The following is a 72,089-nucleotide window of genomic DNA, read 5'->3' on the forward strand; positions in this document are numbered from 1 at the left end:
GAGATGAATAGTCAGAGCACAGAGGATTTCAGGGCAATGAAAATACTCTTTATGATATTATAATGATGGTTATATGACATTATACATCTGTCCAAACCCATAGAATGTACAACACCAAGCGTGAACCCTAAGGTAGACTATGGACTTTGGGAGATTATGATGTGTCAATGTAGGTTCATCCTTGGTTTTAAAAAAATATATATATATATAAATATATATATACCATTCTGGTGAGTGATGTTGATAATGAGAGAGGCTATGCATGTGTAGGGGCAGGGGATATCTTCTTCTCAATTTTGTTGTAAACCTAAAACTGCTCCAAAAATAGTCTTTACATAAAGCAAAAAAACCAAAACAAACAAACAAAAACCTCTAGAATTAAGATCATACTTAATTGTGAAAGACTGAATACTTTTTCCCCTAAGAGATATCTACTCTCTCCTCTCCTACTCAGTATTGAATTGGAAGTCCTAGACAGTACAATAAGGCAAAGAAAAAGAAATCAAAATAATACAGATTGGAAATTAAATAAATTTTCCCTATTCACAGATAACATGATTATCTCCATAGAAAATTTCACTGACTCTATAAAAAATCTTCAAAATGCTAATGATGGAGTTATGATGGTTAATTTTATGTGTCAGCTTGATTGAGCTAAGGGATGCCCAGATACCTGGTAAAACCTTATTTCTGGGTGTTCCTGTGAAGGTATTTCCAGAAGAGATTAGCATTTGAATCAGTAGATTAAGTAAAGAAGTTCACCCTTGTATTGGGAGTTTGGGATTAGCAGAGGCAAACTATTATATATGGAATGGATAAACAACAAGGTCCTCCTGTACAGCACAGGGAAATATTCAAAATCCTGTGATAAACCATAATGGAAAAGAATATGAAAAAGAATGTACCTATGTAATTGAATCACTTTGCTGTACAACAGAAATTAACACAACATTGTAAGTCAACTACACTTCAATAAAATAAAAAAGAAGTTCGCCTTCACCAAAATGGATGGGCGTCATCCAATCTCTTGAGGACCTGAGAAGGCAAAGGATGGGCATATTTGCTCTCTCTGCTTGAACTGAGACATCCATTTTTTCCTGCCTCTCAGACATCAGCCAGAATGAATTACATCTCCAACTTTCCGGATTCCCCAGTTTACAGATAGAAGATTGTGGAACTTCTTAGCCTTCATAAATGTAAGGCAACTTCTAGAACATATCTTAGATAGATAGATACAGATATATGGATATATATCCCGTTGGTTCTGTTTCTCTGGAGAACCTTGACTAATACAGGAATTTATCAAGGTTCTAGGATACAAGTCAATACACAAAAATCAATTATATTTATAAATACAGCTGTGAATAACTGGATATTTTAAAATATCATTTTAAATAGCTCCAAAAATCAGTTAATGCTCAGAAATAAATTGAATAAAACATGGGCAGGATCTACACACTGAAATATACAAAATGCTGATGAATAAAATCAAAGAAAATTTAAATGGAGAGGTATAATGTGTATCCATGGATTGATAGACTCAATATGATTAACATGCCAGTTGTCCATAAAATTGATCAATAGATTTAAAGCAATTCTGACAGAATTCAGTAGGATATTTTGTGTAGATATAGGCAAGCTAATTCTAAAAGTTTTATGGAATGCTAAATATATATATATATATATATATATATATACCTAAAATAATTTTGAAAAGAAAAACAAAGTTGGAAGACTCACACTATCAGATTTTAAACAATTATTATAAAGCTATAGTAATCAAAGATGTGGTATTGAGATAGACACAGAGATCAATGTAACATATTAGAGAGTTCAGAAAAAGATCCACACAAATATGGCTAACTGATTTTTTTTTTATAAAGATGGAGGGCTTCCTTGGTGGTGCAGTGGTTAAGAATCCACCTGCCAATGCAGGGGACACGGGTTGAAGCCCTGGTCCGGGAAGATTCCATATGCCATGGAGCAACTGAGCCCGTGCACCACAACTACTGAGCCTGCCTTCTAGAGCCCTCGAGCCAAAACTACTGAGCCCGTGTGCCACAACTACTGAAGCCTGCATGCCTGGAGCCCGTGCTCCACAACAAGAGAAGCCACCACAATGAGAAGCCTGAGCACTGCAATGAAGAGTAGCCCCTCCTCGCCGCAACTAGAGAAAGCCCACGCACAGCAACGAAAACCCAATGCAGGCAAAAATAAATTTAAAAAAAAAAGATGGAAATGCAATGCAATAAAAACAAAACCTTTTTATCAAATAGAACAACTGGACATCTATACGGAAACAGACATATACACAAACTCTCAACCTATAATTCATACCTTATATAAAAATTAATGTAATATAAATCATACATTTAATATTAAATGTAAAAATATAAAACTTTTAGAAGAAAACATGAGAGAATCTTCAGGTCCTGGTGTTAGGAATTCTTAGCTATGGCACCAAAAGGACTAGCCATAAAATTTTAAAATGGATAAATTGGAGTTCATCAAAATTAAACATTTTTCTCTGTGAAACACACTATTAAAAGAATATAGAGATAGATATAATTTTTAATAGTGCTTTTCCAGATTCATACTTTATGTACCAAATATTGATTTTGGCTCAATATTTCTTTCTTTTTTTCACTTTTTAAAATTCAATTTATTCAAACTAAAAAAAGCAAAAATCATATATATTAGCTCCAGCTTCTATAACAAAATACTATAAACCGGGTGGCTTAAACAACAGGAATTTAGTTCTTACAGTTCTGGAGGTTGGGAAATCCAAGGTCAAGGTGCCAGCTGATTTGGTTCCCAGGTGAGGGCTCTCTTCCTGTCTTGCAGATGGCCATCTTCTTGCCTTGTCTTCACATGGTGGAGAGAGAGAGGAAGCAAACTCTCTACATCTCTTTTTATAAGGGAACTAATCCCATCGTGGAGGCCCCACTCTCATGACCATATCTAACCTAATTACCTCCCAAAGGGCCCATCTTCAAATACCATCACACTGTGGGTTAAGGCTTCAACGTGTGAGTTTGGGAGGTGGGCACAAATATTCAGTCCATAATACTATATGACCAAGCAATTCCACTTCTAGATATTTATTCTAGAGAGATAAAAACTTATGGTCACACAAAAGCATGTCCATTAGTATTTATAGTAGCTCTATTCAAAATCGCCCAAATCTGAAATCAACCCAAAAGTCCTTCAATGGATGAATGGATAAACAAACTGATATCTACAGTAAAATACTACTCAGCAATAAAATGAAATGCACTATTGAGACATGCAACAACATAGATGAATCTCAAAGGTAGTATGTTTGATGAAAGTTATGTAAAAGGTTAAATACTTTATGATTCCATTTGTATTACATCGTGTAAAAGTCATTGATGGATTATAAATCAGTGGTTGCCATGGGTTAGGGAGTAGGAAAGTTGTGAGTACATCTTGAGGGAGTTTTGTGGAATGATAGAACTATCCTGTATCATGATTTTGGTGGTAGTTTTACAATCTGTACATGTTTTAAAACTCCTGGAGCTATCTGCTAAAACAGAACTAATTTTACCGTATATTAATTTCTTTTAAAAAGAGCAGAACTCCATGAAATAGAAAACAAAAGTAATAGAGCAAATGAACCCAAAATTTGTTACTTTGAAAGATTAATAAAATTGATAAACTTCAAGCAAAACTGAAAAAGAAACAAGAGTATCAATTTCAGGAATGAAAAAGGGGACATCACTACTGATCCTGTAGACAGGATATTAAGGAAATATTATGAACAACTTTATGCTAATACATCTGACAACTTACATGAATTAGATAAATTTCTTGAAATACACAAACTACTGCCCCTTACATCTCATTGACCAGAACAGAATCATTTGGCCATTCCTAGCCATTAGGAAGGCAAAGTGAATACATGGCAAAGAGAAACAGAGAAGTCATGGATGGCTTAGCTCAATCACAACTTATTATCTATGGGCTGGGCACAGTGTTGGGCCCCCAAAATCAAAAAAATGAGGGGTGTATTAGAAGTAAGGGGGAGTACTTTATGTAGGAAGCTAACAGTGCATGCCACAGTTACCTTTTTAGTCACTTGCAATGAAAAGATTCCTGGTGCAGTGCATTTATTAGCTAAAATGGAATATTTAACCAGTGTATTTTAAGTGCCCAGAGGGAGATACTTTTGAGCTGAGGAGAAGGTATGAGAGCTCCAAAATAATTGTTAGAGAAAATCCTAGAAAAGATAATTTTGGGATGAAATATGGTAACACCAAATCTGAAGGTCTGTGTTTTTGTTCAGCGTGAAAACTTTTCTTACTCCACTTCCTCCCTCTCGGGGTGCCTCCGTTCCCCTTCAGCATACTAATTCATTTAGGTGCCCCTGCTGATATTCTTTTCTTTTTTTTTTTTTCCTGCTGGTATTCTTAAGCGCTTTTACTGTAGCACTTCTACATTGTCTTGTAAATACTTGTTTTCTATGTCTATCTCCTTGTTTTCTATGTCTATCTCCTTGTTTTCTATGTCTATCTCCTGAACGAGACGGTAATGTTAAAAGAGGGAATCATGACTTCATTTTAATCATTTCTAGGTCTCTGGAACTCAGCCAGGTAGCATCTGTCTGCTTTTGTTTGTTTGTTTGCTTTTAATTTTTACCATTAATTAATGGATGAGATGCTTTCAAGGCAAGGTTAGAAGATTTGGCTGGTAAAGAAACAACAAGCCGTTTTTAGATTTAGACAGATTATTACTTACAGAGACAAAGCAAGAGTAGCCAAAGGTTTCAGCTCCCCATGAGCTTTTGTCTCACACACCAAAAGGATGACACCAAAACAACAGTTGGGTGACTGCAACCTGAGATGTGGGACCCCTTGTTGCTGAGGGGCTAATGCCACACTGCATATCTAAACCTGTGTATAATCTGCAGCTGTACTCTAGGCTGGTGAGGCGGAAAGCCTCATCACAACCTGGGAAGCCTGGAGAAACTTCCCTGACAGCCTCCTGAGAGGACAGGGAGCTGAGCGGCAAGTGGCCTATAGCAGCTCCTCATGAGCCTCTCATGTTCCAGGGGGATCACAAGGTGTTCTGCCAAGACTCAGGTCAGCTGCAGCACAAGCCTCGTCTCTGTGGCCTCTGTAGCTATGTGCAAGGTCGTCAGGCACTGGCACGGAGCTATTCCCTACACTCAGGTTGCCCAGAGGATCATGATGCTCTATCTTTTTTGTTTTAAATAAATTTATTTATTTTTGGCTGCATTGGGTCTTTGTTGCTGCGCATGGTCTTTTCTCTAGTTGTGGAGAGTGGTGGCTTCTCTTGTGGAGCACGGGCTCTAGGTGCGCGGGCTTCAGTAGTTGTGGCCCTAGGGCTCTAGAGCACAGGCTCAGTAGTCGTGGTGCACGGGTTCAGTTGCTCTGTGGCATGTGGGATCTTCCTAAACCAGGGCTTGAACCCGTGTCCCCTGCACTGGCAGACGGATTCTTAACAACTGCGCCATCAGGGAAGTCCTAGATCTTTAAGACTAGATCTTTAAGATAGCAACAGGGTCCACCATTCAGGAAAGAGCTCACATAGTGGGGCTCAGAAGGATGGTGTTTCAAAACCGGGGTTGGTAGTCCCTGCCCTCAAACGAGTAAATTAGAGATGAAAACTTCATCGTGGTTACCATTTATTCTCTCAGAATTAGGAATGATAGAACAAATCCCAGGCAAAAGGTTTTGTAAAATTTTGCAACATTTTTAATCTCCCCAAGTATTTCTGTTTGATGTGTATCCTTTTAGTTTTCCAACATTAATTAGATGTAAAAAAAAGAACTCTTAAAGCAAAACAAAAATGCCTTGAGCTAGCTTTTAGAGTCACAGAAGAGAGAAAGGTTGGGAAGAGCAGCCGGGTAGGTTGGTGGCAGTAGGCAAGCAGGAGAGAAAAAAGTCTGGATTTCGGAAACCTCCTAAATGAAGAGAGAAGAGGCATCAGAAGTCGCAGGGGTTCTGGGGAGGCAAAGCTCTAGTCAGAGAGTAGAGTAATGCTATACCATCAGCTTCTAACTCACTTGCTCTCTCATTCATGAATCCAGCAGAGACTTGAGGGCTCTTTGCAAAGGACACTTTCCTGAAGGAGGCAGAAAGCTGAAGCCTGAGGATCTTGGAATGCTTCTGGAAGGCTGGACCTGCACTTCTAACACAGAACTTAAACAACAGGGCTCTTTTGTGTGGTTTCTGAGGCCTGACATGTGATCTAGCAAAGGCAGCAATCTGAGCAGCCCATGCTTCATTCATTTATTCAATAAATATTTATTGGGTTCTCTATGTACCAGGCAGTCAGCATCCTGGGACTACTAGGTGGGGATACGGTGGTGAACAAGACAGGCAAGGTCCCTGCCCTTAGGGGACTTATGGAGAAAAACAAAAGAAAACAAAAAACAGAGAAATGAATAAGTGGGCTCACTTCTACCCAGTGCTTGAGAGTGGGAAGGCTTCTGGGAGGAAAGGTGGTCAGGGAGGCTGAGGATCCTGGGTCACAATGAGCCTAAGAGCTGGGGAGTGGGGTGGGGTGGAGATGGGATTGGGGGCAAGGAACAGATTACAGGAGGCCTTACAGACAAACGTCAGGAGTTTTTATGTCATAATTAAGGCAGTAGGGATCCACTGAAGGCCTTTAAATAGGGGATGAAATGATCTGATTTATGTTTTTAAACGATCACTTTGGCAGCTGTTTTGTAGTATAAAATGTCAAGCCTGAAGTCAGAAGGTGACCACGCATTCTGCAAATTCAATGTGCGATCATTGCCAAAGCTCTTGGTTAAGAGTCTCATTTTGTTTCCCTGACACATAAATTGGTCATACTAAAGCTCTATAGCACAGCAAGTGGGAGGCAAAGGTTAGAGTCATGCCTTGGTTTTAAATCTTGCTTCCCACTTACTAGTTATGAGCTCTGGGCAAGCTATTTACTTGTGCCGCGATTATCTCAGCTGTGAAATGGGGTAATAAAAGTTCTTACCATCTTAGGGTTGTGAAAATTAAATTACAATACATGTAAAGCATGGTGACTGTGCCTGGTACGATGTAGTTAGCATTCATAAATATTAGCTTTTGTTACTTCTGTCAGAGGATTACTGTGAGGATCACATGAGATAATGCATGCGAAAAGGCTGATGAAACCGTAAGACTATCTTAGTGGCTGAATTCTTTCTTTTCCTTGTCTTCTAAGCGGAACACAGAAGGCTGGGCTATCCGGAGGAAAGAGGCGCGAGGCCAAGCATAGCCTCAAAGCAGTCATTGTCGTTGGACAGCCCTTCCCCCCGCCCGGAGCGCATCTCCATGGTAACGCGGTGCTTCGCCTCCCCCCGCCTCCTGGGGCCCGCAGACCGGAAGCAGTCTGCGCCGGGGGCTGCTGGGAAACCGCTCGTGAGTGGCGTTTGTGCGTCCGCCGTGCACAGCGAAGCGGCTGCGGTCCCCGAGCCCGAGGTTTGCGCGAGAGTGGGGGGAAGTGCGTGAGGGAGACTCTGGGCTACGGGCTGCGGACCGCTTTAGCAAGAGTCAGCGAAGAAGCCTGGCGGAGACCTTTCTCGGCTTCCCGGGAGGCGCGGGGGGGCAGGCCGCGGTCTCCATGCCCGGCAGTTGGGGGACGGCGAAGGGAAGACGGAAAGCCAGATTCGGCTTTCAGCACCTTCGGAGACTCCTCCATCCCTTGTGTCCTCCGCGACCCTTGCCTTCCCCTCCCCCATCGGGCGGTTTTGTTCTATTTCGAGGCCCTGGCATCTCGCGGAGAGTTCTGGGATTCTTTTCGGGCGGAGGTGGGAGTGGGCGGACCTCGCGCGGGGCCTGCCGGGACTTGTAGTTCAGCCGGACGCGGGCGGAAGTACCGTGGCTTCGACGCTGTTGTGGCAGGGTGGCTTTTGGTCTAACGAAAGCCGCCGCCGCGAGTGCGGGGAAGAAGGCTGGAATCGCTGCGGTGGGGGCGGGGTTCGCAGCGGCAGTCTGCAGGAGTGAGTGGGGAACTGGGCTCCCCGCCCACGCGCCGTCGGGACAGCGAGGCTGCTCTCCCCGCACCTCCTCACGTCCCACGGGCAGGGTGCTGTATGAGAACGTAAAAGGAAGAGAAATTTATTTTCTGTAGACTGTTTGAGCCGTCGATAAGGTAGGGTCTTGGAATAGGAACAAACGAATCTGTAGGCCAAACCTACGTGTTTGTAGGGCCGCCACACTCCAGAGTATTTAATTACACCTGTATATATATTACCTGATAAGATATTTTCCGATTCCTAGTCTCATGGGGTTACGGGAAGTTGTTTGGAAATTTCTGGCTTTCACATTCCGGGTCCTGAATAGGTATATTGAGTAGCTGCATGGCTCATTCCTAATGGGTATTGTAAACAATGGCATGGGCATGACTGTGCAAATACTAAGGAAAGGATCAGAAATAGTACAAGGTTTCCCTGAAGGTAGAAGCCAGGGAGCCTGTGAGTCACCCAGTGTAAGGACAAGAGTCTGCACCACTGCACGAAGTTACGGTGTTATGAGAGTGCCTTTTCTTTGAAGAATTTTACTGTGATTAATGCCTGTCATTACAAATGTAAAGGTACTTACGGCTTGGTGGGTGACTGAATAATACTTAAGTTTTATGGCACATGGTGGTTAATTTTTGTCAACATTATGTATCTGTTACTGAGCAAGTGAATGTTGTTTTCACGTATATTTTAACTCCAGGGAGTTCTTAAACATTTTGAAAATATTTCTTAGCCCTTAAAAAACATTTGTCAAAAGAAATTTTTTAAGCGGATAATGAAAAAGCAGTCCCTGCTTTTGAGGTGACCTAAGTGTGTCAGGGAACACCAGTTATGAATTGCAAATAATGTATTCAAGGGTCAGATGCATTTAAATAACACTGAAGTGGTCTGGTGCTTACTTGGATTCTTTTGATTGTTGAAATAGGTTTTGTAGGTCACAGATAGGCAAACTTTTTCTCTAAAGGGCCAGAGTAAATACTAGGTTTTTCATGCCCTATAGTGTCTATTGCAACTACTCAATTCTGCTATTGTAGCGTGAACAAATAAAATTTATGGAGACAACTTAATTTCGTATCATTTTCACATGTCATGGAGTGTTCTTTTGATTTCTTTCAACCATGTCAAAATGTGAAAACTCTTCTTAGTACAAGCACTGTACAAAAATGGGCACCAGGCTAGATTTGGCCATGAGCTGTAGTTTGCCAACTTCTGGTTTTAGGTTATTGACTGGAATTTTTAACCTAGTAAAAGAATTCATTTTTATTTCCTTTAATCGGTATGTGTCCAAATTCTTAGAATATTTGGTCATTTATATATTTTTCATTTCTTGTGCCTCAGGAGTGCCTGTGAAGAAAACGGGGTATTTCCCTGAGGCCTGTATCCTACCTTGATTGTCTTTTCTTGAAGTATTATAAATCAGGATGTCTGCACAGTCAGTGGAAGAGGATTCAATACTTATCATCCCAACTCCAGATGAAGAGGAAAAAATTCTGAGAGTGAAATTGGAGGAGGATCCTGATGGCGAAGAGGGATCAAGTATCCCCTGGAACCATCTCCCTGACCCGGAGGTTTTCCGGCAGCGTTTCAGGCAGTTTGGATACCAGGATTCACCTGGGCCCCGTGAAGCTGTGAGCCAGCTTCGGGAACTTTGCCGTCTATGGCTCAGGCCAGAGACACACACAAAAGAACAAATCTTGGAGCTGGTAGTACTGGAGCAGTTTGTTGCCATCCTACCCAAGGAGCTACAGACTTGGGTTCGAGAGCATCATCCAGAGAATGGAGAGGAGGCAGTGACGGTGCTGGAGGATTTAGAGAGTGAACTGGACGACCCTGGACAGCCGGTAAGCCTGCTGCGTCACGTTCCTGGGTCAGGAGCATTGGCATGGCAGTAGGCGCAGCTGCTGAATTAATTCCACTCAACTAAGTTAAAATTATGTTTCTGTGTCGCTCCTCCCCGCATTATCTATGCTTGTTTGCCATCTAGGCCTCTGCAGCGTATGTTTTGTATGGTTTCTTTTGTGTGCGTTTAGGTTTGATTCTCATCACGTTCCTTCTCAACTGAACCAAACCCTTTCATTTCCAGGTTTCTCTTCGAAGACGAAAACGGGAAGTGTTAGTAGAGGAGATGGTATCTCAAGAAGAAGCTCAGGGATTACCAAGTTCTGAGCTCGATGCAGTGGAAAACCAGCTCAAGTGGGCATCCTGGGAGCTCCATTCCCTAAGGCACTGTGGTGAGGACCCCATGTGGGCCGGAGGATGAAAGAGGGTGTGGACCTTTTGTCCGGAACTCTTTGCTTATTTTTACTGTGAGGAAGGGGGGGGATAATCACCTTAACTTGATTGCTTAGACATAGACACACTGTAGGGTTTCGATTCTTTTCTAATAACAGTTGGTTTGCTAACCTCAGGTCTTTTTATTCCTCAACATTAACATCATCAGCCTTTTCTTCTATTTCTTTCTTTGAAGGCCTATCCATTTCAGGCTGGCATTTGCCTTACTCTGAGCCAGCGCCCACCTGTAGACCGGGTCGCTCTGTTTCACTTGCCGTATTGCTTATTTGCCATCTGTTTCACATCCTTTTAGTCTCTTGCCTAGTGTTCCTGGTACAATAAGCTTACCTGATACCTCTTCAAATCTAGTTTTTTTGTTTATAGTTTATTACTGAAGCCTTTTCTGAATTTTTAGCTTTTTGTATGTGTTTTTTCTTCAAACATCCTACCTAAAGTCATTTTTGTTTCCTAAGAAGCTTCTTTTGTAGAAATGATATTTAGAGAAAATTCTTCACCTTTTTTAAGTATTTATAGATACTGAGATAAGTATTTATGCAAAAATATGGCTCCTAGCTATAATAAATATAAGTATAGAAAAATTAAGTAGAAAGCTCATAATTCACTAAGGCTGTTCTTTCCCAGTATCTTGGCAGTTAATGCCACATACTTACTTATTTTGATACAACCCCGTATATTCCTAAAACCGCTACATTTCTTTTTCATATTTATATGAATTAAAATGAAATTTTGTTTGAGACTGCTTTGGGAATCATTCCTTGAAGTAGTTGGAGGAGGTAATGCTAGTGTAATGAGCTCTGAGCAGGCTTCCCCTCTGAATTATGGGGCATTCTTTTGTGCAATAAAGTTTGAGAACCACTGTCTTTGGTTGTTGGAGGTGGTATCTTCCTGGGAACTTCTCCCCTGCCTGAACTTTAGGAAAATTCTCGCCTCTTTTTAAGTAGCCTCATTTTAGCAGTCTGGTCTCTACCACACTTGGGAGCTCAATTCTTTGTGTGCCATTTGTCACCTTCACACTCACTTCTCTGTTCTTCAAGTCTCCAGACCTCACTGATCCCCTCTAACTCTTCAGCGTCTCTTTGTCAGCCTTTTTCCTGACTGTCCCTTTCTTAATCATTTGTTACAGATTTGCTCACTGTTTATAACTTTTTTGAGCAGTGCTGTTCACCCTTTAGTAACTGTGTTTATTCTTTAAGGCTTGAAGTTTCAGGAAGGTCTGAAATGAGACTCGCTCATAATCACTGCCTGCCTACAGGTGGGTCATGGTACCTCATGTTGGTAATTTGGGCCGTTCTTTCACTGAACACATCTAACTGAGGCCTGGAAGTAACAACTCGTCTAAAAACCATGACAAATACCAAATACATGAGGCTGCTTTTAAAGGAAAACTTTCAGTTATTAAAGGTGCATTGAATTTGTAAGTGTCATGTCCCAAGTTAACACAGGACACTCTCGGCTTACCTTCAGCTTTTTGTCAGGACTCCTATATTCTCCTTTTAGTCTGATCTTGGCTGTGACCTGCCTTGTCCTGCTCATTTTAGAAATAGTCACTTTCTGACAGATTGGTGGTTATTTACACATTGTATCGTGATATAATTTCTCCCTTTTTCAAAGCAAAAGAATATTAAAATGATTTATAACGGCCAATTTTATTTTATTTTTCTCCAGACCTAGCTGCATCACTTTGACTGTCTCTAACAAACTTAGACTCTCTAAAAAATCTGCCATTTTTCTGCCCTTTGGTTTTTGACTACTACTGTATAACCCACTCCCTTATGTTACCACTTTTATTAGGATACAACCTTTTAATTTCTCATGTTCCCATGCTCTCACTTCGTTAACCTCATAATCAGCCATTTCATTTTTTTTCTTTTTTGAGAGTAGGTAACCTTATCATCAGTTTTCATAGTGCTGTTTATAGACATATGCAAGCTATTTACTTTTAGTTAATTTTTAAAAAAAATTTTTCTTCAAGTTTCTTTCCTCTCAGGATAGGAAATGAGTGATATTTACATTTTCTGTTTATTTCAGATGATGATGCTAGGACTGAAAATGGAGCGCTAGCTCCAAAGCAGGAGATTCCTTCAGCAGTAGAATCTCATGAAGTTCCTGGCACTCTCAATATAGGTGTTCCTCAAATTTTTAAATACGGAGAAACCTGTTTTCCCAAGGGCAGGTTTGAAAGAAAGAGAAATCCCTCCCGAAAGAAACAACATATATGCGATGAATGTGGAAAACACTTCAGTCAGGGCTCAGCCCTTATTCTTCATCAAAGAATCCACAGTGGGGAGAAACCCTATGGATGTGTTGAGTGTGGGAAAGCATTCAGCAGGAGTTCTATCCTTGTGCAACACCAGAGAGTCCATACTGGAGAAAAACCTTACAAATGTCTCGAATGTGGAAAAGCCTTTAGCCAGAATTCTGGGCTTATTAATCATCAGAGAATCCATACTGGGGAGAAACCTTATGAATGCGTTCAGTGTGGGAAATCCTATAGTCAAAGCTCAAATCTATTTAGACATCAACGAAGACACAATGCAGAGAAACTTCTCAATGTTGTGAAAGTTTAAGAAATGAAAAAAAAAAATCAGCACTCAGGTCTTTTTCTTCTGAAATGAAGACAAAATTAAAAACATGAAATGATACATAATAGTTTTCCTATAGACTTAGAAAATCCACTGGGAAATGTAGAAAATTTTCACCCACTATTATTATCTTATCTTGAAAGAAATGGTGTCATACCTGCCTAGAAACTGAAATTTTAAACTTAATTCAGGTGTTAATGCCTAAATCTTCCATGTGATGTTTATATTCTTATTATTTTTCCAAATGATAAACTACCTGATTCTTTGTCCCTTTGTTAAACTTTCCTTCTTAGACAGATATGTTATTTGTGTTGATCATTGAAATGTTCTTTACAAGGACACATTCCTTTCTACATTGAAAAGCAATGTAGGAATTGTAAAATCTGAAAACTGAAACCAGTTTTTCCAAATTTACCAGTTTTCTTTTACCTAATTTGAATATGCATTTCAGAAAATAGAAGATAAAGGATGACCAAAAACCTCAAAGTGAAATGAGCCTTAAAACTCAGATAAGAAGTGATGGTGATGAAACATCAAAAAGTGAATGGGACACCTAGATTGGGGAAGATTGACAAATATTTTGATCCAAGAATTGAAGTATATCAAGAATTTATCTAGGTGTAGTTAGTTTCCTGCCTGCAGGAAAACTCAAAAATAGCTCATCTTACCTGTAATTGGGAAGCATCCCACTAATGAAAATAATGACCTCTCATGTATCATTAGAAAGTGGACAGTCTAAACAATAAACAGTTATAAAACTATGAAGATAGAAATTATAACACTAGGGAAAGATTTGTAGTGAATGGCAGTGTTGAAGGGCAAATGTAAACAAGAGTGATGGTCTGTCTTGGCTTTTAGAAAACAAAAGACTTGAAGATCTAAGTCATTATTATTTTTCCTTCATTTTTAAGGACAGAAAAATCCATGACAGGTGGGCAATGAGTATCAGGTTTGCGATTTTACTCCTTTGGTACAAAAGGATTGAACACCAGGCTAACAAAGCAGCCATGCATTTATTAAATTTTCTACCGACAAGGCACTGTGCTAGGTACTGTAACCCTGCCATAATTAGGTAGGTATTTCTTCCACTGTAAATCATTGGGGGTTGGTACAAAGCTGTTGCATGTGAGTTAGCCTCTTCCCCCACCTCTGAGATTCCTAGAGCCATAGTTGTCTTACCAGGGTGTTGTATTTGGGTAAAGGAAGACTCAGCTCAAAGAGCTAGCCAGCTCTTCAGCAATCTTCAGAGGTGAGTCCGAGATAACTATCACAGTTTGGAGGTTTGTGGGTCTTTTATAAAAAAAAAAAACAAACTAATCAATCTCTAGTAGCATTGAGGTTATACTTACATGTTAAGTTGAATGGGTTCTATTTAAAAAAAAAAACAACTAGGTTATAACAACCAGTTTAACTGTCAGAGTTGGTGGAACTTTTTTTTTTTCATTTTAAGTCTTAACACATTTTTTTAATGTATAAAAATAATACACATTGTAGTAGTAGGATCATATACTCCTTGTCTAAGAATCCCAAGTACTGTGGTTCTGTTTAGTGGAAAACTCTGAAAGTTAAAATATAGATATGAGAAAAGGCTTTTTTATAGTGGGCATAATTGTGTGGAAAATGACCCATGTGAATAAAAATATTTCATAGTTCCAGAGGTTTTGGTTACATCTGGTACTTGGATCAGATTAAAAAATGGAAGGTGAGATTTGCATGAGCCTGTTAAAAAGCATACTAATGCGAGGCCAGCTGGTGGAGAAGTGAGGCAGAATGGAGCTTGTCTATAGATTTTCTGATAACAATTATAAGAAATGTGCTTTATAGATTAAGATTTATTGAAGTATAAATATGTAGTAATGATATAATGTATTTTAAGTTATACAAGAATATGTAGGGACTTTTGTTTGGGTCTTCTCTTTGTGGCTGAGAGGAAACAAGTCAATGTCCAATAAAGCTATAAATTCCTCCACTCTAAGATAAAACGGTCTTGGGTTGATTGATTTATTTATTTATAACTGGCTTCTTTCCAAGTAGGTTTTGAGGTGGCATATTTGGAATACTGCTGGGATGACAGAATTCTTTTATCAGAGTAGGTAAGAAGGGAATAACCTCTTGGTGGCTAGAATTTCATGGGTTTTTTTAGATCTTATTTTTCCTATATACAAAGAAGCTTCCCTGTGGTACATTTTTCATAAATGCCAAAGATGTTTGGTATAATGTGAGAGCTTAGAGAAAGTATTTGAGTTGGCAAATATGAGGTTGTCTTGCCATCTCCGATACCTGTACGTTGTTTAGAAAGGATTCTGAAACTAAGGCAAGGCTCTGGGGAAAATGGGTTGGACCCAAAAAAACTGTGTGACAATACACATGAAAAGGAAGTGATGGTCTGTGTACTCGCCATCTCTGGTTAGTCTAAGTTCCCGCTAGACAATTTGATTTTAAATAACTATTTGGTGATTTTATGATTTCATCCAGACATTCATATACGTTAACACAGATAATCATATTGGCGATTCTGGGGGGGTGCCCAGCCTCTGATGAAGTGGTGATCTGGCAGTTGCCAAGCAGTGGCATCTGTTGGGTTATCAAATGAGCAGTCATTGTTAACAGCATGCAGACTGCTGATGCCTGCCCAGTAGCCACTGAGCATTTATTTGCTCATTACTGCTAAATTTTCTTTTGGTTTTCTTGGAGGTTGAACTCCCCACATTCACACCCAGTGATCATTTAGCAATATGTCTAATACATTTGTGTAAGTTCAAGGGAGAGTTCTATGTACTGAAGTAATCTGCATGCCAGACATTGGATTAGACACTTTACCTATCTCACTTAGATTTGTAGTCTAGGAAAGCAAGATTTAGAGATTGTGTGACTTGCATGTGGCCAATTAGAGCTAAAACTCAAAATCTAGTTCTGTGAATTCCAGGGATGTATATTTTTTCACAATGCAATGAATGATGGCTATTAAACCTTGATTGATAAATTTTATGCTTTTATCTTATGGTTAACAAATGTAAAAGTTATTAAAACATGCTCGTTTGAGTTTTCTACAGTACAGAAATGTAAAATGAAAAAGGACATTCCTTTTCATGGTCTGCACACAGAAGTAATAATTATTTGGTTTGCTGTTCTTCCAGACTTAGACATATACATAATTAAGCAAAAATGTGTTAATAGCTGACACTTGTCACTGTATACAAGCATTGTTGGAAGTGCTTTACCATGGATTAACTCTTAATCCTCACAGCGATCATATGAGTGTGGTAGGTACATACCCCTATTTTACGTGAACTGCACTGAGACTTGCCTCCTCCCTCCCACTTTGATGTAGACATTGTTTTTTTATAGCTACATACTAATCCATTGCATCAATACACTGTAACTTATTTAGCCAACCCTTATTGGTAGGTAATTGGTTATTTCTGATTCTTTATTATAGGTAAAGGTAGAGTTAACATCCGTATATATTTTGCTGCCTGTGTTGGTATTTCTGTGGGATAAATAGCTAGAAGTGGAATTATTGGGTCAGAAAACATGCACATTTAACATTTTGAGAAATACCATCAAAAAGATTGTGCCACTTTACAACTCCATCAGTAGTCAGAGTGCCTCTTTGCCTACACTCCCAACCAACACTGAATCCTTCAGTATTTTTGCCACTCTGATAGGCAAAAATTTATCTTTCTTTTCTTTGTTAATAAGAAGGAACATCTTTTCATATGTTTATTGGCCATTTTCATTTCCTATTGTGAATTGCATTTCCCCATTTTTTTTAAATTATGGAAGTATAAATGACTACCATCTCAGTGTACTTACCTCTTACACAAGACTGAAGAGAGACCCTTTTCTGCAGCGTTTCCTATCACATTCCACTGCCCACAGTTTAGTATACGTTCTTCTGATCTCCTTTCCATAATTTCCATGTGAATATACACATATAAATGCTGTTTTTACATAAATAGGATCATATATATGTATTCTGCAGCTTGCTTTTTTTTTTTTTGTCTCAGATCCTGAGGTCTTTAAATTTCTTTAATGGTTGAATAGTATTCAATACTATGAAAATACCATTATTTAACTATTCCCTTATTTTTTCTTTTGCTATTACATTGCCGAAGTAAAGATCTCTTTCATATCTCTTTGTGCACGTGTGTGAATATGTCTTTAGAATGGAGTATAAGGTAGATTGTTGGGACAAAGGGTGTGCTCTGGTAGACCCACCTTAGCCTTCCCAAAGGCCCTCATAACTTTCTATTTTCACCAACTGTATAGAAAGTGCTCATTTCCCCATATAGCCTTACCTACACTTGATAATTTTCATCTGATGGGCAAAAAAAAAAAAAAGAGGATCATTTTGCATTTCCCTGGTTAATGGTGAGGTTGATTACATATATTTATTGGCCATTTATAGTTTTATCATGGATTGTTTGTATCGTTTACCTGCTCTTCTGTTGGGTTATGTGTGGATATATGTTGTTTTTGTTCAGCATCTCTTTCCCCATCTTGTGATAACAGAATCCTTATTTATTGTGGGGAACCCATTCCCTGTGGCTTAGGTGAGTACATAACCAGGCCTGGCCCTCCTGAGTCCCACAGCTCCTTAGCCACAGTGATTAAAGAATGGGCATGTAACTCAAGCCAGGCTAAAGAAAGCCCTCAACAGAACTTCTGCTGGAACTCTTGGAAAGAACGCTCAACAGAGATCTCATGAACTAATGACTGTGTAAGCCTGAAAATTTGTACCATGTGGAGAGAGTCTGAGGGGAAACTCAGAGGCTAGCAGAAAGGAATGAGAACTAAGTTCTGATGTCAATTTTCTGGAGGCCCTAGATCCAGCTGTGCCTAAAGCCTGCCCTACCTCTGGACTTTAACGTTTTGTGAGCCAATAAAGTCCCTTTCTTGTTTAAGATAATTGAATTGGATTTCTGTCCTGATTAATATAGGTTATTTGTATTTTCATATCAATTTTTAGAAAACCTTTGTAATTTTAAATTCTAGACTTAATGCACTACATAGGTTAATAAAATTAGCATGGCGTTCCATGATTTGGCCTGTGTCAACCTCTGCCATTTGTTACTCTACACCACACACCACACACATGTACTTTAAATTCCGATAATAACTGAACATTGGTGTTGGCATTGTCTGTAGATGAAAAACTTCACACAATCGGGTCTTTGGCATTTCTCTTCTGTCCTTCCTACAGATTCATTAACTTGGGACTCAGACGGGATTACACTGCTGAGTCTATGCTGTACCCACTTCCAACCATTGCTCCTGGGGTGTTTCCCTGAAGCATCCCCTGTATGTGACCCTTGGACTTCCTCCCCATGGCCTCCACTCCCCTGCCTCCCCCCCGACAAGGTTCTCTGGAGTTCTCTTTTTTAAATTTTCAGGCCTGTGGATTTGAAGTTGCTCAGGTCCAAGAGTGTTCTGGGGTTTACATCTATTGATTTTGGAAACTATAGATGGCAGTGGAAAAAAAGGAAAGCATATTGTCCGACGTGATGAATGGTAAAGAGAAAATATATTGGGAAAGAAAGGATCACAAAACATCAAGGAGGAAGAGTATTGCAGTTTAGATAGGTTGTCCAGGGAAGATTTCACTGATAGTGAAATTTGAGAAAAGATACGAATGAGTATAAGGAAGTCCACGAGACTCTGGAGGAAAGATGTTCTAGGCATGGGAACAGCAAGTGCGAAGAACTTGATGTAGGAGCAATGCCTGATTTGTTCAAGAGACAGCAAGAAGGCCAGTGTGGCTGGAGCAGAATGAAAAGGGGGAAAGTAGTGGATGAAGCCAGAGAAATGAGTTAAGGGTGGAGGGCAGGGCCAGATCATGGAAGACCTGGTTAGCCATTGGTAAGGACTATGACTTTTACTTTGAATGAGATGGGAAACTATTAGAGGTTTTGGGCAAAGGAGTGTAATGAGTAGGTGCTGAGAATAGAACAAAGCAGTGTCTAGCTATCTCGTTTCTTTAAATTCTTAAAAAATATAATGCTATAATATAACTATTAATATATAAACTAATATATAATAGGAAAAGTTTATAAATAGAAATCACCCCAAAAGTCACCCATGAGTCCACATAGTAACAGCCCATTAACATTTTTATGTTCTCTCTACGCCTATATTATTCTCTATATACCTATCCCCATCTATACCTATTATACCATGTTTAAAACAGAAAGAAAAATCTAGAAAACAGTAAACAAAATGTCCGTATCTTGGTTTGCTAATCTTAGTGCCTCTTTCCTCTTAACTTTGGATCAACTGTGCTTCTGCCTGAGGCTAGCATCTTCATTGGATCTAAGCCACCCTCTCACACCTACTCAAAGGCATATCCCAATAATCCTCACCTCTTGCATTATCAAATTTTCCTCTCCTGAATTGTTTAATTAGCATGCAAACATACTTTTTAAAAGTCACTCACATAGCCTTCAGACCAAGATGACTAACCTGCCTGAACAAGTACAATACCAGACAAAATATATCAGAAGCAAAGGATGGGAGAGACGTGATCCCTGAAATGGGAAACATGAAGCAAACTTGGGTTCCCTCAGTTTACTGCCTGGAGAGAGTTTCTAGGCTACAGCACAGGGAGGGAGAACTCAAGCAGAGCTTGACCGTATCCCTAAGTTGAGATGATGGAGCAAGGCGCCCTGAGAGGCCAAGATTGGCAGGGCAGAGTACCAAAGAGGAGAGACCTAAACGCTGGAGGTCTGCAGAGGGTCCCTCACAAGTATTCAGTTGATTGCTGATGAACACCTGTGTAAAGAAACTACCTGAGGTGGGGGAAAGAATCATCCAGAAGAATTAGGGGGGAAAAAAATCACTGGAACTCACAAAGTGCCAGTAATAGTACCATCGGCGAGGGCAGAAAACCTCCTAAGTCACAGGACGTCAGAGCAATGGCTCTCAAACGATGGCGGTTTTATGCCCCGCCCCACCCCCGCCAAGAGACAATTGGTAGTATCTGGAGACATTTTTGGTTTTCATAACCAGAGAAGATGGGCTCTACTGGCATCTACTGGATAGAGGCCAGAGATGCTGCTAAACATCCTACAATGAATTATCCAGCCTTAAATATCAATAGTGCTGAGGTTGAGAAACTCTGGGTTCGAATAGTAGAGTCTTGCCTGCATAGGAGAAAAAAATGAACCCTAGACTAAACACTGCCTGAAAGATACTTAATAGCAAGACCTAAGAGGGTAAAACTGCCCAAGTAATTTAAACACATCCCAGAACAAAGCTCAAGAATATATATATTAAAAATATTCAGTACCCTACAACATACAATACAAAATGACTGGCATCCAATCAAAAATTGGATAACTCATAAGTCATGCAAAGAAACAGGAAAATACAACCCATAATAAGAAAAACCATTCAATCAAATTGACCCAGAAATGACAAAGAATTAGACAAGCTCATTAAGACAATTATTAAACTATTCCATGTGATCAAGAAGCTAGTGGAAGTATTGAACATGCTCAGTAGCAACATGAAAGCTATAAAAAAATCAACCGAATTAAGCTTTTAGAGATAAAAACTGCAATGTCTGAGATTTTAAAAAAATGCACAGATGGGATTAACTGTGGATTAAACATAATAGAAGAAAAGAATTAAAAAAATCATGGTAGATAAGACATAACAAAAGAAACCATCCAAAATGAAAAATGGGCAAATAAAACACTAAGAAAAATTGAACAGAGCTGTAGTACAACTTCAAGCAGCCTAATATGTGTAAGAGTAATTAGAGTTCCTGAAGGTGAGGGGAGGGAGGAGGAATAGCGAAATATTTGAAAAAAGTAATCTCTGGGACGCAGCTCTTATTGGTAAATTTTTAGTAATGAAATACTTATACTAGAAAAAAGAAGTCTCAATTTTTTGAGACTTCAGCTTCCACCTTAAGAAACCAGAAAAAGAATAAATTAAACCCAAAGTAAAGAGAAGAAAGATTAGATTGGAAATCAACAAAATAGAAAACAGAAAAACAGGAGAAAAATCAATTTCTGTACTCTGTTTAAACCAAAAGCTAACTTTTAAAAAAGATTAATAAAATTGATAAACTTCCAGCCAGACTGATCAGGAAAGAAAAAAAGTTGAAGATACAAATTATAACAGGAATGAGAGGTGTGACATTACTGTATATTACACAAATTCTTCTCCACATAAAGAGTGATAATCAATGGGAATTCCCTGGCGGTCCAGTGCTTAGGACTCAGCGCTTTCACTGCCGTGTCCCAGGTTCAGTCCCTGGTTAGGGAACTGAGATCCCGCATGCAAGCTGCATGGTGTGGCCAAACAAGACAAAACAAAAGAAGAGTGCTAATCAACTTTGCTAACCTCCATATTGCTGATTTCAATATTCATTTATCACTTATATTGCTTGAGCCATCAGCAGTATTTTGCATAATTGATGTATTTTCATTTGGCTTCAAGAAACAACATGCTTGGTTTTTCTCTACCTCATGGGACATTTCTTTTCAGTCTCGATGCTGGTATTTCCTCACCTCTCTGGACTTCAGTATGTTGGAGTGCCTGAGGGCTCAGTGTTCAAATCTCTTCTTTTTTCTACCTATGTTCACTTCCTAGGTAATCTCATCTGGTCTTAGATCTTTATTACCTAGGACTCCAAAATCTATATTTCAGCCTAGATCTCTTCTCTGAACTACAGGCTCATATATCGCTTTGCCTACCAGACATCTCCACTTTGATACCTGCTTTAATCTGGGTTCCTAAGAAAACAGCATAAAATTAAACCTTATTGTTAATACTTTATTGGGGTGATGCAATCCCAGAACAGGATGACTGAAGGTAAATGGGCGGTGAAGCAGGGAAAAGAGAGAACAAACACAGGTGGGTGTTACTGAGTGTCTACAGCTTAGGCACAGCTGTTTGCTTAGTCTCACTGACTATCTTCAGAGGGCAAATGGCATGAACTATGTCATCTCACCTCACCATGGGGTAGGAGGAGGGAGAAGAATTTTCTGCAGGCTCCCCTCGCTCGCCCTCTGGTCAGTTTCCACCACAGAACATCAATTCTACACTTCCATGTGCACCATTCAGCCTCTCCAGCAGTCAGGTTCCAAGACAATGCAATAGCACAGGAGGAGTGGCAGGCAAGAGATCCAGCGGGAGTGAGTTGCTCCCTCTGCCTGCAGCCTGGTGGGCCTGCAACCTCAAGGGTTGGTGCAGGCAGTCTTCTTAGAGGGTCATCAGTATCACAGAGCAGAATCTCTGGCCCTGCAAATAGGAAGAGGCTTATAAACTGGGCTTGGTACAGTGACTAATTAGGCATCTTAAACCCAACATGCCCCCATCAAATTTTTAATTGCTCCCCAAACATGTTCTTCTTGTAGTCTTCTTCATCTTAGAAAGTGGCAATTTTGTCCTCCCAGTTGGTCAGGCCATAGCCTCCCTGATTTCCTGCTTGCTCTGCTTCACTCAGCTCTCCCCACAGCATCCAGATCATGTTCAGACTGTGTCACTTCTCTGCTCAAAATCCTCTTCCTCCTCGCTCCGTTTGAATGTCAAAGGGGCATTGTGTCTGTAACTTACTCAAACAATTCAGGGAAAACTTAACATATCTAGATATAGATATATCTGGGCATATAGCATAAGTAGATAGAGAATTATAAAGCAAATGTGATAAAATAATACTTGGGGAATCTGGGTGAAGCAAATATAGGAATTCTTTGTTCTGTTCTTGCAATTTTTCTATAAGTTTGAAATTATCTCAAAATTCAAAGTTAAAGAAAACTTAATGACCCCGAAAGGGAGAGAGTGAATTACTAAAGGAAAATCAGGTAAGGTGCTGTTATCAAGAAAGCTTGGGGCAGGGAGAGGGAGAAGGGAATATTGAGAAAGCAGTTATAAATATCCCCTACAGCCATATTTAAAAAGAAGATGAAGAGCTATGTTTATGGATGTGTAAAATATTTATGATAGGGCTTCCCTGGTGGCACATGGTTAAGAATCTGCCTGCCAATGCAGGGGACACGGGTTCGAGCCCTGGCCCGGGAAGATCCCACATGCTGCAGAGCAACTAAGCCTGTGAGCCACAACTACTGAAGCCCACGCGCCTAGAGCCCATGCTGTGCAACAAGAGAAGCCACCGCAATGAGAAGCCCGCGCACCGCAACGAAGAGTAGCCCCCACTCGCCGCAACCAGAGAAACCCCGCACGCAGCAATAAAGACCCAACACGGCCAAAAATAAAACAAATAAATAAATTTATTTAAAAAATGTTTATGATACAACAATGGGAAAATTTTCATTTGCCATCATCAATATCATTTTTGGAAAAAAGTACACAAATATATATGTAGAATGGCACTCATCAAAATACTAAGTTTGCTAAGTAGACTTCTGGAGATAAATGACTTTTATCTTTATTCTTTTACATAGTATCTTTTTTTTTTTTAACAGCAAGCTAGCAGCACATTTATAATCAGCAAAAAGAAAAAAAATCAATAAAAGTTAAAAAAAATTTTCATTTAGATCATGGGTCAGCAAACATTTTCTGTAAAGGGCCAGATAGCAAATATTTTCAGCTTTGAGGGCCACACAGTTTCTGCTGCAACTCTGCCTTTATAGCAGAAAGCAGCCTTAGATAACTCACAAACAAATGGGTGAGGCTGTGTTCTATTAAAACAGTGGCTGGCTGGTCTTCCTGCAGTAGTTTGTAGACCCCTGATTTAGAAGAATACTTTTTCCCTAAAGCATGGCTTACAGGAAAGGAATATTCTCATTCTTCTGGAATTTTCTATAGGGCCCCCTTGACCAACTGACAGTCTGGGAATTCCACTGGCCCCATGTAATTAGCTATATTATTGAGTAAGCTGACTAAATAAAATTTAATGAAAGCATTTAAACAGAACCACATTTATAAACAAACAACAAACACCTTGTCTGGAGAAGTGTAGTGTAAGTGATAAATATGCATTGTATGATATTGTAGATAATTAGATTCAGTCTGCCTGCCACTGGATCCCAACTGTTGGAAAGAGATTCCTTTTAATGTGCCCTGGAGGCTCGGATGCAGCTGCCTGACAGCTGGAGTGATCAAAGGCCTGAAAGGCATCCTAGGGAGGTGCGGAGGAATGCGTTGTGCCAAAATCCTTGGGAAAGCCATGCGTCCTGGTCTAGTTCCAGGAAGGAAATCTTCTTCTGTAAGGAACATAATCCACAGCTTCCATAAAATTAGTTGGGTAGTGTATTGTCTTTTTCTTTTACCTTGAAGAGATTGTGTAAGATTGCTTTATTTCTTCCTTTAATGTCTGGAACTTTTCCCTGCTGAGATATATGGCTTGGACTATTCTTGATGGGAAAAATTTAAGTTACAGATGATTTCCTTTTTTTTTTTCTTTTTGGCCACCCCGGCAGTGAAGGTGCCACATGCTAACCACTGGACCACCAGGGAATTCCCAATAATTTCCTTAATAGACACAGAGCTATTTAGATTTTATATTTCTTTTCTTTTCTTTTCTTTTTTTAAAGCCATTGAGCTGGACATTTTATTTTAAATTAATTAATTAGTTTAGTTTTGGGCTGTGTTGGGTTTTTGTTGCTGCACACTGGCTTTCTCTAGTTGCGGTGAGCAGGGGCTGCTCTTTGTTGAGATGCGCAGGCCTCTCATTGCGGTGGCTTCTCTTGTTGTGGAGCACGGGCTGTGGGAGCGTGGGCTTCAGTAGTTGTGGCTCTCGTGCTCAGTAGTTGTGGCTCGCGGGCTCTAGAGTGCAGGCTCAGTAGTTGTGGTGCACGGGCTTAGTTGCTCTATGGCATGTGGGATCTTCCCCAACCAGGGATTGAACCCGTGTCCCCTGCATTGGCAAGTGGATTCTTAACCACTGTGCTACTGGGGAAGTCCCAGATTTTATATTTCTTATTGTGTTAATTTTGGGTAAATTTTATAATTTTTTAGGTAAAATTATGAATCATATCCTTTATATTACACTTGTAGTGGCTGTAGATCTGTGCTGATGGCCACTTTTGCATTCCTTACGTTGACAAAAGGGACTTCTCTCTGTTTCTTGATCAGTTTTGCTGGGGGATTGTCAATTTAATTCTTTCTCAAAAATGAGCTTTTGGCTTTTCTTTTTTAAAATGTGTGCTTTCTATTTCATTAATTCATGCTCTACTATTTCCTTCCTTCTATTTTCTTTCTGTAAAGAAACTGTTGATTTTTCATCAACTTCATTTCCATTTTCTCTTTAAGGGCTATGGGAGAACAGCTTAAAGCCAATCAGTGGTCGTCCCTCCCCATTCAGTGTCCTGAGCAGTGGGAGCTGCAGACCAGTCTTCAGGAGGGAACCGCTGAATAGGCATACAGGGGACCTACACATCTGCAGACCAGTCTGGGATCTCAGGTTGAATAGCAGTAAACTCAGGAGTTAGAGCCCTCCATTCGCACTGAAATTCCTCCTTGGTCACAGGCTTTTCAGCAGTGGTCTGCTCTTCCTTTTCAGTCTCTTCCAGGTGTGTGTGGAAGTAGAGATCAGGCATGACCTCCCGTGGGTGTCCACGGGCGACGGTGCCACGCATGTGCAGAACTTCCAGGGTCAGCACCCACCATCTCGGACCCCCTGAGGGAGCTCCCTTGTTGCTGTAGGGAATGGCAATGCCCGCAGAACACAGAGTTGAGTCTGTGTTACACAGAGCAATGGTGGGCAGGTCAACATAAGACACCTGTGTGAGAGGCTGGTGGGCAGCCCTGCGGTCAGTAACCACCAGAAGTCTCTGCTCCTGGAAGGCTGCCTGGATCTGGTGAGTAAAGCTTCCAGGAGTGACACAGTCAGCAGTAGGAGTGGCTCCAGCGGCAGCAGCAAACTTCAGCACAGCTTGCTGGCCGGTACTTCTGGAGGACACTGACATCAGTTGAGTTTTCAGTGGCATCAATGGCACAAGCTCCCAGCAGAACCCTCTGCCAGATTCTCTTCAGATTTATGAGGCAGATGCCATCACTTTTCCTTTTGTAGAGGCACTGCTCCATTTGGAAGTCAAGGCTGGTGTCACCCTAAGTGGGTTCCTTATGTAAGGAATTTGAGGACCTCCTCTTCCTTCATTTGCAGGACATCAAGGGCTCTGGACATTGTGAATATTTCTCTTTAAGTTATGATGAGAAACCAGAACAACGCTTATGGACCTCATCCTACTTTCTTTAGATTTACTTGCTATTCTTTTTCTAACTTCTTGTGATGGATATGCAAATCATTGAATTTTAGCCTTTTTCCCCCCTAATAATATCACTATTATCCAGATAAAAATATATTCTAATTTCTATTGTGCTTTCTTCCTTTACCCATGGGTAAGTTAAATTGTTTTTCTTAATTTCCAAACATTTGGGAATTTTTTTAAGTGTGTGTGTTATTGATTTCTAGCTAATTTCATTGTTATGTGAAAACATGTGCTAAGTCTGTGCTGTCCAATATGTAGTCACTAACCAGATGTGGCTATATAAATTAATTAGAATGAATAAAATGTAGTTCATCAGGCACACATTTTAAGTGTTCAGTAGCCACATGTGGCTAGTGACTACTGTGTTGACTATGGTGTCTATTGTATTGAACAATGCAGGTAGAACACAGAAAATTCTATTGCACAGCCCTACTCTAAACGATTCAATCTGATGAAATTTGTTGAGGCTTGCTGAATATACAAACCCACATATGCTCAGTTTTGGAAAATGTTCTCTGTGCACCTAAAAAGAATCAAGGTTTCTGTCATTGTTGGTTGTACTGTTATCTAATATGTCCATTAGGTCATTTTGTTAATCATATTGTCCACATATACTATATTCTTAGACATTTTTTCTGCTTGTCCTCTTTTACTAAGGGAGTTGTGTAAAAGTCTCCTAGGATTGTAGATTTATCTCATTTTAGTTTTGTCAATTTTAGTTTTATATACTTTGAAGCAAAATTATTAGATGTATACACTTTTAGAATATTTCTATTTTCCTGGTAAATTGACTCATTAATAGAAATGTCCCATTTTATCTCTAGTAAGACTTTTGCTTTAAAGTCTACTTCTTGTTTGATATTGGTACAGCGATTAGCACCTTTCTTTTGGTTAGTGTTTGAATGCAGTATCTTTTTTCCATACTTGTATTTTAAATTTCCTGGATTCTGGTAGTTGTATCTCAAGTAAGTATTACATGATTAATTTAAAAAATTCTAGTCAAGAATCTTTGTCTTGTGTCCACTTGCATGTAATATAATTACTGGTGTATTTGGGCTTACATCTGTCATGATCCTATGTGTTATCTATTTGTCTTGCCTATTTATATTCTTTTTCCCTTGCCTTCTTTGAGATTAATCAACAATTTTATTTATTTATTTATTTATTTGCGGTACGCGGGCCTCTCACTGTTGTGGCCTCTCCCGTTGCGGAGCACAGGCTCCGGACGCGCAGGCTCAGTGGCCATGGCTCACGGGCCCAGCCGCTCCGCGGCATGTGGGATTTTCCCGGACCGGGGCACATACCCGCGTCCCCTGCATTGGCAGGCGGACTCTCAACCACTGCGCCACCAGGGAAGCCCTAATCAACAATTTTTATTTCTCCATTTTACTTTTTGTTAATTTGTTAGTTATATTCCTCTTTTACTCTAGCGATTACAACATGCACCCTTGGTTTATTAGAACCTAATATAAATTAGTACTTCTACAATCTCTCTGAGAATGTATTTAGTTCCTAACTTTAGGCATTATTATCTTTTCTTACAGTTAATATTCATTTACATTTACCTTCAGATTTACACTTTCCATGGCTCTTCATTTCTTCCTAAACTGTTTTTTCCTTGTGCCTGAAGAACTCCTTTTAGTATTTTTTGTTTGAGTATGTGGGCAATGAATTCTCTCATTTTTGTTTGTCTGGAAATGTCTTCACATTGTCTTTGCTTTTGAAAGTTATACTTCCAAGATATTTCTTCTTATTTCTTATTATCTTCTGGCTTTATGTTGAGAAGTTAAACCTCAGTCTATTTGTTGTTTATTTGAATATAATGTTTTTTCCCCTTTTTTCGATTTTTCTCTTTCTTTGTTTTTGTTAGGTACTATGATGTCCCCAGGTATACTTTTCTTTGTAGTTTTTGTTGTCTGTGGTGCTCCTTTAATGCATGATTTGATTATTCATGAGGGTTGGAAAATTCTTGACCACTCTTTCTTTAAATATAGCCTTTGTTCCATCATCTCTTATTTCATTTTGAGACTCAGATATGTGTATGTTAGGCCTTTTTTTCCATATCAGATATGATTCCTGGGCTCTTTGCTGTATCTTCTATAATTCTGTTTCCCTCCATGTTTCAGCCTTCATGTTTTCTACTTATGTAGCTTTCACTAACTCCCATTTCAGTGTATCCAAGCTGCTAGGTACTTCATGTAAGTGGGATGATAAGATATTTGTCCTGTGTCTGGCTTATCTCACTTAGCATGATGTCTTCAGTGTTCCTCCATGATGTAGTGTATGTCAACATTTCTTTTCTCTGTAATGCTGAGTAATATTCTATTGTATGTATACACCACATTTTGTTTATCCATTTATCTGTCAATGGACATTTAAGTTGCTTTCAGCTTTTGGCTATTGTAAATAATGCTGCTATGAACATCAGTGTACACATATTTGAGTCCCTTCTTTCAATTATTTTGGGTATACACCCAGAAGTGGAATTGCTGGATCATATTGTAATTCAATGTTTACTTTTTAAAAAAGAATTAATTAATTAATTTTTGGCTGTGTTGGGTCTTCGTTTCTGTGTGAGGGCTCTCGAGCGAAAGCGGCAAGTGGGGGCCACTCTTCATCGCGGTGCGCGGGCCTCTCACTGCCGCGGCCTCTCTTGTTGCGGAGCACAGGCTCCAGACGCGCAGGCTCAGTAGTTGTGGCTCATGGGCCCAGTTGCTCCGCGGCATGTGGGATCCTCCCTGGGCCAGGGCTCGAACCCGTGTCCCCTGCATTGGCAGGCAGATTCTCAACCACTGCGCCACCAGGGAAACCCTATGTTCACTTTTTTGAGGAACCACCATACTGTTTCCTACAGTGGCTGCAACATTTTACATTCCCATCAGCATTGTGCAAGTGTTCCAACTTCTCCACTTCCTCACCAACAATATTATTTCCTTACTTCCTTCCATCCCTCCTTCCTTTCTTTCTTAAATAATGGCTATCCTGGGCTTCCCTGGTGGTGCAGTGGTTGAGAGTCCGCCTGCAGATGCAGGGGACACGGGTTCGCGCCCCAGTCCAGGAAGATCCCACATGCTGCGGAGCGGCTGGGCCCGTGAGCCATGGCCGCTGAGCCTGCACGTCTGGAGCCTGTGCTTTGCAACGGGAGAGGCCACAACAGTGAGAGGCCCGCGTACCGCAAAAAAATAAAAATAAAAATAATAATAATAATGGCTATCCTAATGATCAGTGATGTTGAACATCTTTTTATGTGCTTTTTGACTATCTACATACCATCTCTGGAGAAATGTCTATTCAAACCATTTGACCAATTAAAAAATCTGGTTGGTTTTTGCTGTTGTTGAGTTGTAGGGGTTCTTTATATATTCTGGATATCAATCCCTTATCTGATATACGATTTTCAAATATTTTCTCCCATTCCATTGATTGCATTTTCATTCTGTTAATAGTGTCCTTTGATGCACAAAAGTTTTTAATTTTGATGAAGTCCAATTTATCTATTTTTTCTTTTGTTTCCTATGCTTATGTTGTCATATCCAAGAAATCACTGACAAATCCAATTGCATGAAGCTTTCCTTAATGTTTTCTCATAAGAGTTTTGTAGTTTTCCTCTTATGTTTAGGGAAGTCCCCTTTGATCCACTTTGAGTTAATTTTTGTATATGATGTAAGGCAATGGTCAACCTTCATTCTTTTGTATGTTGATATACAGTTTTCCCGATACCATTTACTGAGAAAACTGTCTTTTACCCATTGAATGGTCTAGACACTCTTGTTGAAAATCATTTGACCATTTATGGGTGGGTTTATTTTTGGGCTCTCTATACTATTCCATTGGTTTATACATTTGTCTTTATGCAAGTATCACACTGTTTCTATTACTGTAGCTTTGTAAGTTTTGATATCAGGAGGTGTGAGATTTCCAACTTTGTTCTTTCTCAAGATTGTTTTGACTATTGAGGATCCCTTGATATTCCATATCAGTTTAAGGATGGATTTTTCTGTTTCTGAAAAAAATTGTGGGGGTTTTGATAGGGATTTCACTGAATCTGTAGATTTCTTTGGGTAGTATTAAACATGGGATCTCTTTTCACTTATTGGTGTCTAATTTCTTCCAGAATGTTTTGTAGTTTTTAGTGTTGTTGCCTTGGTTAAATTTATTCTTAAGTATTTTATTATTTTTGATGCTATTTTAAATGGAATTGCTTTCTTAATTTATTTTTCAGGTTGTTTATTGTTAGTGTATTAAAACACAACTGATTTCTGCCTATTGATTTTGTATCCTACAACTTTGCTGAATTGATTTATTAGTTCTAACAAGTTGTGTGTGTGTGTGTGTGTAATTTTAAGGATTTTCTGCATATAAGATCATGTTATCTACAAAGAGAGATAATTTTACTTCCTGTTTTCCAATTTCAAGGCCTTTTATTTATTTTTCTTGCCAGTTGCTCTGGCTAGGAATTCCAGTACTACGTTAAAGTGGCAAAAGCTGGCATTCTTGTGAGGAAAAGTTTTCAGCATTTCACCTCTGAGTAGATGTTAACTGTGAGTTTTATTTATATGGACTTTATTATGTTGAGGTACTTTCCTTTACTATGTTGAAGTACTATTCCTGGATTGTTGAGTGTGTTTTTAACTTTTTAATCATGAAAAGGTGTTGAATTTTGTCAAAAAAAATTTTTTTCCTGCACCAATTGGGATGATCATGTGGTTTTTATCCTTTACTCTTTTTTTTTTCTTTTTATCCTTTACTCTTTTAATATGATGTATTACATTGATTGACCCATCCTTGAATTTCAGAAATAAATCCCACTTGGTCATGGTGTATAATCCTGTTAATATGTTGTTGAATTCTGTTTGGTAATTTTTTTTTTTTTTTTTTTTTTTTTTTTTTTACTGCTGTGGCCTCTCCCGTTGCGGAGCACAGGCTCCGGACGCGCAGGCTCAGTGCCCATGGCTCACAGGCCCAGCCACTCCGTGGCATGTAGGATCTTCCCGGACCGGGGCGCGAACCCGTGTCCCCTGCATCGGCAGGCGGATTCTCAACGACTGCGCCACCAGGGAAGCCCTGTTTGGTAATATTTTGCTGAGGGTTTTTGCATCAATATAGGAGATACTGGTGTGTAGATTTCTTTTCTTGTAGTGTCTTTGTCTGGCTTTGGTGTCAGGTTAATTCTGGCCTCATAAAATGAGTTTGAAAACATTCCCTCCTCTTTAATTTTTTGAAGGAGTTTGAGGAGGATTGGTGTTTCTTCTTTAAATGTTTGGTAGAATTCACCAGTGAAGCCATCTGGTCCTGGGCTTTTCTTTGTTGGGAATCTCCTTACTAGCTATAGTTCTATTCAGGTTTCCTATTTTTTGATGATTCACTTGGTAGGTTGCATGATTCTAGGAATTTGTCCAGTTTATCCAATTTGTTGGTGTACAACTGTTCCTAGTGCTCTCTTATAATCCTTTTTATTTCTATAATGTTCACAATAATGTGCCCTCTTTCATTTCTGACTTTAGTTATTTTGAGATTATACGTTTTTGGAAAGAATATACAGAGCTGAAGTGACCTTATTACATCATACCAAGCGGTTCATGATATCCACACATCACTGGCGCTGTTAAACTTTAAGCAGTGCTTCTCTGGCAGGTGTAATTTTTGCCCTCAGGGGACATTTAGCAATGTCCATTTTTGGTTGTTGTAACTGGTGGGGCAGGGGGAGGATTGCTACTGGTATTTAGTGGAGAAAGGCCAGGAATGATACTTAAAATCCTATAAGCAGAAAAAATAGCCCCCATCCCCAACAAAGAATTATCTGGCCCCAAATGTCAATAGTACTGAGGTTAAGAAAACTTAGGTTAAAGTAGTTTTTGCCAGGTTTCTCCACTGTGGTTATTATTTTTCCCTTACTCTATTCCTATACTCTATTTCTATACTCTATTCCTTGGAAGCAAGTCAACAGGTCCAGCCTCTTCTAGGAGTGGGAGGTGGGGATTAAACTCCACATCCTGAGGGGGGAAAATCTACATATATTATTTGAAATTCTTCCACAAGGAAGATTTGTCTCTTCTGCCGTATTTATTTATATCAGTATGGACCCATGTATATTTATTTGGCCTTGGGAACACTTTCACGTTGGCTCCTATGTTCCTTTGCTCCCAGTGTTTTGTTTCTTGAGTTCTTGCTTACTTTCTGATGCTATAACATGCTCCTGGCTCATCTTGTATTTTCCCTGCCCTAGCCCTAGAATCAGCCATTTCTCAAAGGAGCACTGGTTCCTTTTATTTGTAGAATGCTATCTACAAACCATGATCTAGGTATGCCTATTGATACTGGAGTATCATTGCCCTGGGTCCTCTCAGAGAACAGAGTTATGTTATATATGTATGTATATGTGATATATATATATATATATATATATATATATATATATGTTTACTAATCCATGTATACACACATTCTATAACTGTTTCTGGTCTATCCATCTGTGTGGGTGTGTAAATGTATATTAATGTCTATGACTCTAATGATTCTGGTAGTTTTTGATTTGAACACTGGACATTGTGCATGAAAAGTTATAGTCTCTGGATCAGGTTGTCATTCTCCAGACAGGATTCACCCTCTTCTCTTCTCGTTGGCAGCTAGATTAGGAGTAGATAACTTAATTCACTAAAAGGCTGACCTGACTTGAGATTGCATTTCAGACTTTTTTTAGACTTGGTTCACACATATTTCATTCTTATTCTGAGGGTATATATAGCCTTTTAATGTTTATCCTGAAATTGTGGGGTGTTTATAAGAACACCTCCTACTTGGCATGTCTTGTATTCCCAATTTTTATCCACTATCAAAGTGAGTCTGCTGAGTTCCACTTAACCTTCCAGTGTCCTTTGGTTAGATTTCTTGGCCTTTTGCCCTGCCAGTTTGAGAATCAGCAAATAAATACCTGGGGGAAATCAACTGGCATAAAATGTCAGGTCCAATTCTCTGTGTTTCTCTTCCCATTTTACTCTGTATATTTCACTACTGTTTAAATTTTTACAGTAGGTAGTGTTATTTTTTTAACTCAGAAATGACCTAGTGAGCAAGTAGATTTAGAAAACTGGAGGAGAGCGAGGAGTGTAGGATAGCAACCGGTTATTTTATCTGGATGGCAAGGTGTTTAGTAGGGGATTCAGGAGGAAGATATCATGGGTGTGTGTCAACTTCATGAATTTGAGTTTACCTGTAGGACACTAGATAGTAACGTGTAGTAAGCAGTTGGCTCTTAACGTTTATTCTCAGGAAAGATGGCTAACCTTCAGATATAAATTTGATCATCTTATTTTTTCTTCTTCACTTTTAAAATTCCCTGGACTTCCCTGGTGGCGCAGTGGTTGAGAGTCCGCCTGCCGATGCAGGGGACACGGGTTCGTGCTCCGGTCCGGGAAGATCCCACATGCCGCGGAGCGGCTGGGCCCGTGAGCCATGGCCGCTGAGCCTGCACGTCTGGAGCCTGTGCTCCACAACGGGAGAGGCCACAACAGTGAGAGACCTGCGTAACGCAAAAAAAAAAAAAAAAAAACATTCCCTAAGGAACAGACGATAATTGATTGCACGCTTTTTTTCCCTACTCACTTCTCAACCTATCATCATGTCTATGCATTTTAGCTCCTGTACTTCTGGACCTTGTGATTTTATTTCCAGACTTCTCCAATAGTTTTCCTTTCTGCTCCTCCTTTTAATTTTAGACTCTTCTGAAAGCAGGAAGATGATCATGCCATTCCCTGGTTGAAAGATCTTAATGGCTTCTCATTACCTTGAGAATAAAATGCAGAAATATGAAATCTATTCCAACCATACCTAGTACTTTTCTGTTTTACACATAACACTAAACCCCAGAAAGTTGAAGTGTCTGCTTGTTTAGCGTCACATTTCTTATTTTTTTAACTTTTAAAAAAATTTATTGGGGCTTCCCTGGTGGCGCAGTGGTTGAGAGTCCGCCTGCCGATGCAGGGGACACGGGTTCGTGCCCCGGTCCGGGAAGATCCCACATGCCGCGGAGCGGCGGGGCCCGTGAGCCATGGCCGCTGGGCCTGCGAGTCCGGAGCCTGTACTCCGCAACGGGAGAGGCCACAACGGTGAGAGGCCCCTGTACCACAAAACAAAAACAAAAACAAACAAAAAATTTATTTATTTTTGTCTGCGTTGGGTCCTCGTTACTGTGTGTGGACTTTCTCTAGCTGTGGCGAGCGGGGCTTACCCTTCGCTGCGATGTATGGGCTTCTCATTGCAGTGGCTTCTCGTTGTGGGGCACAGGCTCTAGGTGCACGGGCTCTAAGCGCACGGGCTTCAGTAGTTGTGACACACAGGCTCAGTAGTTGTGGCTTGAGGGCTCTAGAGTGCAGCCTCAGTAGCTGTGGCACATGGGCTTAGTTGCTTCCCAGCATGTGGGATCTTCCCGGACCAGGGCTCAAACCCATGTCCCCTGCATTGGCAGGCAGATTCTTAACCACTGAGCCACAAGGGAAGCCCTAGCATCACATTTAACTGTCTTTTCTCCTTCATTTTAATTTCCACTTTATTCTTACTCTTTTAAGTACATGCTTCAGTCATTATTTTCCTAAACACTTAAGCATGAGGGCAGGAATCATTTTTTCTTCAGCAGCACTCAGTACAGTGCCTGACACTGAATATTTATTGAATTAATGACTAAGCACCATACTCTACATCACTTCTTATATTTTCTTGCTTCTGTGCCTTTGTTGATTATTCCCTCTCTGCCTTTATGCCTCTACTCCCATCCTTCAAAACTCAAATCTCAGGAGCTCCACAAAGCTTTTCCTTTTCTTTCCAATCAGAATTGAACCCTACCTCCTGTGAGCTCTTATAAGCGTCTTGCCTAACTTTATGATTATATTGAGCCATATATTTTCTGTATACATCAGCCTTTATCACTGTACAGTACATGTTTTTTGGGGACAGTATATTCTTTGTGTACACTACAAAACCTAAAAAAATGCCTTGCACATAATAATTTAACAATGTATGTTAAATTAAAATATTAATTGGATAATTATGGGGGATAGTTAAAGTAAATGACAGTAGCAGGATTTTAACAAATGGTTAATACCACAAAGACAATTTTTCTTATTTTTAAAATCTATTTGTTTTGCAGTTGAAAACATTGTGTACACATGGCATATTATCAATATATATGTCAGAAATCAACAAACAAAACAAAGTCTGATGAATGTTGCCATTAAAAAAAAGATCAATAGGTCTTTTTATTTTTAGACAGAATATGCAATATCAATTAGTCATGTGGGTGTTACTTTAGCTAACATTTTTGTTCAATCTATAGAAGACAGACAGGATAAACATAGTAGTAGAGAAATATTCACACTTTAACATATGGAATTATTTTTTTAAAAATTGTTTCACATATTCAGAAACTGTAATTAAATGGTAGTGTTGAAGAAGTAATTTCAAAGCACTAAAGTTTATGGATGGGCTACATTATTAAGAGCAAAATAAATTCATGTTTGCTGTGAACACCACAGGAACTTGAAAACTCATGCTCACTAGGAAGACCAAAACTTGGCCACCCCCACAAAAAAAAGGATATTTCAGAAAATGGGGCACTAGAGTTATGCAGTTAATAAGTTTAATACCAGAATAGCATAGCATGTTCACACAGAGGGAATTTAATAACTAATGTTTGCATAAGGTAGGATTCTCCAGCTTTCAGGAGATAAGTGGTATGCGAATTATCAGAGTGAATGCCAATTAAGATATGGGAAGGGTTTAAATTTTCCCTACATTCGCTAAAATAACTTCTGTGATATGCAATAGGTGATCTGGGCTCACAAAAGGTTTGAGATTATAACACTAATACATTTCCTTCTGATTGCACACAACACCACACTGGTTTTTACAATATCTGATAAGGTTCTGCATTAATATGGTTAGACATTTCTTATAATGATAAAACTTTCCTCTTGTGCGGTGTTTGAATAAAAGACTAGAGCTTTTCTTACATTACAGCAGATAGAATTTTTTTCCATTGTTTCTGACATTCAGTAAAAATTTTTTCACGTTGAGGGTTTTTCCAACAACTCACAGGATTCCTCCTCGGAATTTTTCTTTAGTAATGTCTGAGCTCTGAGTTAAACTTTCATTATAAAAATTGAATTAATATGTTTTCTCTCTGGTGTGTGTGGTCTTTTTTAATGTAGCACAAGAGTTGAGCATTGATTAAAACCTTTTTCATAATCATCCATAGCGTTCATAAGATTTTTTTCTGGCAGAGTGTCTCTGGTACTGAATAAAGTTGGTGTATACACTAAAGGTTTTCCCATATTCATCACATTTAGAGTGTCTTCCCCAGAATGGACTTTCTCATGATTAATAAGATCAGAGAGTTGGCTAAAATTTCTGCTGCACTGAACACACCTGTGGGGTTTCTCTCCAATGTGGATTCCCTGGTGTTCAGTAAGATCAGTGCATGCGCTAAAGGCTTTCCCAGACACATCACATTTATATGGATTTTCACTAGTGTGGATTCTTTGATGGTTAATAAGATCAGAGCGTCGACTAAAGCTTTTGCCACATTGATCACATGGATATGGTTTCTCCCCAGTGTGGATCCTCTTATGTAGGACAAGAGCTGAGCACTGACTGAAAGCCTTCCCACATTCATTACATTTATATGGTTTTTCCCCAGTGTGGATCCTCTGGTGCTTGATAAGGTCAGAGTTCTGACTGAAACTTTTGCTGCACTGTGTGCATGGATATGGTTTTTCTCCAGTGTGAATTCTCTGATGAAGAATAAGGTCAGAACTCTGACTGAAGGCTTTCTCACAACAATCACAATGATAGGGTTTTTCCCCAGAGTGTACTCTCTGATGTTTAGTGAGGTCTGAGCTTTGACTAAAACTTTTATTGCACTGATCACATGCATACGGTTTCTCTCCAGTGTGTATTCTCTGATGTTTCACAAGGTCTGAACGACGACTAAAACTTTTAGTACAATCGCTACATGGATAGGGTTTCTCTCCAGTGTGGATTCTCTGATGCAGAATAAGGTTTGAGCTTTGACTAAAGGTTTTCCCACACTCATCACATTCATAGGGTTTCTCACCTGTATGAATTCTATGATGTTTAATAAGGTCTGATCTTCGACTAAACATTTTATTGCACTGGTTACATGGGTAAGGCTTCTCTCCAGTGTGAATTCGTTGATGATTAACAAGATCTGAAAGTCTACTGAAGGTTTTGCTACACTGATTACATGGATAGGGTTTCTCTCCAGTGTGAATTCTCTGATGCAGAATAAGGACTGAGCTCTGATTAAAAGCTTTCCCACATTCACTACATTTATAGGGTTTCTCTCCAGTGTGGATCCTTCGATGTTTAATAAGGTCTGAGTTCTGACTGAAACTTTTGCTACACTGATTACATGGATATGGTTTCTCTCCAGTGTGGATTCTCTGATGTAGAATAAGATCTGAGCTCTGACTGAAGGCTTTTCCACACACATCACATTTATATGGTTTCTCACCAGTATGGATTCTTTGATGTTTTATAACATCAGAACTCTGACTAAAATGTTTGTTACACTGGTTACATGTATAAGGCTTCTCTCCAGTATGTATTCTTTGATGTTTAACCAGGTCTGAGCGCTGGCTAAAACTTTTACTACAATGACTGCACTGATAGGGTTTTTCTCCTGTATGTATTCTCTGATGTATAATAAGATCAGAGCTCTGACTGAAGGCTTTCCCACATTCATCACATTTGTAAGGTTTTTCACCAGTGTGGACTCTTTGATGTTTAATAAGGTCTGAGCTCCGACGGAAACTTTTAATACACCAATTACAAGGATAGGGTTTCTCCCCAGTATGAATTCTCTGATGCAGAACCAGGGCTGAGCTCACATTAAAGGCCTTTCCACACTTATCACATTCATAGGGTTTCTCCCAATGGGTTCTTTGATGCCTAATAAGGCCTGTACTACAAGCAAAGTTTTGCCCACATTCATCACAGTTATATTGTCTTCTTTTGAAGAGGTTCTGATCCTTCTCATTGAATTTATCCCCAAATCCACAGAATTCCCTGCATTCAGAATCCTGGAGAACATCATCTCTGGGGTTACCAGACTCTTCAGTCAATGGTTCAATTTTTGCTGTAATTTCCTCCTTGGAAGCCAGCTCTCCAACCTTGGCCTTAGTCTCACCATCTAGAACAATAAAATATAAATGGAATATGTTCTCCATACTGTAAGAAAGTTTCAGGTGAAATATATTAGTATTTTGCTATGAAAATACTGAAAATTATCTTCTGAGAGGGAAACTAAGAAGAATCAACAAGTAATGGATAATCGTTTATTGAAGTGGCTTATCAGATATGTTCTGTATATGTCTGTCACAGGAGATCTGGGAATACTGAAACCTAATTACAGTGATTAGGAAAGTTTGACTATATTAGAGCTAATACATAAACAACTTACTGACATATATAAAGTAGGCAGTATGAACGAATACTTGGGTGAAGGAGTTGGGGAGGAGGTGAAAGGGAGGGAGAGGAGGAGGAGGCAGTGGCAGCCAGGCTGTCACTGTGAGTGTATACCAACCAGGCTGGTCACATGTTGTCATTAGTGGAAAGAAAGAAGCATCAAGCTCAGGAATGGTTAGAAAAGAAGCCTGAATTTTCAAAAAGAGGTCTACATAGTCCTCCACCTCTTTTGCCCTGATTATTAGAAAGAAGTGGCCTAGAAAACATGATCCTTTTGGGAACAGCCATATTCAGTGACCAAACTTCCTTACTAAGGTATGTGGACCAGAAAAAGGTTAGGGAGGTAGGATCAGACATCTCTTTTGAGTTGATTTTTGAGGAGATTATTCCTCTGCTCAACAATACCAGAGGCCTGTAATGGTAGAGAACATGGGAGCTCCATTGAAATTCTTGAGACTATCAGTCCATTATTAAGTGGTGTTTACTATAAAAGGCACACCATTCTCAGACTGCAAATGGTCTAGAGAGTTGAAAACATGACAAAGATTAATTTCAAGGGCTAAAGTCCAAAATCCCAAGCCTCCAAGTGGAGGCTTATCCTCTTTGCCAAAGGCAAAGGGTACTGGAAAAAGTAAAGTATTGCGGTAAATCTAAATGTGTATGTACTGAATGATATAAGCAATATGAATGTCTCATGGATTTTACAATATATATGTAGAGTTAAAATATATGGCAAAAATAGCACAAGAGGAGGGAGGTAAATAGAACTATAATATTACAAGGTCTTTGGGTTATCCTAGAAATAATAAATTAAGATAAACTGTAATAAATCAAATGTGTATGTTGTAACTTCTAAGGCAGCCTTTTTCAACTAGGGTTCCACAAGAAAATAAAAAGAAAATAATTTGCCTGACTATTTTCTTAATTCTCCCAAAGATGGTAGATAGCAAGTAAATAAATAGATGTACAGAAGAAACATTAATATGTAACTTACAGTGGATGCCTCAGAGCATTTTGGCTTAATTCTCTCACAGAATCACATTTGAGAAAGGCTGCTATTAGGTGACAATTAAATAACAATAAAAGGATGTATAAACAATAAGCTAATAGAGAAAAAACAGAAAAATAAAAAACCTGATAACATAATTGAATTAGGCACAAAGGGAGAAAAAAGAAAAACAAAAAAGAAACAAAATATGGGAAAATAACAAAAAATAAGATGGTACATTTATATCCAAACATCAACTATGTTACATGTAAATTAACTACTTCAATAAAAAGCAAAGAAAGACCAACAGCTAACATCATACTTAATGGTTAAACATTAAATGCTTTTGTCCTAGGAACAAGGGAGGAAAATAAGGATGCCCTCTCTTAACTACTTTTATTCAATATTGTACAACTTTTACTCAATAGTCATAGTAAATGCAATATGACATGAAAAATAAATGAGGCATACAAGAAGTCAAACTGTCTTATAGACTATGCAGTCACGTATACAGAAAATACTAAAGTGTCTTTAAAATGTTATTAGAACTTGTAAATGGTTTTATTAGTGCAATACACAAAACCTGATTGTATTTCTGTATACTAGCAATGAACAATTAGAACCTAAAATTAAAAACAATTTTTTTCAATTGCACCAAAAAAATGAAATAATTAGAAACAAATTCAATGAAATATGTGCAGTATCTGCATAATGAAAACTACAAAATGTTGCTGAGAGAAATTAAAGATCTAATAAATAGAAATATATGCCATCATTTACATATAGGAAGATTTAATATTGTTAAAGTGATGAAATTCTCCCCAAATTGACCTATGGATTCAATGCAACCCCAATCAAAATCTCAGCAGGGCTCTTCATAGAAACTGACAAACCTATTCTAAACTTTGTGTAGAAAGGCAGAGAAGGGTCTAAACAATTTTGAAAAAGAAGAACAAAATTAGAGAGCTTATACTCCCTGATTTCAAGCTTTACTACAAAGCTACAGTAATCAAGGCAGCGAGGTACTGGAATAGGATAGACATATCCATTAATGGAATAGAACAGAGTCTATAAATAGATCCAAACATATATGTACAACTGACCTTCAACAAAGTTGCCCATATAATTCAAGGGTGAAAGGGTAGTCTCTTTTCAAAAAAAGTGTTACAACTGGATATCATAATAACAAAAATTAACTCTGACTCTTTCCTTATGCTATACACAAAAATTAACTAGAAATGTAATATAAACCTAAATATAAAAGCTAAAACTATAATACTTCTAGAAGAAAGCAAAGCATAGATGACTAAAATTAATGCACAGAACTGAGAAAACAAATTTGTGTTGTTTAAGCCACCTAGTCTGTGGTTTTGTTATAGCCCTAGCAGGCAAATACAGCATGGTTTTTAACTTTATACATTTATGGAATCATAGCACACGTATTCTGTGACTTGTTTTTTTACTCAACATTATGTTTGGAAGATTCATCCACAGTCATGTGTGTAGCTGTAGTCCATTCATGTTCACTATTATAGTGTGACATACACCACAAGTGATTTATCCATTCTTCTTCAATGGATAAGAACATTTTGCTATTTCAAACAATGCTGATATGAATATGCTGGTACGTCTATCTTGATACACATATCTAAATGTTTCTCTAGGTTATATAAATTTAGGGTCAGAACTGTTAGGTCTTCAACTAGACTTTTCCAAAGTGGTTAAGCCAATTCACACTTCCATCAGGTGTATATAGTTCACATTGCTCTATATTCTAACGAACATCAAGTCTATTCTCTTTTTAACCCAATGCAATCAGGCTTTTATCTCCGTAACTCCATCAAAACTGCACTTATTAAAGTCCCTAATATGCTTTATCTTGACAAATCCAGTGGTCAATTTTCAATCTTATTCTTGATTTGTTTGACATAGTTGACTACTCTCTTAAATCATTTGCTTTCTTCCTGCTAACTTACCTTTCTCCTGCTCTCCATACAACAGTCAGAGTGATCTTTACGTTATCCTGTGTAAAGAGTTCCAATGGTTTCCCATTTCACTGGGAATAAATTCTAAGTCCTTACCGTGACTTAGAAGGTTCCATATGATCTGGTCCCTTTCTTTCTCTCTGCCCTCATTTCATTCTAAACCACCCCTATCACATGTCTACCCCAGGCTTATTACTCTGTTCCTGCTATATCTATGGGCCTCTGACTTTTGCTATTCCCTCCACCTGGAAGACTCTTCTCTCAGATGGTTACATGGCTTATTCTTTCACTTTGGTTATCTCTCTAACCAACTGTTCCCACCTCAGAAAGGCACAATGTTGGTGGGCCCTGCATTTTTGAGGCAACAGATACCATAGTAAATGTGCTGAAATGACCAATTTGAGTAACTTGCACAGTTGCTACTTTTGAGTGAGGCTTAGAGTAAAAAAACGTTCTGCAGTAGGACCATGTTGCAATGCAAGCTGTCCTGTCACAAGACCCTTATTAACCAGGATAACCAATGGTATTGGAAGTGTCTGCAGCAGTCATGGTTGCTGTATGAAGCCTCTTGTAAGCCTCTATAAGAGAACCACACTGGAGTAAGGCCATACTGTCTTCTGCCAACAATTTTCTAAGTGAAAAGCAGATCCTGGCTTGCTTTTGGGCACTAACAGAAACTTAATGCTTGACCACAGGGCACCAAATAACTATTGCAAACTGACCACTATGTATTAGTTGTTATTTGACCCATCAATCCATAAAATTGAACATACAAACCAGTATTCCATTATAAAAGCATATCTGGAAGACAAGTATATTCCATGTGCTAGTGACTCAGATTCCCATGGTACTTGTTCCTACTGCTCCATTACCTCTCCCCCTCAACCTATATTCATGGCCCTATGGGAATTCCCTATTACCAGTTAACAGAGGAGGAAAATGTACAAAACTGGTTTGTAGATGGGCCTGCCCAGTGTGTGGGCACCACCTGAAAGTGAGTACCTTTCACTTACACCCCTACTCAGGAGTGGCCTTAAACATGCTGGTAAAGGCAAATCCTTCCAGTGGGCAGAATTTCAGGTATACACCTGGTTGTCTACTTTCCATGAAAGGCAACATAGCCTAAGATACATGTTTATACTGATCCATGGATAGTGACTAATGGGTTACTTGATTAGTTAGGTACCTGGAAAGAACAAGATCGGAAGACAAGAAATAAGAATTCTGGAGGAAAAGTATGAGGATAAACCAAAGAATGAATATGTTTGTGGCCCATGTGAATCCTCACCAAAGGGCATCCACTGTGGAGAAGCCTCTCAATCAGAAGGATGGACTTGGTGATCCATATTATGAATGTCAATCAGCCTTTTTACCAATGTTTGCCCAATGGACTCATGTACAAAGAGGTCATGGCAGCAGGGATGGAGGCTATATATGGGCTCAACAATACGGACCTCCACTTATCAAGGTTGATATGCCTATAATCATTGCTATGTGCCCAAGTAGCCAACTGCTAAGGCCCTAATAAGGTACCATTCCCTAGAGAGGAACCAGCTAGCCACTTGGGGACAGATTTATTACATCTGACCCCTTTTATTATGGAAAGGGCAGCAACTTCAAAGGACTAAATACATAGTCTAGATACAAATTTGCATTGACTTAAGAGAATGCCGTATATATTATCATGGTACTCTCTATAATATTACCTCCAAAGGAGTCATTTTACAGGGAAGGAAGTTAAGCAATGATCTAATACACATATAATTCATGGGCCTTACCACATGTCCCATCATCCAGAAGTAAGTGGATTGTGATAATGGTGGAATGATTAAATGTAGGCTCAGTTACAGTACAAGCTAGACAACAACACCTTGATAAGTTTGGGGTGCTGTCATACAGGATGCAATATACGCATTAAACTAAAGGGTGATAAACAGTGTTGTCTCCCCCATGGCCATAATACATGGGTATAGGAACGAAGGGTGGTAGAGAAAGTAATAATGTCTCTTCTCACTATATACCTCATAATCCACTTATATTATTTTTGCTTCCTATCTCTATGATCTTGGGCTTGGTGGGTTCAGGGTTCTGATTCTCAAAGGAAAAATACTTCTACCATGGGACAAAGTTATAATTTTGTTAAATTTGAAGTTGAGACTGCTTCCTGCTTCAGCATTTTGGGCTCCTCAAACTGCCAAACCAGCCCGCAGAGATGGGGTCCCTCTACCGGCCAGAATGACTGATACCAATCACCAGTGGGGAAATGGTTGCTGCTACTGGAACTCAGAGGACTCAGTGGGATGCCTCGTAGTTCTCTCATGTCTAATAGGCCCAGTCAATGGTTCACGGAAGTAACCTGAAAGAGACAGGATCACCAAGGACTCAGGTCATCTAGAAAAGGTTTATTTTATTTGACTAGATAAAGAACTCTGTGCCACTGAGATTCTGGCAGAAGGTAAGGGCAATATGGAGTGGGTGATGGGAGAGGATAGTTACGACTATCAGCTTAGGCTTTGCGTATGCTGTTCTCCATCCCTTGTTGATTTCTGTAATCCTTCCCATCCTCTTTATGAAACTTTGAATTACCCAATTTGAATGAGCCATCTGTTTCCTGCCAGAATCCTGACTGATACATCTTATATAACCATTATCACTATCTGATACTACACTGTATACTTATATATTTCCTGTTTCCCCTACTAGAATGTAAAGTCCTCGAGGGCAAAGGCTTCTCTGATTAGTTCACTGCTACATCCCCAGAACTTAGAACAGTGGCTGATACAAAGTAAACCCTCAGTAACTAATAATATTATTATTAATGGTTAATAATCATTAATAAGCTATGATCTTATGAACTAATAAACATTTATCAACAATAAATATTTGTTGAACAGTTAATTAAATGATTTGAAGGATACATTAATGTATTAATGTATCCAGTGACTACCTCTAAATGGTGGAGTTGTAGGTTATTAAAATTTCTATTTTGTGCCTTTCTATATTTTATAAATGAACTTTAATATAATTATATTTCTTTATCATAAAAAAGTTATTTTATACACATTCTAAGAGACACAAACACATATAGTATGTATGTCAATTTAAGTAAAACAACAAGGAGGAGGCAGTGATTCTCAGGAAAGAAGACAGCTAGATGCCTTAGAATAGACTCTTAAGGAAAAACAAATTCTAAATACAGGAGAGAGAAACTAAATAAAATAAAATAAAAGATACACCAGCGCTTCCCTGGTGGCGCAGTGGTTGAGAGTCCAATTGACGTTGCGGGGGACGCGGGTTCGTACCCTGGTCCGGGAGGATCCCACATGCTGCGGAGCGGCTGGGCCCGTGAGCCATGGCCGCTGAGCCTGCACATCCGGAGCCTGTGCTCCGCAACGGGAGAGGTCACAACAGTGAGAGGCCCGCGTACGAAAAAAAAAAAAAAAAAGATACTCCAAAACTAAAGACAGGCGAAAGATTTAGAGTAAAAGAAAAGGACAACAGGTTAATTTCATAGGCAAAACAGCAGTAATGGAAAGACCAAAATCAAAAAGCAGCAAAATATGATGTGGAAATGAGAGCCTGCAGAACATCTGAACAAAGTCAGCACCAAGATTATCTTACTAAAAATAACAGTGACTACCATTCGTAAAGAATTTACTACCAGCCAGGTATCTGCTCAGAGCCGTATATATGGAATCTTATCTAGTGCTTGTGGTATCTGTTATAATAGTAATGGACCCCAATGATCGTATCTCCTAATATCTATATCCTTGTGTGGTTTTCTCCCACAATGACTCTGGAATTGGTTATGTGACTTGCTTTGGTCAATGAGATAATAACAAATGTAACGCAAACACAGGTTAGAAAAGTGCTTAGCATCCTTCTCTCTTTTTAAAGACTAGCGGCCCTGTGAAGAAGTCTAGGCTAGCCTGCCGGAGATACGTGACCCAAGCTATAGCCAGCACCAACAGCTGGACATGTTATGATTGATACCAACATAGACCCTGGCCCTAGTTGAGCATGAGTGATTCCAGAAGAAAACTGCCCAGCTGAACCCAGCCCAAGCCAATGACCTACAGAACCATAAGAAAATAACATGGTTGAAAAATGTCTTAGTGTTTTAGGTCACTAAGTTTTGGGGTCCTTTATTATGGAGTAATAGATAGACACAACCCTCAAAATAACTTCCAAGGTATGAGTTATTATACACTTATAAAGTGAGGAAACAGGATTATTTTTAAAAAATGTAAGTAACTTACTGAAGCTAGTAAATGACAAAGCTAGTATTTGAATCCAGGTGTCAGACTCCAAAACTTTTAACTATGCCCCAACAGTACATGAGAAAGATGACTTGAAAAGATTTTAAAGGGCAAATACCAAACACTGACAGATTGGTAATAAGGTGATTATAATGGGAAAAATGGATGACACTGGGTACTTAAGGAGAGGAAGGAAAACCAAGAGAATTTGATTGACAGAATGTACAATAAGGCCATGGGCTTGGAGCACAAAAGAAATGGTACTGCATAATACAGTGGGGGGTAGGCAATGAGGCATACCAACAGCACTTGAAGACGCTAACATAGCAAGGTAACACGGCGCCCACCCCCCAACCCACCCAAACCACTAAGAAAGATACACACTGCTTCTCACCTGACAGAAGGTAGTGTTCTTGAGCTTCATAATTGAATTGGATCTCCATAGACTGCCACTGGACACTTGACACCTCAGGGAGCAACTGGAGATTTACCATTTCCTCACTGAGTTTTTCTTGTCCACGTAGGAGTCTGAGACCTGGAGGCAACTGGGCACCACTGGACTTGGAAGGGAATCATTGCGGAGGCTGGAGATACAAGTTCTGAGACTAGACCACCAGGAGCATCCTCTAGATATAAAAGAAGTTAAAGAGAAAACAAAATATCGTTTAACTTTCAAGCGCTTTTCTTTCAAATTTACTACGCTTCTTTCCCTATCATTCAGGAGTCAGGCATCACCCCTCTTGGACATACATTCTCCATTCCAAACCTAGAGATCTTCAAAGATAATCAGGGGGTTAATGCTACCAGGGGAGGGAATTTCAGAATTTTTCCCTAGCGATTAGCTCTATGTTATTCGCTGCCCCTTCTACACAGAAATGACACTACTGATCCATCATCATGATCTGTCTCTCCCTCCTTCCGTTCTTATCACACTCACGCATTCGTTCGCTGATTCGTGTGAATGCATCCAAGCTCTGGATTCCACCCGCCCCCAAAGTTTCTGGTGTTCATTCAGCTGAACCCAACGCTAGTCAAGGGCTGACCGCGTACCAAAAGCACACCAGGCCGAGAACCGACCAGCTCGCAGTGCCCAGGAGCCGCGCCTGGGGGCCACGTCGGCAGCCTCGACTCCCCACGGACTCAAGAAACAGCATACGGTTCCCCGGTGGCGCTGCAAGGCCGCTGGGGAGGGCAGATCACCCGAGTTCCTCCGCCTTCCGTGAGCTGACATCACCCATACCTCGATGTATTCTCCAAGTCACCGTCAAGCCTCACACCCTGTAACCCAGCCATCACCGCCGACCGCTCTAGGAATCTGGGAGGATTGCTCAGCTCTATGGCGCGTAGCTTCGCACGTGCGCACGCGCGGGGCGGGGGGCGGCGAGGTGAGCTGGGGGCCGGGAGTTGCCGAGATTTAACCCTGAACAGCTGCGGATCTGGCCCCAGCGGAGCAGTAGCGAGGGGCCTGGCTGGCACTATCTGCCACTTCCTTTTTTTTTTTTTTAAATACGTGTGTGTGTGTGTGTGTATATATACATGCACACACATAACTTAATCACTTCGGATTTTTTAAAATGAATTATTTTGGCTGCGTTGGGTCTTCGTTACTGTGAGCGGGCTTTGTCGCGGGTGAGCGGGGGCTACTCTTCCTCGCGGTGCGCAGGCTTCTTTCTCATTGCGGTGGCTTCTCTTGTTGCGGAGCACGGGCTCTAGGCATGAAGGCTTCAGTAGTTGTGGCTCGCGGGCTCTAGAGCACAGGCTCAGTAGTTGTGGTGCACGAGCTTAGTTGCTCCGCGGCATGTGGGATCTTCCCAGACCACGGATCGAACCTGTGTTCCCTGCATTGGCAGGCGAATTCTTAACCACCGCGCCACCAGGGAAGTCCCCCTATCTGCCAATTCTTGACGTGAATGTCAGAAAACATCTTTCTAGAAAGCTCCCTGGGGGCAGGGTAGGTTTTCTGACTACAAAATGAGTTCTTCCTTAATTATCTCTGTCTCTTTTTTTTAATCCCTTCCCCCACCCACCCAACCCCAAACCTGTCAGTCAGATTCGCTGGTGTGCTTCCATTCTAACTTTCTTCCTGTCCTCTCTGGTTTTCCCCCCAGCACAGCGGCATGCCTCTAATAAAATACTGATTTCTGGGCCCCACGCCAGTTTAGAATCAGTAAGTCTGTCATGAGAGCCCAGGTTCTCAGGTGATCCTGATGCTGCTGGTCCTGGGACCACACTTTGAGAACCACTGCCTTAAAAACAAACAATGCTCAGGAATTAATCCCTAAATTGCTGCGAAGCTGGATTTTCACCTACTTTGCTATCAAGAAAGGCCATGGGGTCTCCTAAAATGTTTGCTTGCCAATACAATCCTCATTGTAGCTAAAGGATCAGGGTGAGAAGGACCTAAAAGGGGGTGGGGGAGGGCATCAGGGTAGGAAAGGATATTGCTGTTTCCTTGGAAATATCTTGGGAAATAAGGGCGGGGGGCAGGGGGGGAGATATAGAAATAAGAAATAGAAGTATTGAGACCGGTGAGACATGTGACTTGGGTAAGATGTCGGAGGAAAGGTATAGGTTTGAGAAAATGGTGACTGGCTGAAGTAATGATTGAGGTAGAGGAAGAGGGTTTTCTGTTCCAGCCTAAGACCCTGTTCTGATTTATGAAATCTTAGGGATGTGTGAATGAGACCCTGATAAAATGTAAGGAGCTCGTTTGTGTCCAGCCCTCCCAAGTAGGGAGTGCAGATGCTTTTTAAAAAATAGCTTTACTGATGTATAACAGGCATACAATAATCAGCAAATATTTAAAGTATACAATTTGGTAAATTTTGTCATATGTATACAACTGTGAAACCATCACCACAATGAAAATTGTGACCACATCCCCAAAAGTTTCCTCCTTCCCTTGATAATCCCTCCCTTTCCTACCACAGCCCCCAACCACTGTTCTGCTTCCTGTTACTATAGATTAATTAGCATTTTCTAGAGAGTTATTTAAATGGAATCAAACAGAATGCACTCTGTTTTGCACTCAGACTTCTTTCTAAGCATTATTATTTTGTGATTTATCTATCTTGCTGTGTGTATCAATAGTCCACTCCTCCTTTTTGTTGCTGAATAATATTCCATTGGATGTACACACCACAATTTGTTTATCCATTCACCAGCTGATGGGCATTTGGGTTATTTATAGTTCTTTCACTATTACGAATAAAGGTGCTATGAACATTTGTGTACAAGTCTTTATATGGACATATGCTTTTTCTCTTTCCTGGTTAAGTGTATGTTTAACATTTTAAGAAACTGCTACACTGCTTTTCAGAGTGGCTGAATCATTGTGCATTCCCACCAACAGTGTATGAGAATGTCACAGCTGACATACTTGTAATAGGTTTCCAGTAAAAGAGAATGGGAAAGTCAACCAAAGGTTAATTCTCACATACAAATGTAAGGGTTTTGTTAATCTTTTACCCAGAAGTGATGAAGTGAACATAAATTTTCTGGGTGTTTAACCAAAAAAACCAAACTGTTCTTTCAGATTATGCTAGATTTTTTGCTTTGTGGAGTCCTACCAGAGATGTTACATTCTGTGAGTGAGTCTGAGAAACCAGCTTGGAGTTCAACAGTTCGATGGATTGGCCAGAACAAACGTAGACCCAACTGTGGTCCACTCCAGCTGACACTGAAGAGGCTCATCTCAGTAAGGTAAAAGACATTCAGAGGTTTCCAGAGAGATCGGGGTGGTAATACAGGCATGAAAATGATATCAGAGCCTCAAGAATGAAACTGATATGTTATCCCCCACCCCCAATATTCTACCTGATTTCTATTTCCTATTCCATTTCCTCTTGGGAGAAACTAGGCCAAACTAACATATGTCTGATTTAGGCATGGTTTGTAGAGTAGTGGTTCTTAATCTTTGAGATAATATAATTCCTTTGAGAATATGATAAAAACTATGGACCTCTTCCTCAGAAAGTTGAACATGAAGACCTACATGAGAACTTTTGCTTACCATGTATTACATTGCATTGGAAATTAATTTCCTTCGATACTTAGACTATATAAGCAATCTTCACAAAGAATGAACTTCAACTTAAAACTCAATCTCTAGGTTTAGGTAAAAAAGGGATATAAATCCAAATTGTGAAGCCAAATTTAAAAACATTAACTTTCCTTTTGATCAAGTATGTATTAATGAGTAGGCTGCTGCTGTTTGTTTTGAATAAGACACCTGAATTACAACAATACAACACCTTTGAAATGTTAATGTGCGTGTCCAATTGACTTTGACTTTTCAAAAACAGAACAAGTGCTGAAAACTCAGATTCAGAAGGGGAAATAATGGCCAATATAATCAGAGTTCCCTAGGTTCACTTTGCAGAGATGGGTAGGCTTGTATCAGAAACACTAGAATTCTCCAAGACCTTTAGTGTTGAATTCAGATCAAATCATTTCTTTTGTCTTCAATCAAATGAGGTCATTGGCAACAATTTGAAGTCTTCAACTTCAAAACCAAGTCACAGTGGTTTAAACAACTCTTAGTTTGTACTTACTACACTGTTGTGTTGAATTGTGTCCCCCCCCCCTTAAAAGATACGTTCAACTCCTAACCTCTGTTACCTGAGAATGTGACTTTATTTGAAAATAGGGTCTTTGCAGATGTAATCAAGTAAAGATGAGGTCATACTGGTTTAAGGTGGGCCCTAATCCAATGACTGGTATCCATATACGAAGAGATGAATTCAGACACAGAGGGGACTCACAGAGAGAGGAGGATGCTATGTGAATGTGGAGGCAGAGACTGAAATGATGCGTCCATAAGGGAAAGAATGCCAAGGACGGCAGCAACCACCTGAAGTTAGAAGACAGGCATGGAACCAGTCCTTCCCCAGAGCCTTCAGAGAAGCATGGCCCTTGCCAGCACCTTTGATTTTGGATTTCTAACCTCCAGACTGTGACAGAATCAATTTTTGTTGTATTAAACCACTTTGTCTGTGGTACCAGAAATGGGGTGCTGCTTTAACAAATACCTAAAAATGTAGATGTGGCTTTAGAATTGGGTAATGGCTAGAAGTTAGAAGAGTTTTGAGGCTCATGATACAAAAAGTCTAGGTTGCCTTGAAGAGATTGTTGGTAGAAATATGGACATTAAAGGTGACTTTGGCAGGGTCTCAGAAGGAAGTGAAAAGGACAGTAGAGGAATCCTCTGTCATCTTAGAGAATACATATATTGTCATGAATAGAATTTTGCTAGAAATAATGAGCATTAAAAAAATACTTCTATACAGAGTGAAGTCAGAAAGAGAAAAACAAATATCGTATATTACTGCATATATGTGGAATCTAGAAAAATGGTATAGATGACCTTATTTGCAAAGCAGAACTAGAGATACAGATGTAGAGAACAAATGTATGGATACCAAGGGGGAAGGGGGGATGGGAGGAACTGGGAGATTGGGACTGACACATATACACTACTGATACTATGTATAAAATAGAGAACTAATGAGAACATACTGTATAGCACAGGGAACTCTACTTAATGCACTGTGGTGACCTAAATGGGAGGGAAATCCAAAAGGGAGGGGATATATGTGTATGTATGGCTGATTCATTTTGCTGTGCAGTAGAAGCTATTACAACATTGTGAAGCAACTATACTCCAATAAAAATTAAAAAAAAAAAAAAAAAAACTTCTGGTGGGGGGAATTCCCTAGCAATCTAGTAGTTAGAACTCAGCACTTTCACAGCCGGGGCCCAGGTTCAACCCCTGGTCTGGGAACTAAGATCCCACAAGCCACGCGGCGTGGCCATAAAAGAGGTCTTAGGCAGAAATGAAGAAAACATTACTGGAAACTGGAGAAAGGTGATAGATGTTAGAAAGTAGCAGAAACTTCGCTGAATCACATTCTGCTGTTGGACAGAAAACAGAACTTGTGACGACCTTGGGTAATTAACTGAGGATATTTCCAAGCAAAATGTGTAAAGTGGGGCTTGATTTTTTTCCTGCTGATTATAGTAAAATGTGAGAGGAAGAGATAAATTGAGGAAGGAACTGTTAAGCAAAAAGGAATCAGTACTTGATGATTAGGAAAATCCTCAGCCTACACAGATAGCATGCTCTGGAGACAAGGCCATAAGTGTAGCTGGACAACCTTTTGGTGAAGAGGTTGGATGTGTGATTCATGGATCCAATCAACCATCTCAACAGAAACCAGGAATAGAAATGGGGTTATCCATAGGAAGGATCTGTAGAGGACCCTTGTATCCAGTTGTGTGGATCCCCTGATATCCATGGAAGACCAACGTGGCTCTTGAGAATGTTATAGCACCAGAAACAACACCGCCATCTTGGACCGAATTTTTTTTTTTTTGGCTGTGCTGCAGGGCATGCAGGATTCTAGCTCCCTGACCAGGGATTGAACCCACGCCCCCTGCAGTGGAAGCGCAGGGTCTTAAGCACTGGACAACCAGGGAAATTCCTGACAGAGACAGGACAAAATAAAGGAAAGCTGTCAGACTTTTGGGATTCTACATCCAGGAAATGGAGTACCCAGAGGGTGGGTCCACTACTGAGGGCTGAGACACCAAGGCCACCTCAGCTGAGAGTGGCTCAGGGGCCAATGGGACCTATGTGGCCCAGAGACTGGGGTTGATAGTGTTTTCACTGACCCAGAGGGCATATCTAGCCACAGAGTAATTTGGGAACTCTAAAATATTTAGAAATTAAATAACCCATATCTAAATAACCTGTGGTTCAAAGAAGAAATCACAAGGGAAATTAGAAAATGTTTTATGCTGAATGAAAATGAAATGCAACATATAAAATTTTATAGGGTGCAGCTACAGCAGTGCTTAGAGGAAATTTTTTAGCTTTGAAATGCCTATATTAGAAAAGAAAATCTCGTATCAGTAACCTAAGTTTCCACCTTAAGAAACTTAAAAATGAAGAGCAAACTTAACAACAACCAAAACAAGCAGGAGGAAGGAAGTAATAATGATTTGAGTAGTAATTAATGAAATAAAAAGCAGAAAAACAATTTTAAAAAAACAAACCAAAATTTGGTTCTTTGAAAATACCAACAAAAATTGACAAGCCTTTACTAGACTGACCGAAGAAAAAAGAGAGATTAACAAAATCCGAAAAGAGGGGACATCACTACCAACCCTACAGAGATTTAAAGGGATTATTGTTATGCCAACACATTACACAACATAACTGAAATGGGCAAATTACTAGAAATATACAAATTACTAAAACTGACTGGAAAAGAAATAGAAACTGTGAATAAATATATGAAAAGTAAAGAAATTGAGTTAGTGATAAAAATTTTTCTATCAAAGTAAAGCACAAAAGCACAGGCTCAGATGACTTCACTAGTGAATTCTATCAAACAGTTTAAGAATAATACCAATCCTTCACAATCTCTCCCAGAAAATAAGTGGGGCCAGTAATTACTCTGATACCAAAGCCAGCAAAGATATCACAGGAAAAGAAAACTACAGACCAATACCTCTAACAATATGGACACAAATATCTCAATCAAACAATAGTAAATTAAATTCCTTAATATATTAAAAAATTATACACCATAATCAAGTAGAATTTATCTTAGTAATACAAGGTTGGTTTAATATTCAAAAATAAATTAATGTACTTAGAGACTTAAATACTTCACTCTGAATAATGTTCACCAATAATAAAATGTCTGAGTGTTGGCATAATCACACAATATAATATTATTAGAAGTGAAAATGTACAGTGTATATCTACAAAACAATATGAACAAATTTCACAAACAATGTTGAAGTCTGACTTAAAAGAGTGCATATTGAGTTCCATTTATACAAAATACAAAAATAGGCAAGGCCAACCTATCGTGCTCAAGGTTCAGTGTAGTCTATCTTTCAGGGCTAGAGGAGGGTAGCGGCTTGAGGAGAGCACAAGGGGGTTTTCTGAGGACTGATAATATTCTGTTTTTTTATCTGAGTGCTAGTAACATGAGTGTGTTCAGTTTGTGACAATTCAACAAACGGTACATGCACATATTTACTGGTAAAATCAGCATTACTAACTGATACTACTTGGCTGGTCTGCACTCAAAGCATGACAACATAGACCAAATGCACCATTTTTTATTATAATGCTTCATCTTATTTTCTGAGACCTATCCAGTCTTATTCTCACACTGTCAGCTATTCCTGTTTTCTTTTATCTTCAATTTTTCTCCCCACTCACACTTTACCTTTTTTCTACAAATATAATTAGGTCTCTACCCTCCTCAGAAAACAAAGAAACACCTTTCAATCCTGTTGCCTAGACCAACCGGTGTCCTCTCTTTTTCCTTCCTGCATTATCAAATTTCTTAAAAGGAATTATTATCTATTCTCAGGACCTTACCATACACTTCTTAACCCCTGGCAAGGACATTCTTCAGGTAACATCTCTCTCTGACCCTTCTTCTGCCCTTCGCCTTAATTCCAGCATCACCTTAGTTCTCATCATCTCCAGCTCTCTGGCACAACTCCTAGTCACCTGTTCCCTCTCCTAAGATACTCTCCTGGCTTTGATGTTTGAACTAGCTGGGTCCAACTTCTCTGAGAAGCCCCTCTTCTTTACCAACTCTTCCTCTTCCCACCCCCAGGTACTAGTATTTCATAATTCCCTGTTTATTTTCCATAAGATCTCCCTTGATAATGTCATTCCCTTCCCCATCTTCAATCATATTTTCAGATACTAGCAAATCTTGCTAAGTTCACATTTTTAACCGCCTCTCCTCTTTTTTGCCCTTTAATCCTTTCTACAAAGTACTGTCAGATACTGCCCTGAAGTACAGTTCTGGCCATCTCACATATAAATGGTCTGCACCGTTCCTAAATGCTTTCCTAATTCCTTAGCCTGGCATTTGAAACTCTCCAAACTTGACCCCAACCCATCCCTTAGCCTAGGTTCCGGCCAACCAAGATGCTGGGCTAACTCCCCAGAGTGCCCTGTACGTCCCACCGCTGGGCTCTCGCTCCTGCCGCTCCCTACCTGGGAAACCTGCGCTCCTCCAAATCTCCGTTTTACCCGGTCGGCAAGGCTCAGCTTGAGTACCGCATTCTACGGGAAATTACTGACCTTCTTTGGCTCGGCCCCGGTCCCCACGCCCTTGCAGTCGACGGTAGGGTTGATCTCCGCCTTGTCCCCTCGCCATGCCAGGGTACAGCCTTTTCCCCTACAGTCATCCCCGTAACTTCTAGAACTGTCATTGCAGACAGTCAACGTGTTTGTGGTGTGTGAATGTGATCTGGTCCTCTTCCCCAAATTTACAGATGATGGGTTCTATTTTTATCTCCTCGATGCTATACTAACCTCTATCTCTATTTCTTTTTTCCTCTTTCAGTCGCCTGTCAACCGTTTTCGACCTGGTGCTCTCCCCACCAGGTCCCACCCAGAGACGCGCTGCTTCTCCCGGACCCCGCACCGGTCCTCCGAACCCTGCCGCGCGCCCGCCACAGAGCTGCAGTCCTCCGGGCGGCCTAGAGGGGCGCGCCGCTCTCACTTCCGGCGCGCGCGGCCAGAGGCCGATCTGCTCCCCGCCTGGGGTCGGTCCCCGCAGCCCGCGGAGCGAAGGGTGAGTGTGGTGGTCCGGCAGCACGGCCCTGGGTGTTTCCCAAACCGCCCTTGACCGGCCTCGGCCTTCCTCGGCCCCGGGCAGAGCCTGCGGCTGCACCAGGTGGCCGCCCCTCGATGCTACCTTCCGCCTGTCCATCTGTCCATCAGCCCATCAGTCCGTCCGTCCATCTTTCATGCATTTGTCCGCTTGCCGGTTCATCTACCCGCCCTTGCGTCGACTGACTCCACAAGCACTTAGCGGGCGCCTCCTGTGTGCCAGGCCGCTAGCAGAGGAGTCGGAGAGGCACTAATGGAATCTCTCCTCCCACTTCACGCGCCCAGAGATCGCTTTTGAGTCCGCTCTCAGCCGTCCTTATTGACTTCCCAGTCTAGGTTAGATTTTTTACCAGACACTTTCAGAGCACTTTCTGCTCTCCCTTTTGTAGTTCTTATCACGATTAAATCAGGTAGTTCCGTGCGATTTTTGTTTGACATCTGCTTCTCCTTACTATTTTTAAGTTCTGTAATGTAAGGACACTGTTTATAACTCTTTGCTCAGTGCCTAGCACAGTGCCTGCACAAAGTAGGCACTCAATAAATATTGTTAGAGAAAGGTGCGAAAACCACAGGCTGTCCTTAGAAGTGCTCTTGGTTTGGTGGGGGAAGGCAGAGGTGAAAGGGCAGTTCAGCAAAACACACATCCAAGAGTATGGACTCTGGAGTCAGACCATGTGGTTTCAAAACAGTCCAGACTACATCACTTACTAGCCATGTGACCTGAGACAAATTACATAAGTTCTCTGTTTCTCTTCTGTAAAACTGTAGAGCATAGAGTGCTATGAAGGTGAAATGAAGACACTTAAAACAGGTAGACAGCACTTGACTATAATAAAAGCTCAATTAGTGTTTAAGTAAGCAGACAATGCAGATACATTATACTGCAGTAAGCAGGATTGTCCAAAAGTGCCGTGGAGGTTCTTGGGTTGAATGGACTAAGAGGTAACTGGAACCAGGATCTTATCTCCCAGAGGTGCTTCCAGCCCCCCAACTGGGTTCCCTAGACAACTCCATAAACAACTGACACTTAAATCCACACTTCTGGTCCAAAGCAGTCAACTTATGCCACACATTGGATTGAGTGATGGTGATACAGTGGTGAGCAAATATGTTGGTGTAGCTTACAATCTAATCATGGAGAAGATATGTATTACCCCAATAGTCCTACTGAAGTATATATACTGACAAAATGAGAGAGGTGCTCTGAGGGAAAGGAATGCAATTCTCTTTCATTGTGTCTCTCATGACTCCTTGACTGGCCCAGGGTTCTCAAGCCTGCCTACACAACAGAATCACTTGCGGAATGTTTTACAGATCTAAAACCCCACCCACAAGTTTCTGGCTCAGGCTGGGATGAGGCCCAGGCATCTGCAAAGTGAGGTGACTGCAGTCAAAGAAAGCCTTACCTTGGCTAAAGGATTTTGTTTTGTTTGTCTTTTATAATTTTTATTTTATACTGGAGTATAGTTGATTAACAATGTTTTGTTAATTTTAGGTGTACAGCAAAGTGATTCAGTTATACATATACCTGTATCCTTTATTTTTTTTTGGTTATCAGATTTTTTTCACACACACACACACACACACACACACACACACTGTATTTTATTTTTACAAGAGATAAATAAACAGACACCAAGCATTGTAAATGGATGACCACAACAAAATCAACAATGATTCCAATTACCAAACACGAAACACACTCATACTATGTCATAATATTGACATTCAGTCCAGTAATCCTCCACTGTAACAGCTCCTTTACTTTGCAGTGAAAATTGATTTGTATATTTTTTGCTTCTGAGTCCTTGTGGAATGTTTTTTTTTAATATTCAAACAGAAAGTCACAAAAATTATAATCATCCTCATCAGTTCACTCAGTCCCACGTAATTAATTTTTTTTATCTTGATCTTTTGTTAGCACTTTTATGAATTCATCAATTTTCCATTAGAGTTCTGAAAATGCTTATTCATTCAGTTCAGCAGTATAGTCAGTTACCAGAAACCTGTACTTGTCAGAGTCTTTTCCATGAATTCCTTGAACATGAAACCCTCTCATAGGAACATTTTTGCAAAAGCATCAGAGTACACCCAGAACTGTCTGTAAATGACAAAAGACTTAAAAATGACCACGGTTAAAGATTTGATGAAAGTTCATAATAATGCAATTGACAAGGAAATTTAGTTATTTCTGAGATATACATTTTAAAGTAATAACTAGAATTATGACATAAAATTATACTAGAACATATAAGATTTTTAGAAATTTCACGTAATGTCTGAAACATTTATATTAACATATTTCCATACAAATAACCCAAAGAAAGTTTAGTATTAGTTGCTTTTTCTGTTTGTTTGTTTCTTTGTTTATACTGCAGTTTCTTATTAGTCATCAATTTTATACACATCAGTGTATACATGTCAATCCCAATCGCCCAATTCAGCACACCACCATCCCCACCCCACCACAGTTTCCCCCCCTTGGTGTCCATACGTTTGTTCTCTACATCTGTGTCTCAACTTCTGCCCTGCAAACTGGTTCATCTGTACCGTTTTTCTAGGTTCCACATACATGCGTTAATATACGATATTTGTTTTACCCTTTCTGACTTACTTCACTCTGTATGACAGTCTCTAGATCCATCCACGTCTCTACAAATGACTCAATTTTGTTCCTTTTGATGGCTGAGTAATATTCCATTGTATATATGTACTACAACTTCTTTATCCATTCATCTGTCGATGGGCATTTAGGTTGATTCCATGACCTGGCTATTGTAAATAGTGCTGCAATGAACATTGGGGTGCATGTGTCTTTTTGAATTATGGTTTTCTCTGGGTATATGCCCAATAGTGGGATTGCTGGATCATATGGTAATTCTACTTTTAGTTTTTTAAGGAACCTCCATACTGTTCTCCATAGTGGCTATCTGTATCAATTTACATTCCCACCAACAGTGCAAGAGGGTTCCCTTTTCTCCACACCCTCTCCAGCATTTGTTGTTTGTAGATTTTCTGATGATGCCCATTCTAACTGGTGTGAGGTGATACCTCATTGTAGTTTTGATTTGCATTTCTCTAATAATTAGTGATGTTGAGCAGCTTTTCATGTGCTTCTTGGCCATCTGTATGTCTTCTTTTTTTTTTTTATTTTTTATTTTTTTGTGGTACGTGGGCCTCTCACTGTTGTGGTCTCTCCCGTTGTGGAGCACAGGCTCTGGACGCGCAGGCTCAGTGACCATGGCTCACGGGCCCAGCCACTCTGTGGCATGTGGGATCTTCCCGGACTGGGGCACGAACCCATGTGTCCTGCATCGGCAGGCGGACTGTCAACCACTGTGCCACCAGGGAAGCCCTGTATGTCTTCTTTGGAGAAATGTCTATTTAGGTCTTCTGCCCAGTTTTGGATTGGATTGTTTGTTTCTTTAGTATTCAGCTGCATGAGCTGTTTATATATTTTAGAGATTAATCCTTTGTCCGTTGATTCGTTTGCAAATATTTTCTCTCATTCTGAGGGTTGTCTTTTCATCTTGGTTATGGTTTCCTTTGCTGTGCAAAAGCTTTGAAGTTTCATTAAGTCCCATTTGTTTATTTTTGTTTTTATTTCCATTACTGCAGGAGGTGGATCAAAAAAGATCTTGCTGTGATTTATGTCATAGAGTGTTCTGCCTATGTTTTCCTCTAAGAGTTTTATAGTGTCCGGTCTTACATTTAGGTCTCGAATCCATTTTGAGTTTATTTTTGTGTATGGTGTTAGGGAGTGTTCTAATTTCATTCTTTTACATGTAGCTGTCCAGTTTTCCCAGCACCACTTATTGAAGAGGCTGTCTTTTCTCCACTGTATATTCTTGCCTCCTTTATCAAAGATAAGGTGACCATATGTGCGTGGGTTTATCTCTGGGCTTTCTATCCTGTTCCATTGATATATCCTGTTTTTGTGCCAGTACCATACTGTCTTGATTACTGTAGCTTTATAGTAAAGTCTGAAGTCAGGGAGCCTGATTCCTCCAGCTCCGTTTTTCGTTCTCAAGATTGCTTTGGCTATTCGGGGTCTTTTGTGTTTCCATACAAATTGTGAAATTTTTTGTTCAGGTTCTGTTAAAAATGCCAGTGGTAGTTTGATAGGGATTGCGTTGAATCTGTAGATTGCTTTGGGTAGTAGAGTCATTTTCACAATGTTGATTCTTCCAATCCAAGAACATGGTATATCTCTCCATCTGTTGGTATCATCTTTAATTTCTTTCATCAGTGTCATAGTTTTCTGCATACAGGTCTTTTGTCTCCCTAGGTAGGTTTATTCCTAGGTATTTTATTTTTTTTGTGGCAATGGTAAATGGGAGTGTTTTCCATAATTTCTCTTTCAGATTTTTCATCATTAGTGTACAGGAATGCAAGAGATTTCTGTGCATTAATTTTGTATCCTGCAACTTTATCAGATTCATTAATTAGCTCTAGTAGTTTTCTGGTGGCATTTTTAGGATTCTCTATGTATAGTATCATGTCATCTGCAAACAGTGACAAGTTTTACTTCTTCTTTTCCCACTTCGATTCCTTTTATCTCTTTTTCTTCTCTGATTGCCATGGCTAGGACTTCCAAAACTATGTTGAATAGTAGTGGTGAGAATGGACATCCTTGTCTTAGTCCTGATCTTAGAGGAAATGGTTTCAGTTTTTCACCATTGAGAATGGTGTTTGCTGTGGGTTTTTCATATATGGCCTTTATTATGTTGAGGTAGGTTCCCTCTGTGCCCACTTTCTGGAGAATTTTTATCATAAATGGGTGTTGAATTTTGTCAGAAGCTTTTTCTGCATCTATTGAGATGATCATATGGCTTTTATTCTTCAATTTGTTAATATGGTGTATCACATTGATTAATTTGCGTATATTGAAGAATCCTTGTATCCCTGGGATAAATCCCACTTGATCATGGTGTATGATCCTTTTAATGTGTTGTTGGATTGTGTTTGCTAGTATTTCGTTGAGGATTTTTGCATCTATATTCATCAATGCTATTGGTCTGTAATTTTCTTTTTTTGTAGTATCTTTCTCTGGTTTTGGTATCAGGGTGATGGTGGCCTCATAGAATGAGTTTGGGAGTGTTCCTTCCTCTGCAATTTTTTGGAAGAGTTTGAGAAGAATGGGTGTTAGCTCTTCTCTAAATGTTTGATAGAATTCACCTGTGAAGCCATCTGGTCCTGGACTTTTGTTTGTAGGAAGATTTTTAATCACAGTTTCAATTTCCTTACTTGTGATTGGTCTGTTCATATTTTCTATTTCTTCCTGCTTCAGTCTTGGAAGGTTATACCTTTCTAAGAATTTGTCCATTTCTTCCAGGTTGTCCATTTTATTGGCATAGAGTTGCTTGTAGTAGTCTCTTAGGATGCTTTGTATTTCTGTGGTGTCTATTGTAACTTCTCCTTTTTCATTTCTAATTTTATTGATTTGAGTCCTCTCCTATTTTTCTTGATGAGTCTGGCTAATGGTTTGTCAATTTTGTTTATCTTCTCAAAGAACCACCTTTTAGTTTTATTGATCTTTGCTATTGTTTTCTTTGTTTCTATTTCATTTGTTTCTGCTGTGATTGTTATGATTTTTTCCTTCTGCTAACTTTGGGTTTTGTTTGTTCTTCTTTCTCTACTTCCTTTAGGTGTAAGGTTAGATTGTTTACTTGAGATTTTTCTTGTTTCTTGAGGTAGGCTTGTATAGCTATAAACTTCCCTCTTAGAACTGCTTTTGCTACATGCCATAGGTTTTGGATCATCGTGTTTTCATTGTCATTTGTCTGTAGGTATTTTTTGATATCCTCTTTGATTTCTTCATTGATCTCTTGGTTATTTAGTAACGTATTGTTTAACCTCCATGTGTTTGTGCTTTTTACGTTTTTTTCCCTGTAATTCATTTCTAATCTCATAGCATTGTGGTCAGAAAAGATGCTTGATACGATTTCAATTTTCTTAGATTTACTGAGGCTTGATTTGTGACCCAAGTTGTGATCTATCCTGGAGAATGTTCCATGTGCACTTGAGAAGAAAGTGTAATCTGCTGTTTTTGGATGGAATGTCCTATAAATATCAATTAAATCTATCTGGTCTATTGTGTCATTTAAAGCTTCTGTTTCCTTATTTATTTTCATTTTGGATGATCTGTCCATTGGTGTAAGTGAGGTGTTAAAGTCCCCCACTATTATTGTGTTACTGTCGATTTCCTCTTTTATAGCTGTTAGCGGTTGCCTTATGTATTGAAGTGCTCCTATGTTGGGTGCATATATATTTATAATTGTTATATCTTCTTCTTGGATTGATCCCCTGATCATTATGTAGTGTCCTTCCTTGTCTCTTGTAACATTATTTATTTTAAAGTCTATTTTATCTGATATGAGTATAGCTACTCCAGCTTTCTTTTGATTTCCATTTGCATGGAATATCTTTTTCCATCCCCTCACTTTCAGTCTGTATGTGTCCCTAGGTCTGAAGTGGGTCTCTTGTAAACAGCATATATATGGGTCTTGTTTTTGTATCCATTCTGCTAGCTCATGTCTTTTGGTTGGAGCATTTAATCCATTCACGTTTAAGGTAATTATCGATATGTATGTTCCTATGACCATTTTCTTAATTGTTTTGGGTTTGTTTATGTAGGTCCTTTTCTTCTCTTGTGTTCCCCATTTAGAGAAGTTACTGTAGCATTTGTTGTAGAGCTACTTTCGTGGTGCTGAATTCTCTTAGCTTTTGCTTGTCTGTTAAGCTTTTGATTTCTCCATCGAATCTGAATGAGATCCTTGCCGGGTAGAGTAATCTTGGTTGTAGGTTCTTCCCTTTCATCACTTTATATCATTCCACTCCCTTCTGGCTTGTAGAGTTTCTGCTGAGAAATCAGCTGTTAACCTTATGGGAGTTCCCTTGTATGTTATTTGTCGTTTTTCCCTTGCTGCTTTCAATAATTTTTCTTTGTGTTTCATTTTTGCCAATTTGATTACTATGTGTCTTGGCATGTTTCTCCTTGGGTTTATCCTGTATGGGACTCGCTGTGCTTTCTGGACTTGGGTGGCTATTTCCTTTCCCATGTTAGGGAGGTTTCGACTATAATCTCTGTAAATATTTCTTGTGTCCTTTCTAGCTCTCTTCTCCTTCTGGCACCCTAATAATGTGAATGTTGGTGTATTTAATGTTGTCCCAGAAGAGTCTTAGGCTGTCTTCATTTCTTTTCTTTCTTTTTTCTTTAGTCTGTTCCACAGCAGTGAATTACACCATTCTTTCTTCCAGGTTACTTATCTGTTCTTCTGCCTCAGTTATTCTGCTATTGATTCCTTCTAGTGTATTTTTCATTTCAGTTATTGTATTGTTCATCTCTGTTTGTTCTTTAATTCTTCTAGGTCTTTGTTAAATATTTCTTGCATCTTCTCGATCTTTGCCTGCATTATTTTTCCAAGGTCCTGGATCATCTTCACTATCATTATTCTGAATTCTTTTTCTGGTAGGTTGCCTATCTCCACTTCATTTAGTTGTTTTTCTGGGGTTTTATCTTGTTCCTTCATCTGGTATATAGCCCTCTGCCTTTTCATCTTGTCTGTCTTTCTGTGAATGTAGTTTTTGTTCCACAGGCTGCAGGATTGTAGTTCTTCTTGCTTCTGCTGTCTGCCCTCTGGTGGATGAGCTATCTAAGAGGCTTGATGGGAGGGACTTGTGGTGGGTAGAGCTGACTGTTGCTCTGGTAGGCAGAGCTCAGTAAAACTTTAATCCACTTGACTGTTGATGGGTGGGGCTGGGTTCCCTCCCTGTTGGTTGTTTGGCCTGAGGCAACCCAAAACTGGAGGGTAAGTGGGCTCTTTGGTGGGGCTAATGACAGACTCTGGGAGGGCTGACACCAAGTTGTCCTTCCCAGAACTTCTGCTGCCAGTGTCCTTGTCCCCACGGTGAAACAGAGCCACCCCCCGCCTCTGCAGGAGACCTTCCAACACTAGCAGGTAGGTCTGGGTCAGTCTCCCCCGGAGTCACTTCTCCTTCTCCTGGGTCCCGATGTGCACACTACTTTGTGTGTACCCTCCAAGAGTGGAGTCTCTGTTTCCCCCAGTCCTGTCGAAGTCCTGCAATCAATTCTCACTAGTGTTCAAAGTCTGATTCTCTAGGAATTCCTCCTCCCGTTGCCGGACCCCCAGTTGGGAAGCCTGACGTGGGACTCAGAACCTTAACTCTAGTGGGTGGACTTCTGTGGTATAAGTGTTTGCCAGTCTGTGAGTCACCCACCCACCAGTTATGGGATTTGATTTTACTGTGATTGCACCCCTCCTACCATCTCACTGTGGCTTCTCCGTTGTCTTTGGATGTGGGGTATATTTTTTGGTGAGTTCCAGTGTCTTCCTGTCCATGATTGTCCAGCAGCTAGTTGTGATTCTGGTGTTCTCACAAGAGGGAGTGAGAGCACGTCCTTCTACTCCACCATCTTGGTTCCTCCTCCCCTGTATCTATTCTTTTTCAAATGCTTTTCCCATTAGGTTATTATAGAATATGGAGCAGAGTTCCCTGTGCTATACAGTAAGTCCTTGTTGTTATCTATTGTTTTTGTTTTTGTTTTTGCTTTTGCTTTTTTAAAACTAGTCAGAGGAACAGGATGAGATTTGCAATTTGAAGAAGTCACTGTGGTTACACTGTAAATAGACTGTGGGTTATTGTACAGTGTAACAGGAAGGATAGTTGCTGGAATGAAGAAGGTGGTGGCAGAGATGGGAAAGAGCAGATTCTGGAAATAGGAAATAAAATCAATAGGACTTAATTTGCATTAAATACAGGAAGGAGGTATTAGGAATGCTTCCAGGTTTCTGGCAGTGCAGCCATATGGTTGTTCCTACTTCCGAGAGGGGAATCACTGGGAGAGGAGCAGGTTGGGGTGGGAGGAATCATCAGTTGATCATGGATGTGCTGAGTTTGAGGTCCTTTTGAGAAATTCAAGAAGAGTTATGATGAGGCTTCCATGGTGGCACAGTGGTTAAGAATCCGCCTGCCAATGCAGGGGACACGGGTTCAAGCCCTGGTCCAGGAAGATCCCACATGCCACAGAGCAACTAAGCCCATGTGCCACAACTACTGAGCCTGAGCTCTAGAACCTGTGAGCCAGAACTTCTGAAGCCCGCACGCCTAGAGCCCATGCTTCACAACAAGAGAAGCCACCGCAATGAGTAGCTCGTGCACCGCAACAAAGAGTAGCCCCCACTTGCTGCAACTAGAGAAAGCCCGCGCGCAGCAACAGAGACCCAACGCAGCCAATAAATAAATAAATAAATAAATAAATAAATTTAAATGAAAAAAAAAAGAGTTGTGATGGATGTGAGTCACAATGGATAAATAGGGCTGGAGCTCAGATGAGAGGTCCAGACTAGAGATCGATGGTAACCGAAGATAAGGATGAGATTGCCTGGGAGAGCATGAGAACAGTGGTGGACTAAGGGCTAACCTGTGGAACTCTGATGTAAAGGAGGATGGACTTGTGAAGGAGATGGAGAAGGAACAGCGATAATTCCTCAGCCACCCAATGGAGGACAAGTTGCTGAGGCATAGTATTTATACTGATGCACAGATCTGACAATGCATCACCATGGGATTTCTTAAATGTCAATTGTTGTAATAAGAACTAAAGAAATGTATTTAGTATTTTCCAAATACCACAAAATTAAGCAGAAAAATGTCCCCAAGTTTCTCTGTGTTTAGGTTCCTCCTCTCACTATTCCTTAACTCTGCCAAGGCTCTGGCCCAGGGTTTTTACCCTGACTGCACATCGGAAGCATTTGTGGCACTTATTGAAGCCCCCACCCATGGAGATTCTGATTCAACAAGTCTGAGGGCCATGCATGGCTGTTTCTGAGCCATAGCCATGAGCCTGGCCTTTCTGAATCACCTGCAGTTTCCTCAGTGGGCCACATCCTCTCATACCTACTGCTCCTTGCCTGAATGACCTCCCTCTACAGCTCCACCCAGCTCACTCATACCAGACTCTGCTGAGATGGTTCCCCCAGGCAGTCAGTTCTTCCTGGTCTTAGTCATCTTACCGGGCTACCTTGTCTGCTTCCCTCCATCCTTGGATGTATTGCACTGTGTTTGCCTGTTTCCCTGTCACTTTCCCTTATTAAACTAGGAGTCCTTGAAGACAGACCTCTGAATCCTGAGAGTCCTGTTCAGTACACTGCCTAGCACATAGCTCAAATATTGTTGAGATAATGGATGAAGGAATCCATTCCTCTTTCCTTTGTGCTGTCTCAGAACCTTGTGACTTAAAGTCAGGAAAAATTCTTCCGGGCTTCCCTGGTGGCACAGTGGTTAAGAATCCGCCTGCCAATGCAGTGGTCACAGGTTCAAGCCCTGGTCTGGGAAGTTCCCACATGCAGGTGGAGCAATTAAGCCCATGTGCCACAACTACTGAAGCCTGCACACCTAGAGCCCATGCTCTGCAATGAGAGAAGCCACTGCAATGAGAAGCCTGCGCACCACAACGAAGAGTAGCCCCTGCTCGCCGCAACTAGAGAAAGCCCGTGCACAGCAACGAAGACCCAACACAGCCAAAAATAAATAAAGTAAATAAATTAAAATTAAAATAAATAAATAAAGAACTAAACATTTTTAAAAAACAGAAAAATTCTTCCTTTTTTTGTACATTCACCCTGGCCATTCTCCATGACCTTTTCCTAACATTTTCACCCTTATTTTTTTTAGAAAGCAGATTTTTTTTTTTTTTTTTTTTTTTTTGCGGTACGCGGGCCTCTCACTGTTGTGGCCTCTCCCACTGCGGAGCACAGGCTCCAGACGCGCAGGCTCAGCAGCCATGGCTCACCGGCCTAGCCCCTCCGCGGCATGTGGGATCTTCCCGGACTGGGGCACGAACCCATGTCCCCTGCATTGGCAGGCGGCCTCTCAACCACTGCGCCACCAGGGAAGCCCTAGAAAGCAGATTTTTAAAAATTTTATATATTTATTTATTTATTTTTGGCTGCGTTGGGTCTTCGTTGCTGTGCGTGGGCTTTTTCTAGTTGTGGCGAGTGGGGGCTACTCTTCGTTACAGTGCGTGGGCTTCTCATTGCAGTGGCTTCTCTTGTTGCAGAGCATGGGCTCTAGGCGCACAGGCTTCAGTAGTTGTGGCACATGGGCTCTAGGGTGCAGGCTCAGTAGTTGTGGCACACGGGCTTAGTTGCTCCGCGGCATGTGAGATCTTCCTGGACCAGGGCTTGAACCTGTCTCCTGTATTGGCAGGTGGATTCTTAACCACTGTGCCACCAGGGAAGTCCTTCACCCTCATTCTTAATTTGTAGTAGCAACCAAGATTGTCCTGGACATTAACCCATTCTGTAATTTAAAAAAACAAGTGCTTTAGAGTTGGGCTACTCTAGGTTCATGTCTTGACTTTGCCATATACAAGTTTGGGGCCTTGGGCAAATTACTTAACTTTCAAGAACCTCAGTTTCCTCGTCTGTAAAGTGGGGCTGATAATACATACTTATTAGTGTTATTTACAAGCATCAAAAAATTGTATTTGTAAAGTGCCTGGCCCATAGTAGGTTTATTAAGTGCAAATTTCCTTCTTTGGGGAGACCCTATGGCTTAATAGAAAGAGCTAATAAGTCCTCTGGTTGCACAGAGCCATTCTGCTGCTTACTGGCTGTGTGTCTTTGGTCCCCTTGTGATTCTCAGTAGCCTCATTTGGAAAATGGGCATAATTATGATTATCCTTATAGAATTATTAGGGAAATTATATTAAATTTATGTCAAGTATCTAGCTAGTGCTTGGCATCTAGTAGGTGCTCAGTAAAATGGTGGTTATTATTCTGAGAGCTGATGACATACTATAGTATTTTTCCTGATTTCCATGATTTATAAGCATTAGTTATTATCCCTAGTGTTGTCTCTAACATTGTTACCAAAAGTTGAATTTATTTCAGTGGTACTTTAACTTTTCTGTTTTACATCCTGAGAAAAATCCTGAATCATCTATAAATGTATTATTTACATGGAAGCTCCCTTTTAGTCAGTTTTCTTTACAGTGCTACACTTGGTGGCAACTGGTTTTCAAACACCTGAATTTATATTCTAAACACATTTTTTTCCCTGTGTGATATTAGCATTGTCCACCTCAGGAGCTCTTTGGAGAACTGGAATTCAGAAAGAATCTCTCAGACACTAGACGTCCATCCCCTCCCCGCTTCAACTAGGCAGCCTCTTCAGACTATCTCTGCCCAGAATGGCAGGAAAGTCGGCAGCCTTGGTCTACCATGCTCCAAAAGAGCAGGAAGGACTCATAATTGTGAAGGTCGAAGAAGAAAATTATGTTTGGGGGCAGGACTTTGGCCTTCAGGGCAATGCCTATAGTCAGGAGGCCTTCCGCCAGCGGTTCAGGCAGTTTGGTTACTCTGACTCCGCGGGGCCCCGGGAGGCTCTGAGCCGGCTCCGTGAGCTGTGCTGTCAGTGGCTGAGGCCAGAGGTGCATAGCAAGGAGCAGATCCTGGAGCTGCTGGTGCTGGAGCAGTTCCTGAGCATCCTGCCAGAGGAGCTGCAGACCTGGCTTCGAGAGAACCAACCAGGGAGTGGAGAGGAAGCCGTGGTGATGCTGGAGGAGCTGAAGAAAGAGCTTGACGAACCAAGGCAACAGGTAAATAGGTGTTTTATTTGCTTGTTTTACTGACTGTAAGTTAATGAGGAAGCCATTCTGAGTGGCCTTGACTGGGCTCCCCGAGAATTATAAAATTTTTGTCCTTTGGGTTATTATTTGTGCACTGGGATCAAGTCACTAGACCTTTTCGTCTTGTTGTTTTCTATCTAATCATCTGAATGAGTTTCTGATTCTGGCTGCCCTGCCCTGTTAATCTAGGGGTTTTCCTCTTGTATGTCCTCAGAATCATAGTGTTGGTACTTGATTACTCCTAGGACACAGCTCATGGCCAAGGAATGATCTGGAAGGAAATGACATCTGTGGGAGCACTGAAGTCGCTGAGTATCCAGCTCGAGCCCTTGGAGAACCAGGGCAAGAATGAGATTCAGGAGCCCCAGGGTTACTGTGAGAGAGGTGAGGAGCCACAGTCCATTGGGGTTGAGGGCGGAGGTGAGGGCTTAAATCCGTGGCATGGGTCATTTTCTTAATAACTGCCTCTTACGACTGTCATTAGTGCTGTGAAAAAGCCCCCTTGCCTAGAAATATTCTTCCATTGGCTCTGCCTAGAACCTGAAATTCCAATATAATTTCTAATTTGGGGTTAAGAATTAAGGTCTCTAATAAAATTCTCTAATAACCTCCATAATATTCAAAGAGCAGTATTCTGGTGTTTTAATATTATGGTCCTACTGACAAGGCAGTCCCTAAGATGGAGATGCATAATGTATCAATAAGAGAAACCACATAGTAACTTGAAAAGGGAAAATTTAATGTTAAGAATTATTAATTATGACAGAGGATTACTTACTAATTAGTTTTTAAAACCCCCATAAAGTATGCAGAAATAACACATACAGGGAGTCTCTAGGGTTGAGGCAGAGCGCCCAAGAAAGGAACAAATCTGCAAGAGGGTGCTGCATCTTCCCTCTCCCTTGGCAGAACTGAGATCCAGATCTCGTTGGAGAGGACACAGCTATGGCCCACAGGATGGAGATGTTCCCTGAGTGCTTGCTGGCAGATTTGCTGGGAAACTGCTCTTTGGGGTATGAAGGAAAGCCATTCATGGGTGGGGGGAAAGGGTGTGTTCTAGGGGGCAGAACTCACTGAGAAGCTACCCTCTGGGGTGCCAGGAGCGCCCCCCCACCATGGGGAGGTGCCATGACACAGAACTTGCTGCAAAGCCACCCTCAGGGATGGTGCCCCTGAAACTGATTGGCACTGCTGGGTCCCCCACACATTGCAGGGAAAAAGAGAGCACACCAGCACCAGGAAGAAAAGCCCCTTCCTCCTCCAGGGTCTGTTCAGCCCCTACTGTTAAAGTTCACATCGTTGTCAGCTGGCCAGGGAGAAGTGTAGCACAGGCAGGGCACTGAAGGGTGGATTTGAAGCTGACCAAAAGGGCTTTGATTATGTTATTGGCAAAATCATCCCTATGGGCAGCATGTACATCAGGCCTATTAACTTGTTCTCGTTAACAAGTTTGTTACAGCCAACTACCCTTCTGATTTCATCTTTACCAAGCAATCTTATTAAATTCCTATGAAGCTTAGCTATAATAAAAACGTACATTAGTCTAGTCTGGTCTGTGTGACAGTTAAATTACTCATTAATTTTTGTTATGGCTTTATTGCTCAGTTTCATGAGCTTGGCTAATGAGAGTTAACCCCAAGAGGTAAATCTATGCATTGTATGATGATAAAGTTAGGTTTATGAGACCACAAGGTCAAGGGCTAGATCTTGGACCTTGGCATTCACCAAAGGTATCCATGCATCTGTACACTGAGACCTCCTAGGAAACTCCCTCCCAGCCCCGCCCCCCCCACATCATTAGCCAGGTAAGCCCACTTAAATATTTTCCGCATCAAGCAAAAACTACATTCAAGTGGATTTAAAAAAATCATCTCCTCAAGTCCCCTGCCTTAAAGTAGGTAAATATCTAAATCAGTTAGGGTCGATTACTTCTATTTCCTTCTTTTAAGGTCTTGAGGAACAGAGACTGTGCTGTAATTTTTTAAGTCGTTCTTGAGCTTTTCATACTGATATTTGTTGTGGCCTGAATTATGTCCCCCCAATTTCTATGTTGAAGCCCTACCCCCACCCAGTACCCCCAAATGTGACTGTATTTGAGATAGGGCCTTCAAAGAAGTAAATAAGTTAACATGCGATTGTTAGGGTGAGCCCTAATCCAATATGACGGTGTCCTTGTAAGAAGCGGAGATTGGACCATAACACAAATCGAGGGACAACCATATAAGGACACAGTGGGAAGGAGCCACTGCAAGCCAAGGAGAGATAGACCTCAAATGATACCAAACCTGCCAACACCTTGATCTTGGACTTCCAGCCTCCAGAATTGTGAGAAAATAAATTTTTGTTGTTTAAGCCATCCAGTGTATGGTATTTTGTTACAGCAGGCAGACTGGCAAACTAAAACGGTATTAAACTTCTTCTCTGTGTCCATATGAACTACTTCCAGTTTTAATTTAATTCCATTTTATTTTATTTGTTTAGCAGAATCCTCATAAAACACACCTGTTCTTGAAGGTAATGAGTACACTGCCCTTTGACTTTGTTTTAACTAAGCATCTCACTGCCTCTGATTCCATCGGTGTTTCATCTCTCCGGTCATCACAGCTCATTCCTCTGGATGTGCTTCAGTTTCTCCACATTCATTTGAAGTACAGGGATAAAAAAATAAAGTACTCAAATGAAGATCTGGTCAATTTACAAGGTAGATTCACACACAGCCCCAACTCTTATTTGTTGCACTCTATATATTTTTATTTGTTTGCCCCTTCACAGTGGTATTATGTTGTTGACTCAATCAACTTATGGCCACAGTGATTCCATCTTCCAGCCTTCCTTGGCCTTAGCAAAATGTCCTCATCCTCCGTTTATGCCTGATTCCTAAGTATATGGTCTTGAATGGCCTTGACTGGGTTTCTGATAAATCTCATTATGCTGATCTTTTTTTAGTCTTGAGGGTCTTAGCTCCACCTCTGAAGAATTAATGTGGATCATTTCACATCTTTTACCTAGGTCAATAAGGATTAAATCATTGGAGGAATCCACCTTGATAGGATTGTAAGAGTTGCCATGTCATTTTTATAACCTTACACTCTTGGTTATATAATATAATATATAATTTTCCTTAGCTTCTTCACTAGCCTAGCAGTATGTTTTGCTAGAAGAAGAGCCTGAGATGGAGATTTGAGTGCAGGTGGTTTACTGAGGGCATACTCCTCAGGAGAACTCTGTGATGGAGTGAGAGAGGTAGGGTTAGGAAGGGAAAAGATCAAGCAATGATATGGTCTCGGGTAAAACCTAGCCTTGGCTTAATCCATGAGGTGGGGCTTTGGGAGGACCCCCTGGAGCATAATTGTACTGCTGAGTTGTTCCTTCTTGAGGCGGGGTTGGGGGGCAGTGAGGGTGGAAGTAATTTCCTAGGCCAGGTGGCTTTCATCAGCCAGGGCAACGCTCCAGAGAAGAGGGAAGCTGTGGGTCGTTAGGAGCCAACACTCACAGCAGCTGGGGGAAGGAGGCACTGTGTTGGTGAAGGGGATCTGAGTGGGTAGTGGAGCATCATCTATATAGTATTAAGGCTGAATCATATTTGTCCATGTGCAATTAAAGGCCAAGTCCGAGTTAAGATGATTTTAGACCATACAGGTCACTGAAAAGGTAGGGAAGTAGTGGGATGGGGTGAGGGGATGTTATATAGAAGAGCTCTTCTACAGAGGAACCTGTGGCTTATTTCTCTTCCAAAGAGCTTCCTATAATCTGTACTCTGCCCTCCAGCATCTGGACTTTGGGCTTGATTGTAAATTATCATTCACTCTTGGAAGATATCAATTAGATTATTTGGATTATTTTTGTACCAATATTTCTAAATATTCAAGTAATCATCTCATATTCTACTTTTAATCTCTGTCATTTCCAGGAATTACTCTAGTTAACTGTTTATCCTAATTTTTAAAAATGTAATATACATATATAGTTGAAAGAATAAGAGTCTTGGTATTTTCCTGATCGAT

The 72,089-nt window shown here is 40.3% G+C and overlaps 2 protein-coding genes and 1 pseudogene across 5 annotated transcripts; 1 reads left to right on the plus strand and 2 right to left on the minus strand.

Moving 5' to 3' along the window:
• Positions 1-7,377: 7,377 nt before the first annotated feature.
• On the plus strand, positions 7,378-12,927 carry ZNF24 (zinc finger protein 24). Its single transcript, XM_082853387.1, has 4 exons — positions 7,378-7,463; positions 9,344-9,846; positions 10,089-10,236; positions 12,326-12,927. Exons 2-4 carry the CDS (start codon positions 9,427-9,429, stop codon positions 12,862-12,864), a joined length of 1,107 nt encoding a protein of 368 aa, XP_082709513.1. The 5' UTR covers positions 7,378-7,463; positions 9,344-9,426; the 3' UTR covers positions 12,865-12,927.
• Positions 12,928-25,223: 12,296 nt separating this feature from the next.
• On the minus strand, positions 25,224-25,978 carry LOC309970586 (small ribosomal subunit protein uS2-like; annotated as a pseudogene). The gene has a single exon. The product of its transcript is annotated as a small ribosomal subunit protein uS2-like (transcript).
• A 9,379-nt stretch (positions 25,979-35,357) lies between these two features.
• LOC309970205 (uncharacterized protein) lies at positions 35,358-55,178 on the minus strand. Of its 3 annotated transcripts, none has more exons than XM_082852468.1 (3): positions 55,131-55,178; positions 46,170-46,399; positions 35,358-38,268 (listed from the first exon to the last, which is right to left on the minus strand). In XM_082852468.1, the coding sequence occupies exons 2-3, from the start codon at positions 46,267-46,269 to the stop codon at positions 36,257-36,259; spliced, it is 2,112 nt and encodes a 703-aa protein (XP_082708594.1). In that variant the 5' UTR covers positions 46,270-46,399; positions 55,131-55,178; the 3' UTR covers positions 35,358-36,256. The 3 variants fall into 3 exon arrangements, with proteins under 3 accessions (XP_082708594.1, XP_082708592.1, XP_082708593.1); XM_082852466.1 differs by lacking the exon at positions 55,131-55,178 and adding an exon at positions 46,826-47,318 and having other exon boundaries at positions 46,170-46,401; XM_082852467.1 differs by lacking the exon at positions 55,131-55,178 and adding an exon at positions 47,016-47,056 and having other exon boundaries at positions 46,170-46,401.
• Positions 55,179-72,089: the final 16,911 nt, after the last annotated feature.

Source organism: Leucopleurus acutus (assembly GCF_964270905.1).
Source record: "Leucopleurus acutus genome assembly, chromosome: 13".
NCBI lineage: Eukaryota > Metazoa > Chordata > Mammalia > Artiodactyla > Delphinidae > Leucopleurus > Leucopleurus acutus.

What these genes read in the sequence shown, in the direction of transcription:
- ZNF24 (XM_082853387.1), top strand. Translation starts at nt 9,427, where the DNA reads ATGTCTGCACAGTCAGTGGAAGAGGATTCAATACTTATCATCCCAACT. An exon ending in TGGACGACCCTGGACAGCCG is followed by an intron (nt 9,847 to 10,088) that starts GTAAGCCTGCTG and finishes TTTCATTTCCAG; the next exon opens with GTTTCTCTTCGAAGACGAAA. An exon ending in CCATTCCCTAAGGCACTGTG is followed by an intron (nt 10,237 to 12,325) that starts GTGAGGACCCCA and finishes TGTTTATTTCAG; the next exon opens with ATGATGATGCTAGGACTGAA.
- LOC309970205 (XM_082852468.1), bottom strand. Translation starts at nt 46,269, where the DNA reads ATGGTAAATCTCCAGTTGCTCCCTGAGGTGTCAAGTGTCCAGTGGCAG. An exon ending in AGAACACTACCTTCTGTCAG is followed by an intron (nt 38,269 to 46,169) that starts GTGAGAAGCAGT and finishes TTATTGTTCTAG; the next exon opens with ATGGTGAGACTAAGGCCAAG.